At 60.3% G+C, this 69815-nt stretch overlaps 3 long non-coding RNA genes across 4 annotated transcripts in view; 1 reads left to right on the forward strand and 2 right to left on the reverse strand.

Moving 5' to 3' along the window:
* Positions 1-1611, reverse strand: part of LOC146397952 (uncharacterized) — a 15591-nt gene extending 13980 nt beyond the window's left edge. Inside the window, exon 1 of the long non-coding RNA XR_014820382.1 lies at positions 1169-1611. This is a non-coding gene — a long non-coding RNA (uncharacterized LOC146397952). The remainder of the gene's footprint in view (positions 1-1168) is intronic.
* Positions 1612-24874: 23263 nt separating this feature from the next.
* Positions 24875-34024, reverse strand: LOC110255918 (uncharacterized). Its single transcript, XR_014820473.1, has 4 exons — positions 33791-34024; positions 33468-33593; positions 32194-32360; positions 24875-26468 (listed from the first exon to the last, which is right to left on the reverse strand). It is a non-coding gene; the product is annotated as an uncharacterized LOC110255918 (long non-coding RNA).
* Positions 34025-42141: 8117 nt separating this feature from the next.
* Positions 42142-51415, forward strand: LOC106505369 (uncharacterized). Of its 2 annotated transcripts, XR_014820474.1 has the most exons (7): positions 42142-42825; positions 43000-43144; positions 44623-45632; positions 47076-47445; positions 47866-48108; positions 49104-49240; positions 50180-51415. It is a non-coding gene; the product is annotated as an uncharacterized LOC106505369 (long non-coding RNA). The 2 variants fall into 2 exon arrangements; XR_002336888.2 differs by lacking the exons at positions 42142-42825; positions 44623-45632; positions 47076-47445; positions 47866-48108 and having other exon boundaries at positions 42976-43144.
* Positions 51416-69815: the final 18400 nt, after the last annotated feature.

Genomic DNA, 69815 nt, shown 5'->3' on the forward strand with positions numbered 1-69815 from the left:
TCCACTCCCTGTCCCCACACCTCCATCCTGGACCTTGGGCTGTCACTCTCCACTCCCTGTCCCCACACCTCCATCCTGGACCTTGGGCTGTCACTCTCCACTCCCTCTCCCACACCTCCATCCTGGACCTTGGGCTGTCACTCTCCACTCCCTCTCCCACACCTCCATCCTGGACCTTGGGCTGTCACTCTCCACTCCCTGTCCCCACACCTCCATCCTGGACCTTGGGCTGTCACTCTCCACTCCCTGTCCCCACACCTCCATCCTGGACCTTGGGCTGTCACTCTCCACTCCCTGTCCCCACACCTCCATCCTGGACCTTGGGCTGTCACTCTCCACTCCCTCTCCCACACCTCCATCCTGGACCTTGGGCTGTCACTCTCCACTCCCTGTCCCCACACCTCCATCCTGGACCTTGGGCTGTCACTCTCCACTCCCTCTCCCACACCTCCATCCTGGACCTTGGGCTGTCACTCTCCACTCCCTCTCCCACACCTCCATCCTGGACCTTGGGCTGTCACTCTCCACTCCCTCTCCCACACCTCCATCCTGGACCTTGGGCTGTCACTCTCCACTCCCTGTCCCACACCTCCATCCTGGACCTTGGGCTGTCACTCTCCACTCCCTCTCCCACACCTCCATCCAGGACCTTGGGCTGTCACTCTCCACTCCCTCTCCCACACCTCCATCCTGGACCTTGGGCTGTCACTCTCCACTCCCTGTCCCCACACCTCCATCCTGGACCTTGGGCTGTCACTCTCCACTCCCTGTCCCCACACCTCCATCCTGGACCTTGGGCTGTCACTCTCCACTCCCTCTCCCACACCTCCATCCTGGACCTTGGGCTGTCACTCTCCACTCCCTCCCCCACACCTCCATCCTGGACCTTGGGATGCTTCCCGAGGCACCCCACCCACGGCCCTGCCCCGTCACCTCCTCTTGGCTGCCCCTCGGGCTCCTCTCCACAGGGCAGCCACAGGGACACCATGGGAGAGCTGTCCAGACCTCCCTGCCAGCTGCTTCCCCGGGCTCCCGAGTCAGCGTCTGAGCCACACCCCCAGGCTGCACAGCCCCCACCCCACTGCAGGGCCAGGCCAACAGGGACGGGCTGAGGCCACGCACTCTGGTTATCTCGGCGCCACCCCGGGCCACCGTGTGACACACTCACCAGCTGGAGGGCACAACACTGACTGCCCGCTGAGGCCTCGTTCCCACACTCCTTCTGCCCAGCTCACCCTGCCAGGCAGACGCGCACCCTCTGCACACAGCCCTGTGGCAGCAGAGCATTCCTAGTCCCTCAGTGAGGCCACCTGAGGGCTCCCAGATCTGGGGGGACTGGACGTGCCCCTGAGGGCTCCGCGTGCAGGGGCCTCGGTGGGCGGGGTCCCTGGCCTCCTGCTCACCCTTCAGGACACCGCAGGCTCCACCCGGCTGTTCTCAGATGAGCCCAGAGCCCAGAGCCACCACAGGCTGGGAGGACTTGGCCTGGCTTCAAATATAACTCTGGAATTTTAAGAGCAATGTGCTATTTAGGTTAACGTGGGCCACAGCCCATTTCCCTCCCCAAACCAAGGTCCAGGAGGCCCACTCATCCCAGCTAAGGGTGTGTCTGTAAGAGCGACCACAAGCCAGAGTTGTGACACAGGCTAGTGTCACAAAGGCTAGTGCCCTGGGGGCCTGGGGGAGGGGCTGGGAGGACCTGGGGCGACCCTAGGGGTGAGGTCTGGACCCATCCCCAGGAGCAGAGCCCTGGGCACAGCGAGGAGTCAAGACAAGCAGGCAGGGCCCTGGGACCAGGCGAGAGGCTCCATCCTGAGCCTTGGCCGGCCCCTCACCTGGGGGAACCCCGCCCCCGAGCCTGCTCCTGGTGCATCAGTGGTGGCCTTGCCTGGTGGAGCCGGCCCACCGTGAGGTACCCAAGCTCCTCAGGGAGCAGCTGTGAGTGCGTCCCAGGGAAGAAAGTGTGCACTCACCATGAAGGGTGGGGCAGACGTTGGGACCGTGCTGGGGCCACAGCCCCCGGTCCTGCCCGTGAGCCCTGCAAGGCCCACCCAGGGCCCAGGAATGGTGCCCTGAGATCCCATAAGGGGTCCCGGCCCCCAGCCCCGCCCCCGCAACGGAAGCCCAGCTCCAAGACCCCTCCAGGTCCCAGCAACCTCCCACCACAGCCTTGGCTCCGTCCTGAACCCCAAAGCTCCCCGCTCCCAGAGAAGCCATCTCCAGGCAGAAACTGGCTCAGCTGAGGGTGTGCAGGTGGTGTGGGGACACAAGGCCCTCCAGGACTTCCCATCCGTGGCAGGAGCCAGGGTCTGAACCTGTCCCCAGGGCAGAGACCGTGAAGGCACCACAGCAGAGGGTCGGTCCTCGGGACCAGCCCCCGCCCTGTGCTATGGGTCCAGAAATCCAGTTATGAAGCAGGAGGGCTCTCTTGACACCCTTCAGCCCCTGACCTGGGCAGCATCCAGAGGTCCCAAGAGGGGCTTTGGGGAACTCAGGGGCACGAGGAGCCCGGGTGGGCCTGATGCCCATGAAGGAAAGACCACCCTCCTCAGAGGCTCTGCCCATGAAGCAGAGGCGACAAGGACGGTGTCGGTGCTGCCTCTGACCCACAATGCAGGGGTCAGTGGGCAGAACCAGACACGGGGCCTCCAGGATGGGCAGCTTGGGAGGGTTCAACCCCAGGAAACCCGCTAGCCCTCACGGGGACCTCACAGCTTTTTGTTTCAAGGCATTCAAATGTGTTAAAACAGGAAATGAAGTAGGTGAGAAACAGAGTCCCTGTTTCCCCCCCCCACCCCACCCCCGGGCCCCACTCCTGGGCAGCAGGCTCTTCCTGTGGCCTCTGCCCCACCTGTCCCAACACTGACCTCGGAGGAACCGCCCCCCCCGACACAGCCCGTGCCCCATCCAACCCCTGCACTCCTGCTGCCTCTCCTCTGAAGTGCGTGGACCCCTGGGTGCATGTGAGCACACACTCGTATGTAAGCACACACGCAGGCACACACGAGTGCACAGGGCTGGGTTCGGCGCCTCTGGCAGGCAGTCCTGCTGCAGGCGAGTGTTGGGAGCCTGGTCCAGGCAGGCTGGAGTCAGGAGGAGGGAGCCTCAAACCAGAATCCACCCTAAAGCTCTTAGCATCTTGCTCTGCTCTCCATCAGGCAGAAAAGAGGAGGGGCTTCCTCCCCGGAGCCAGGGAATGAGGTTGACATCAGAGGCTGATCACAGCCTGAAGGTGGGACAAAGTCGCAGGCCCATGTTTTAATCCATCCAGAGGAGGCTCCCAGCTGCAGCCCCTGATCTGACGCCCTGTCCCCAGTGTCACCATCCAGGTCTCTCCCAGCCCAAGGTGGAGGCATCACTCAGCCTCCACTCTTCTCCTCCCCCCACACCTTCCCCCTCCGCCTTCCCCCCACCTTCATCCCCCACTTCCCCCACCTTCCTTCCACCTTCTCCCACATTTACCCCACCTTCACCCCCACTTCCCCCCTCCTTCCCCCACCTTGTTCCCACCTTCTCCCCTCCTTCCCCCACCCCCCCTCCTTCCCCCACCTTCTCACCACCTTGTTCCCACCTTCTCCCCTCCTTCCCCCACCTTCACCCCCACTCCCCCCTCCTTCCCCCACCTTCTCACCACCTTCACCCCCACTCCCCCCTCCTTCCCCCACCTTCTCACCACCTTGTTCCCTTCTCCCCTCCTTCCCCCACCTTCACCCCCACTCCCCCCTCCTTCCCCCACCTTCTCACCACCTTCACCCCCACTTCCCCCCTCCTTCCCCCACCTTCTCACCACGTTCTCACCACCTTCACCCCCACTTCCCCCTCCTTCCCCCACCTTCTCACCACCTTCTCACCACCTTCACCCCCACTCCCCCCTCCTTCCCCCACCTTCTCACCACCTTCACCCCCACTCCCCCCTCCTTCTCCCACCTTCTCACCACCTTCACCCCCACTTCCCCCCTCCTTCCCCCACCTTCTCACCACCTTCTCACCACCTTCACCCCCACTTCCCCCCTCCTTCCCTCACCTTCTCACCACCTTCTCACCACCTTCACCCCCACTCCCCCCTCCTTCCCCCACCTTCTCACCACCTTCACCCCCACTCCCCCCTCCTTCCCCCACCTTCTCACCACCTTCACCCCCACCTTCCCCCCTCCTTCCCCCCTCCCCCATCTTCCTCTACCTCCCCCTACCTTCCCCTTCCCCTCCTTCCTCCCACCTTTACCCCCACTTCTCCCCACTTTCCCTCCCTCCCCCCACCTTCACCCACCCCCCTTCTCCCCTCCTTCCCCCCTGCCTTCACCCCCACTTTTACCCCCCACCCTCACCCCCGCTGCAGGTGGGAAATTGGAGGTAAAGCCCTCATCTTGTGTGTGTCTGTAACACCCACCTCCATGGATGAGGACAGAGGGACTTTGGGTTGGAGAGGTTACGGGGCTCAGGGTGGATGGTCCCTGTGAGGGTGACAGGCAGGAGACGGGCACCAGCAAGTCCTGTGGGAGGGAGGCCTGGTCCGGCCGGGAGGCAGTGGGGCAGCAGAGAGGGGGCACATCAGGAGAGCCGGGTGGGGCTCCGCCCACGAGGCAGGGCTGCCAAGAGCCAGGGCGTGGGCCCTGGCAGCAGGCCGGAGCAGCAGAGCCGGAGTAGGCGCAGGGTGGGCTGGCCACAGGCAAGGCGGGAAAGGGCGCTCAGGGACCGAGGGGTGTGTCCGGGTTGGGCGGGACAGATGGGTAGAGAGTGGGCGCGTGGACAGAGGTACAGAGGTGTAAGAGTGGATATAGACATTGGGAGGCTACACAGACAGCCTGACGGCGCGTCAGGAGTCTGCAGGCTCAGAGAGGGCAGTGTCCGTGTTGGCACTGGCCGACCTGAGGTCCAGCATCAGGCCAGCGGGTACCGGCTCTGGATGTGAGCCCTCCCCACAGTGACCCATCTGGGTGCTGCTCTTGGGTGTTTGCAGAGCCCCACCACCCACGTGCAGAAGGCATGACGCGGCCTCATGCGGCCTAGGGCAGACGTTTGCTGCATGGCTTCCGGTTCTGATCCGGCTGTGGGCCGGGCGTGGCTCTAGGCCTTGGGACGAGTCTGCAGGAGGGACACAGACTCCAGCCCGCCTTCACCCCCACTTCCCCCACCTTCCCCCCAACCTCTCCCCACCTTCCCACGAGGCGTTTACAGGGGGAGGTGGTGTTTACAGGGACAGGTGACGACCTTGGGCTGGGCGAGCTGGGTCGGCAGGTGCCAGGGGGCCTCAGTGAGAAGGGCCCTGACAGAGACCAGGTTCCCGGCCCCACGGAGCAAGGCGCCACCTTGGAGGAGAGGCAAGGAGGCCGGGCAGAGCAAGTACGGGGTCCAGAAACTTCTCAAGACCAGGCAGCTGGCCCTCAAGTGCCCAAGACTCGCGCTTCTACCAGCCCAGGGAACGGGGACTCCAAGGTGGCCTCAGCTTGGTTTAAAAGACAAAGCAAAATAAAATCAAAGCAATGACAGGAGGAGTGAGGAAAGTGGCTCGGAGGAGGCCCTTAGGGTAGGCGAGGCAGAGGGGCTCCCCAAGGCGGCAGTCTCGGAGGACAGAGACCCCCCCAGCCTCCCTCAGGACCTGACAGGAGGGTGGCAGTTGCTGGGAGCCCCCGCGCCGTGGCTCCTGTGTCCTCATGGCCGTCTCTGCAGAGGCCGGGGGCCTGACTGCGGGCCAGGGACCCTGTTTACGGCAGCGGCCGCTCAGCCCCACTTGAGTGGGAGTGTGAAATATCCATCACCAACCCTTTAAAACTGCGCAGTGGCAGCTTTCGCGGCTGTGACCAAAACAATCCCAACCTTATTTTCCACAAGCACCAACAGATGTTTAAAATTGGGGCGGAATCTCTGGGACCGAAGGGTTCTCGAGCAGGGCCTGGAGCCGCTCCAGGGGCTCCCGCCCAGGGCCCTCTGCTGTGCTAAGCCGCCCTTCACACGTCAGGAATGTCAAACAGAGCTGACCCTGACCGCGCCACGCTGTCCTCGCAGCAGCAGGCAGGCTTCGGGGTGTTTGTGTAATTAAAACAAACTAGCTGGGCGGTATCCGACTTCTCCAACCAAACAGGGTTGAAGCTGCATGTGCAACGCGTTGCTCTTGCTTCCTGCCGGCCGGGCTCCGGCAAGGGCAGGCATTTTCAAGCCTGCTCAGCACATTTAGCCAGTGAAAAAGAGGCGATTGTTTCCTATTTCGCTGAGAAAACTGAAGCAATCAAAAAAGAACTTCCATGTGCTCCCACCGCGGCACCCCCCCGCCCCCCCCCAACGCTCCCACCCACGGCCAAGCCTGCCAGGTGTGCGGGGCCGGCCCGGCCCCTCCAAGACACAGCCCCCCCGCCCAGAAAGTCTCCCCACGGCCGGTCACTCTCTGCAACCCTTGCTCGGCCCCACCCCTGCAGGCCGAGGGCTTCCCCCGCTGACCCTTCCCCTCGCACCGCCTGCGCCTCTGTTTCCTTTCCAAGCAGTCTCTTCTCTCCTCTTGTCCATCGAAAACACTTCCGCCGACTGCATGCTGCTGAATCCAGGGGCTCATCCTCAGCGCTCCTCTTGGGATCAGGGCAGCTCATCCAGCACCGAGCACCACGGCCCTTCGGGAAACCCCTTCCTCCTGGGTCCTCTTCCTCCGTCCCCGACGGCAGGACGCAGGACCGCTGCTCCCCTGCCTCCTCTACTGTCTCCGCCTGTCACTGCGGCCCCCATGCTGGTTTCCCCTCGAGGCTGCAGTAAATCGCCAACCTTATTATCATACAGGTCTGGAGGTCCCAAGTCCAGGCAGATTCCAAGGGCTCGATCAAAGTTGTCAACAAGACGGAGACTCGGGCGGAACTCGGCCCCCTGCCTTTTCCAGTTTCTAGAGGCCTGTCCCTTCCTCCGACTTCAGACCAGCAGACGCTCCCTTCTGAGGGCCTCAGCGTCACGGCCCTTCTCCCGTCTGACGCCCCTGCCTCTCCCTTGGGTGACTTGTGCCTGCAGGAGGCCGCTCAGACAGTCCAGGATAAGCTCTCCCCTGCAAAGCCCTTCATTTAATCAATCTACACAAGCCCCTTTGACATAAGAGGCAGCAGCATACCCACAGGTTTGGGGAATTAAGATGTGCATGTTTTAGGAGTTCCTGCTATGGCACAGCAGAAACGAATCCGACTAGGAACCATGAGGTTGCAGGTTCGATCCCTGGCCTCGCTCAGTGGGTTAAGGAGCTAACATTGCCGTGAGCTGTGGTGTAGGTTGCAGACACAGCTCAGATCCTGCTTTGCTGTGGCCCTGGTGTAGGCTGGCAGCTACAGCTCCAATTAGACCCCCTAGCCTGGGAACCTCCATATGCTGTGGGAGCAGCCCTAAAAAAAAAGCAAAAAAAAAAAAAGAGATGTGTATATTTTAGGGGCCATTATTCCGCTGACCAGTTTGCCCCTCCAAATGTTCACATGCAAAACCCCCCATACAGAATCACTCCACCCCAATATCTCCACAAGTCTCATGCTTTACAATATCAAGTGCAAATCCCAAACATATCTCATTCTTCAAAGAGCCAAAGCAATCTTGAGAAAGAAAAACGGAGCTGGAAGAATCAGGCTCCCCAACTTCAGACTTTATTACAAAGCGACAGTCATTGAAACAGTATGGTACTGGCACAAAAACAGAAATACAGATCAGTGGAACAGGATAGAAAGTCCAGAAATAAATCCATGCACATAGGTCAATTAATCTACCACAAAGGAGGCAAAATATACAATGGATTAAGGTGCTGGAAACGTTGGACAGCTCCATGTAAAAGAATGAAATTAGAACGCTCTCTAACACATAAACAAAAATAAACTTGCAATGATCCCACTCCTGAGCATCTATCCAGAGAAAACCTTGACTCGCAAAGACACACATACTCCGATGTTCATTGCAGCACTATTTTCAAGAGCCAAGACACAGAAACCACCTAAATGCCCATCAACAGAGGAGTGGATCAAGAAGATGTGGTCCATACACACAGTGGAATATTACTCAGGCATTAGGAGGAATGAAATGCCAGCATTTTTAGCCACATGGATGGACCTAGAAAATATCGTGCTAAGTGAAGTCAGTCAGACAATGAGACACCAACATCAAATGCTTTCCCTGACGTGGAATCTGAAAAAAGGACAGAATAAACTTCTTTTCAGAACAGATACTGACTCACAGACTTTCAAAAGCGTGTGGTCTCCGAAGGAGACAGTGTGGGGGGTGGGGGGATGCACTGGGGGTGTGGGATGGAAATCCTACAAAACTGGATTGTGATGCTCATTGTACAACTATAAATGTAATAAAATTCCTTGAGTAATAAAAAAGAAGAAAGACAAAAAAATTAAAATAATGAAAAAAAACCTCAAAATGGATTAAAGACCTAAAGTAAGGCCAGATACCTGTAAGTCTCTTAGAGGGAAACATAGGTAGAATGTTCTTTGACGTAAATCACAACAGTGTCTTTTTTGATCCACCTCCTACAGTAATGAAAATAAAACACAAATAAACAAATAGGACCTAATTAAACTTTTGCCCAGCAAATGAAACTATAAAAAAAAAAGGCAACCCATAGAATGGGTGAAATTCTTTGCAAATGAAGTAACTGACAAGGGATTAATCTCCAACATATACAAATATCTCATACAGCTTTGTATCAAAAAAATAAACAGCACAATTTTAAAATGGTCAGAAGTTCTTGGAGTTCCCGTGGCACAGTGGTTAATGAATCCGACGAGGAACCATGAGGTTGCCGGTTCAATCCCTGGCCTTTCTCAGTGGGTTAAGGATCCTGTGTTGCCATGAGCTGTGGTGTAGGTCACAGACGCGGCTCAGATCCAGCGTTGCTGTGGCTGTGGTGTAAGCCAGCAGCTGCAGCTCTGATTCGACCCCTAGCCTGGGAACCTCCATATGCCGCGGGAGTGGCCCTAGAAAAAGGCAAAAAGACAAAAAATAAAAATAAAAAATAAAATAAAACGGTCAGAAGATCTAAATAGACATTTCTCCAAAGAAGACACAGTAGCCAAAAAGCACATGAAAAAATGCTCAGCGTCCTAACTATTAGAGGAATGCAATCAAAACTGCAATGAGGTATCATCTCACACTGGTCAGAATGGCCATCCTCAAAAGTCCACAGACAATAAACGTGGGCTGTGGAGAAAAGGGAACCTCCTACACTTTTGGTGGGAATATAAAATGCTACAACCACTGCTGAAAACTGTATGGAGGTTTCTCAGAAAACTAAGTATAGAACTGCAGGTGATTCAGCAATACAGCTCCTGGAAAACCATAATCCAAAAAATACATGCAACCCACTGTTCACTGCTGTCCCATCTGCAACAGCCAAGACATGGGAGCAACCGCAGTGTCTATTGACAGGGGAGTGGATCAAGCTGTGGTGCATGAGAATTCCCACCGTGCCTCAGCAGGATGAACCCAACGAGTATCTCTGAGTATGTGGGTTTGATCTCCGGCCTTGCTGTGAGTTGCAGTGTAGGTCACAGATGTGGCTTGGCCCATGTTGCTATGGCTGTGGCTGTAGCTGGCAGCTGCAGCTCTGACTCAACCCCTAGCCTGAGAACTTCTATATGCCATGGGTGTGGCCCTAAAAGCAAAAAGCAAAAAAAAAAAAAAAAAAGGATATGGTTCCCATATACAGTGGAATACTGCTCAGCCGTAAAAAAGAATGAAAAAATGCCATTTGCAGCACCATGGATGGACCTGGAAATTATCCCGCAAAGTGAGGTAAATCAGATAAAGACAAACGTCATATGAGATCATTCATATGTGGACTCTAACCCGTGGCACATGGGGGTCCCAGGCGAGGGGTCCAATCGAAGCGACATCAGCCTGCCTCCACCACAGCCACAGCCACGCGGGATCCGAGCCGCATCTGCGACCTGCACCACAGCTCACGGCAACGCCGGCTCCTTAACCCCCTGAGCGAGGCCAGGGACGGAACCTGCGTCCTCATGGATACTAGTCGGATTCGTTTCCACCGCACCACGACGGGAACGCCCCAGACTCGGAGATTCTGAAAAGGAACTTATGGTTCCCAAAGTGGAAACGCCGAGGAGGAGGATGAGCTGGGAAGTTGGGACCAAGGCGTACACACTCCCGTATAGAAAATAGCTGAGCACCAAGGATCTGCTGTGCAGCGCAGGGAGCTCCGCTCAGTGCCACGTCGCAACCGACGGGAAAAGAACCTGAAAAAGAACGGGTGTGTGTGTGCATAGAACTGAGTCACTCTGCCGCACGCCTGAAACTGACACAACTTTGAGAGTCCACTACACTCCAATGAAATCTTTCAAATCTCTCTCACACACACCTGAACACATCACCTCAGAAGTCCCAGATCTCGTCCTCTAAATAATCTAAACCAGGGACGGTGAGGCTCTGGGCGTCCGTCCTGTGCGCATCCCTCTTTGTCTGTGAACAGCTGACGCTCAAGAAACAAGTCATCTTCCCCCAAAATACACTGTCGGGACAGGCCTATGCTAACAGTTTTGGATATTTCAAAATGGGGGGAAATGGAGGGAAAAAAGGAGTCTCGTGTCCCAAGCAATTTCAACCTCCAGACAAACAGCTTTCCGCTTCAGGGTCCGAGCAGAATCCTGTGTGGCTCCCAGGTCTGCCCTTGGCTCATGGCTCCGCTCTGAATTATCCTCCCCTTTTCCTGAAGGGTAGCAGGACTTTGCCGGTAAGTAGCTCTATCAGCTTGTTTCCCGCCAGGAGAATTGGGGGGAGGCCCAAAGGTCTTCTCTCAGCTTTCATTTCAGGCTGGAACTCAGTGTTTCTGCTGCTGGCATATGCTCAAGAACTTTGTGTGTCTCCACTGGACAAGGGGGTCCCCTGCACTATTTCCTAGACAATCCTGCATCTACTGCCAGCTTCTGCTGAGACTGCTGAGGGGTCCTTCCTCTAACCTCTTCAAAGATCCTCTGGGATTGAATACTGGCCTTTCTACCCTCCAAGGTATTAGCAAAAAGGTTGTCCAGCCGCACCCCCAGCTTTCTTTCCAGACCACACGTGCGTGTGTTTGCACCGAGCTTCACATTCTGCAACACCACTGACGGCAGGCACCCACTGTACCACCTGCACACACACGCTGCAGCACACACATGCTGCAGCACACACCCACCCCGTGCTCACGGGCACACGCGAACCTCACAGCACATACAGACACGTCACGTTGCAAGCACACAGGTTGTCTGCAAACACACCTAGGCAATACGCACCCCCCACACACCTTAGAGACATCCTGTATTCCCACCACAGGTGTGTTATGCAACCCACCCAGAAATAGCCACACCCACCCCAGGGCGTGTGCTCTGGGCTCACCTGACCAGGTTAGGGCGACTGCTCAGGTGGAGCCAAGAGGGGGCCTGGGACAGGAGGCCAGGCAGGCGGTGCCTGATAGAAGAGGAATTGAAAGGCCTGAAGTCGAAACACCAGAACCAGGTGCTCCGAAGCAGAGGCTGGAGGATGGGAGGCCCGGGGCACATCTCCCAGAGGTCGGGACAAGACAGGGTGGCCCTCCCAGTGGCAGCTGTGTGCCCCTCACCAAGGACACCTCAGAAAGCTGGGGGGATGGGATGAGGTGCCCGGAGGGAGCGGCTGTGGGTACACGTCCCCCCAGCCTTGACCATGCTCCTTTTTCTCTGTGGAAAAGGAGCAGGAACTACCTTTGCTGAGGTCCCAGCAGGCACTGAGCCCCTGGGAGGCCCGCAGCCCCGAGGCTGAGCCCCTGGGCGCCCCGGCAAGGCCCCGTCTACTTCTGTGCAGCCCTTCCAAGTCAGCAGGAAGGACACAGAGGCGGCGCTCCCCGGCCTGAGTAGGCTCATGGAGAGCCCAGCCTCGCAGAAGATGAGAGGTGGACGTGGATTTCCTACCAAAGCTAACACGAGAAGCCCCAGGAGGCCGGCCCAAGGCCCAGAGGAGAACCTGCACATGGGCCCAGGGACTTCGTCCTGCTTCCTTTGAGGTCTGTTGCTCAGGACCCGCCCAGCCTCAGGGCTAGCCTCCTCCGGGCCTCCCAATCCGTGTTTTGCAGCCACTGGTCCCGGCAGGCCCTTGTGCGGCCACTGTCCTGTCCCCGCTTCGTTAAGGGCCACACCCCCGGCTCTGCCAGCCGAGCTTCTCTTTGATGCCTCTTCTCAGGGTGGAGCCACAGGCTCTGGAAAAGGCCGACCAGAGACAAGTCATCTGAACTCTGGGCCCCGGTTTCTCCACCTGTAGAACAGGCACCAGGTACTGAGCACGGGGCTTCGGGCAATCAGCAAGACGGCGTGTGAGCGCGCACAGCTGCCTTAATGGGTCACCTCAGACTCGGGCATAACTGGCAGAGGTCCATTCCCTGAGGTCTGGAGGCCAGACACCCAGGTCCCGCCAGGGCTGCGCTCCCCGACGGCTCTGGGGGGCCTTCCTGCCTCCTCTAGCACCTGCATCTCTCCATCTTCAGGTGCTTCTCCTCCTCAACCTGTGTCTCCTCTCCTGTCTCCGAGCGCCTGCCTTTCTCCTTGTCACTGGATTCAGAGCCCCCCCAGTAACCCAGGGGGACCTCGTCTCAAGACCCCTCACCTCAATGACACCTGTAAAGGCCATTTTCCAAGTGGGGTCCCGCTCACGTTCTGCGAATCAGGAGGGGACGTCTTTGGGGCCCGGCCAGCTGCCACCGCAGAAAGTTCAATGTCCACGTGGAAGCGCCCAGCACAAAGCAGGGACTGGAGAAGGCAGCTGCCGGTGTTGTCGTGGAAGGGGTGGACTTGACCCAGCGCCAGCAGCCCCACACGGCGGGGGTCGCTTCCTCCTCCACCATCACCCCAGGCCCCATCGCCGGCGCCGGCCCTCCGAGAGCTGCTCTGCTCCCCACACCGGCATCTCCCTCGAGGTGGGGGATACGGGAGCGCGGGGCTGGCGCTCAGCGCAGGGGCTGAGCTGGACGCAGGGCCCCTCCAGCCGTCCAGACAGGACCAAGCCTCAAGGAGCGTGTCTGCCGGTATCTCCCATGCAGCAGACGCTCTGTGGACAGACAACTGTTTACCCTGGCTTCCCAGGGCGGGTGCCCCCGTCACAGTCGCAGCAGGAGACACCGGGGAGTGGCTGCCAGGTCGCCCTGTGAGGGCACGTGGGTGGTGGCGCCAGGCTGGCCGGCCGCATCCTCTGTCCTCAGCACGCCTCGTCAGCCCTGCCAGACCAACGGCTTCAGGAGCGGAGGGGGGCAGCTCCGAGGCCAGGCCTTGTGCCCAGTTTGCCTGTGCCCTGCAGTCAGTCCCATCACAGACGGTGCGGCCTTCTCACCTTCCTCCTCCCTCCCGGCCCGCGAACCACAGCCTGGCTGTGGGCGTGGCGTGAACCGTGGAACATGGCAGTTCCGAGCAGAGGTCTCAGGGGCAGGAGGTGCTTCTGCTTCCCCCCTGCACCCTGGTCGGCCCCCATCTTCCATGTGGGCCCTGGGCTGGGAGCTGAGAGGCAGACCTGAGCCCACCTCAGCCTGAAGCAGATTCTGCCGTCAGCGCACAGAGGTGTGGGTGAGAAATCCACGTTTTGTCCTAAACCACTGGGACCAGTGGGGTCCCCTGTCATATGGCACCGTTGCAGCAACTGCTGCCTCGTGGAGAATTTGGCTGACAGCAGGGTTTTGCCACAACAAAACCTGAAGCATAAGCACTGAGTAAAGAAACTTTTTAGAACGTTGGAAAATGGCAACCTGGGTTATGTAATGGTTAAAAAATAAGACTCAAAACACTAAAACGTGTTCCTGCAATAAGCCAGAAAACAGGAAACACACCTAATGCAATTCTGACTTGGGGGACGAGCTTTCCAAGCAAAACACCTCCAGAGGGAGCGAGTCGTTCCTGCTGCTTTTGATAAAGTAGCTCCAGAAACAGAAGCGAAGGGGCAACTTGAAAGAGGACTGGGAGGCGACACGGGGAGCCCAGAGATTCCAGCACCTGCAGGGTGAAGGATTGAGCCTGTTCTCTCGCCAGTAATGAGTCAACCCGAGGAACAGCTCGAGCTACAAAAGCCTCCACTGAGGACTCGGCAGCAGAGGCCCGGCCTCCAGGCGCAGACCCAGGCCCCATGCCAGTCTGCGTGGGCCGGAGTCCCTCAGCTGCCGACCACCGTCCAGGGCGACCGCGCACAGGGAGGCCTGCCCTCCGTGCTGCTCCAGAGACACAGCCCGAGGACCTCTGCCAGCTGGGGCTTATCTCAGTGTTTGCAGTCATTGGAACGGCCCGTGGCAGCTGCCGGGTCTGCCATCCTGTTATGAAGGAAACGGGCCGAGGGCAAGGGGCTGGGACCGCCAACAAGGACAATGAACGGAGGTGTCAGGAGGGAAGCCTGGCGTACGGGCGGCGGAGGCGCTGCCCGCAGACACCCCACCCGTGCCGAGCCTGCCCACTCTGTGCTGTGCCCGTGGAGGCTCGGATGCCACACCCACCTGCGTCAAGGATGGGGTGGAAGGGTACTCACCCCGGACCCTGCACCCTGTGCCCCCCACCTCCTGGGGCCTCAGCCAGGAAACGGGTGTCCCGTGTTTGCTTGGCCAGCCCGTGAACAGGGCTCGTCCGGGAAAGGAGGCACTTTGGAGACCGGTGCTCACTGCCCTGAGTCCGAGAAACGCTGCGAGACAGGCCAGACAGTCTGTGGTGTGGAGCCAGATCTGGTTCAAAGCCTGGCTCCGCCACGTCACAGCTGCGTGGCCCTGAGCAAGTGGCAGCCTGAATCTCGACGTCCACGTGGACGAGCCGGAACTGCTGCCCATCTCCGAAGGCGTTAGAGAGAGGACGGCCTGCACAACGGGGGCACCTCAGAGGCCTCCCTGGTGGTGTTGGTGGAGGCGGAGGAGGCGACAAAGACCAGGGCAGAGATGGTGCCCCAGCGTCTGTGCCTGTCAGTGTGGGTGGGGCCGGGCCGGAGCCGGTGGCTGCTCAGAGGCCTGCCAGGCTGGCACTCCCACGCAAGGGGCTTTGCAGCCCAGAGACCAGGCGGGGAGACCACGTGGGGCCACAGCGGAGAAAGAGGCCGCCTGGTGGGCTGTGCTTCACAGAACTTCCCTCCCTGCAGACCTGCTTTTGTCCAGCGACCCCATGCTCAACGCAGAGCCAGCACCTCTCTGCTGGGCCCCAGAGGGTTCCATCAGGTTTTTTTTAACAGTGGCACTTTGCATAGCAAATGTGTCTCTGCTTCTCACAGCAAAAGATAAACTCCAATCCGCTTGTGTGCAAATGATCACACACTCAGGTAGAAGCCAACAGGCTTAACAGACCTGTCCTTCGCCCAGATTCACTTCTCCAAGTGGTGGACAAACACCCCAACCTCCACTCACCCGACGACTCCCCTTTGCACCCACACCCTCACGAGGGGTCAGCCCAGGGCCTCGGAGGTGTGGAAGCTGGAAACACAGGAGCCAGGCAGGGCTGCCCTGAGCCAGCCTCATCAACTCCTGCCTGAGGAAGCCCACGTCGTGGGGGTCTCCTGCTGCAGGCTGTCCCAGCCCCAACTGGAAGCACAAAAGTCACTCCCACAGGGCCCCAGACACGTTCCCCGTGCTGCCTGGGTGGCTTGTCTCTGCCTGAACAGACTACACCTGACTGGACCCTTCCTGGGGCCACGGGGGCCTGGGGATTCCTTCCTGGTGCCACCCAGCCCCCAGCTCAACAGCGCTGGCCAGGACCTCTCGTCCCCCAGCAAGCCCGTGACACAAAGGCCGTCGGTAGCTCCAGGCCCCTGGTGCTCCAGGCGGCTGCCTGGAGGCCCGGGGTCCTCTGTCTGGCCTCAGACCACGGCTCTCTGGGCCATGGGAGACGATGCACACCAGGCCCTAACTTCCAGAAGGTTCCAGCACACCTATCGCCCTCCCTGCACCTGAGGCAGTAAGCCCCTGTGCAAGCACACCCCAGGGCCTGGGGTTCACGCCAGCTCTCCCAAAGCTCGCCGACCAGCCTCCGATCTCACAGCCCTTCAACTGCAGCTGCCTGGGGGAGTCTGCATCCCTGTGCAGGACAGGCTGGCATGCCTGCTGACCGGCCCCAGGGCCCAGGCTAGAAGGTGAGGGCAGATCGCCACACCTTTGGGTGACCTTCAGATGTCCTCCAAGGATGTTACGGAGGCGGATCTGGGGGTCAGAACTCTCCAGGGGGGAAGGCCCACTCCCTCCACCTAGGACAAACCTCTCAGGACTAGCCAACACCTGAGGCTCGTGTTGTCTTTGGGGACCCTGCATGGCGAGAGCCTGGCCTGTGACTCTAGAAGGGAACGGGCCCCTTGGTGCGGTGGGGGCCCTGTCTGGAAGGAGCAAGTGGCCCCACTGGGCCAGGATGTTTGGGACCCGGGTGGGCATCTCCCCCGTGCAGAGAGCTGCAGGGGACGGGGAAAGGCAGACACTTGGAGCCTTGGTGCGGGATCTCAGCAGAGGCCTGAGCCTCGTGGCGGTGGGCCAGGCTACCCGCCACCCGTCCCACAGCCTTGGGTAGGTGCTGGCCCCTGAGATCACTTCCCGCACACAAACGTCTCTCCATGCAGGCCCTACTCAACCGCAAGGTCAAGACGGCACAGGACTGAACCCGTACCTCCCGTGTAAGCTGGGTCTGTGAACCAGAACCTGAGACTGAGCGTTGTTCCCAGCCTCTCCTCTCCTCACCCCAAGCCAGCCCCATCTGCTCTCTCTCAGACGCGGCCCGTCTCTCTGCACCCCAGATGCAGCTCCCAGGCCACCACTGGCACCCATGGTGCCATGCCAGCAGTGACCGTGGTGGCAAGGCCAGATCCACCAAGGAGCTGCCAGAGACCCCCTTCAATCACCAGTTTCCCCTCTAACACCAACCCTGGCCCCTTCCCTCGGCACCGGCTGAGTCCAGGCTCACAGAGACATGTGGTCACCGCCCTCTGGGAGGCATGTGGGCCTCGCCCTTTCCCTCCTGCGGGGTCGGGAGCTCAAGCAAAGGGGTCTGAGCTCCCTGTCGGGGGTCTCAGTCAAGGTGGTCTGCCTCGCAATCCCCTGCGATTCTCTCCTGCACGAAGGCAACTGTCCTGACGTGTTTAATGCGTTACGCTTCCTGCAAAATGTGACCAGCTGCCGTGAACGGACAGGAGAGGGACGGAGTGACGGGCGGGAGTGCGCTCGTGTCATATTCTCCCCTGCTTTCTACCTTCCACAAGAAGCCTGGACGGACAGCTCGCTGCCACCAGTGCCACTGGGGACGGCGGACCCTTCACTCAGCACCCCGGGCTGAGGGTCCCCACACCTACCTGTGTGGCTGGGTGGCTTCTGTCTCAGGAGAGTAAATTCAGCCCCTGGAATTTACTGGAATCCAGAACGGAGGCTGCGGCCCCACGGCCTGCAGACGCTGCAGTGGCGCCGCCCACCCCCCCACAGCACACAGCCCTGCTTCCTCCCCACATCCCTAATCACCTGTTCACATCCCTTGCCCATTGTCCATTGGGTTCTTGTCTTTTTCTTGCAGATGGTAAGGGGTTTCCCTGCGTCTGGCTCCAGACCTTGTAAATGGCTTGTCCCGCTCTGTCCTGGTCAGCGGGTTTGACCGCACTCCTACGAGCGAGCATCTCGTGTGATCCCCGTGAAAGAATGAAACGGGCACCGTCCTGAGCCTGCCCACTGTGGGTGGGCACATCTGCGCATGTTGTCCCTCCAAGGCCCCGTCCGGCCGGAGGGCAGAGGGTCACAGGCCTGGGTTGACCCCGGGCCGCCTTGACTGAGCAACAGTAGGGTGAAGACATGGAGGCTCCCTGGTTCGAGCACCTGGTCCAGGTTCCCCAGCCAACCAGTCGCGGGGGGTGGGCAGCGAGGGAACAGGCTGCACATGCAGCCTGTCGGCCGGGGTGCTGCCGGCCCCGGGTCTGATCTTTCCCGACGGGACTCCATTGCTCGTCCATCTCCCGGACCAGCGGTGAGTCCAGGACCAGTCACGTCATGTGACGGGTCTTGGGGATGTCGGTGTTTGCCGAATTCAAGTTGTAGTTGTTATGAAAGGGGCTTTTGTTTTCATTGAAGTGCGCGGAAGTTTACATTCAGTGAAACCACTTTAAATTGGTTTGTCTGATGTCACGTGACCCTCTGGACCAAGCATTTCGGCCTCAGGGACCTGCCCAGCAGGCTAAGGAGGCCCCGTGGCTGCGCCAGCCTCCGTGCTGCCCACCCCAGAGAGTGCAGGCAGAGCCAGGAGCGCTCCCAGGCACAAGGCCGGGGCACACCCAGTCCGACCTCCCTCCCGCGTTTGGGCTGGGCTCTGGCACTAGCTGCTCCGAGTGACCGCGGGTGGGAAAGCCTGCTTGGTGCTGGAACGGCGCCTCCCTCTGTCCCCTCGCCCAGAGCCTGGCCACCAAAGCAGGTCCTGACCCCGCGCCCTGATCCCCTGCCCAGGCAGGCAGCCACACCCGGCGGCGGCCGGCAGCACGAGCGCAGGGTGGTCGGCTCAGACTTGCCCCTGGACCCACGGTGGAGGGTGGATGGAGAAACAGAACCTTCCGGACAGGCTCGAGCCCCTCGGGGTCCTGAACCGGACGGAGCCTCAGGCTGCGAACAGGCACCTGCGAGCCTGTGTGGCCTCCGAACCAGAGCCAGTTTTCCACGCCCCGTGCTCACCAAGGGACGGCCTTTGAAGGCACAGGCACCGCCCAGAAGCACGTTTTCCACCACGAGCACCTGGTGATCAGGTCTGCACCACTCCCAGCCCGGGTCCCAGCCCGGGTGCTAGGACCCCCAGGAGCCAGGCTGGAGTGTTTAAGAGAAGGCAGCCACCCGCGCAGCACCGGGCGCCCGGCAGAGCTTGTGTGGGGTGCTTGTCAGACTACTGTTGCTCAACAATCTTAATGAGAAGAAAGGAAAGCCTTCCAAGAGGAGAAGAGAGGGCGCAGGCCAGGCTCCGCCTCCTCCGTCCTTACCCGCTTAGAGAGACATCGCGGGTGGGGCAAACTGAGGCCGCGCGCATCTGTCAGGAGCCCGCAGGGCTGGCACACAGGCCCCCTCCTGGCGCCTCCGCCCTGGCCCCCCCCACCTTCCCGGGCAGAGGCCGCACAGCGCAGCCGCGGCCTGTGGGTGGTCACCCTTGGCCTTCTGCCCCACCGCCAGGCCAGAGGCAGAGGTCATGGTGCAGAGAAGGCCGAGCTGGCGTCTGGGCCAAGACCGCCCACCTTCGGTGGTCACCGGGTCGGAGGTGACACAACACGCGGCTCCGGGAAGCCCAGCCGGGGAGTGCTGACGACGAGTGGCTATTGTCCAGCCCAAGCCCGGCCCGCCAGGCCCCCCGCGGTCCCACGCCTCCCTCCTCCGGGTCCTCCCCCCCACCCCCGGGGGTTGTGGCCTGTCCCAGAGACAAGCCGACGGGGAACACCAAGGAAACAGAGTCGCAGCAAACGGACTCAAGGCCACTCACCGTGGGCGGGCACATCTGTGCATGTTGTCCCTCCAAGGCCCTGTCCGGTCGGAGGGCAGAGGGTCACAGGCCTGGGCTGACCCCAGGCTGCCTTGACTGAGTGACAGTAGGGTGGTGGGCCTGCCCCTCCCGCTTCAGCATCCGCTGCCTCCAGGCGGTGCCTCCAGGGTCATGTGAGTGTTGACTCCTTAGAGAAGCCGAGAGGCAGGTGAGCAGGGCCAGGGTCATTCAGAAGAAACACCTGAGAGAGAATCGGGCCGGCAGCCTCAGGAGCAAAAGGCAAAGGGCAGGGGCCTTGCGAGCACAGCCAAAGACACAGAGGGGCAGCCGCAGGGGCTTGGGGCCAGCTGTCACCGTCCTGTGGGCAGCTACATCCCAGCCCCGCAGCCATGCTCTTTGACACCTTTCCACGCGGACCCACAGGCACGGCAACCATGGGTGGCTCGCAGGCACACAGAGGCTGGCGTCCCGCTGCTGGGTGCATTGTGCTCAGGGTCCACCACGTGGAGACCAGGGCCCAGCGTGTGTCTTTGCCGCCTGATCCAGAGCCATGGGCGCGGCGGCCTCTCTGACACTCACGTCCCAAATCAACCGTCCTGAGGTGGCACCCCGTCCCCACTTGCCAGCTGGTTCCCAGTGTCTCTGAGAGCCCCACCTAGAGCAGTCAGGATGCGGCCTGCTCCTGCAGCTGGTGGCGCTGGACAAGGAGGCCGGCTCTCCCAGGGCCTATGGGGCTGAGCGGCCCACATGGCTGCTGGGTGTGTATGCGGGCACCCGCCAGGGCCCAGCCCCCACGGGCACTGCCAGGGTCCCTGTGGGAAACACGGGTCCAGACCACTGTCACCCCAGATGTCTTCTCGAGCTCAGAGGAAGGCTGGGGAAGGGGGCAGCACGTGGGCTGCCCCCCAGGCTCCTTGGGGCAGGGCCCTGCCCCCAGAGTCTCGGTGTCTGAGCTAAACTCAGAGGCTGGACACCACTTCGTACAACTGCCCCAACGGCTGCTGACGCACAAGGGGCGCCCTCCTTGCCCCCGAGGAGACCTGTGACCTGCGCACAGACCTGCTGGGGCCTGGAAAGCACGTGCAGGCTGCTCTCACATGGTTGACTCAGGCCAAACCCACATTTCTTTGACTGGGACCCCTCACCTCCTCCAGTGTCAGTCAATCCATGCGCTTCCAAGAAATGAAACCCACGGGTTTCTGAATCACTTCCACTTAAGTCATCCAGATGGATTTCGTCCCCAGAGATACCTTCCGACGGTCCCCGCCAGCCTTGCCCGCTTCCCCTGTGTGGCAGGGAGTTCCTGTTGCCGGGGAGACCCTCCACCAGCTTCCAGAAAGGCACCAGCAGAGCTGGGTCCTGGGTCCCATGGCCACAGGGCCTGGGTGTCAGAACCCACGGAGCTTGCCCAAGGGGATGGCTGGCGGCCTGGGCAGAGGCCACACGCTGGCGCCAGAGGAAACTGCCCTTGCCCGTCTCTGCAATCAGGTCCACACTTCATCTGTCAGCTCCCCACTCAGGCCTGGCAGCTGCAGGGCTCAGCAGGCCACAGCCCTGACCCTGGTCCCTCCACCATGGACCCCGGCCAGCCGGCAACACCACACGGAAACCCAGAGAAGCAGAGTGGGGGCAGGACCCCAGCTCTCACAGGCCAGGGGAGGCCTGGACACAGCTCAGCTTGGCCAGAGCCCTGAGCGGGGGCAGGGGGCACGGGGGCAGGAAGGTAGAGGGGTCCCCTCCCCTCGGAGGCACTCTGCCTGTGGTGACGGCGAGGTCTTCCTCGCAGGAAGGGTCCAGGGCCAGCATGGGCTCAGCCTCTCAGGCCTGCCAGTGCCCAGGGGACAGCCGGGGGCTTGGAGCTCAGCGAGAGCTCGCTCTCAGCTGCCTTATCCGTGGACGGCTTCCTCTTCAGCAAAGCCCAGAAATCTTCATTTCACTCGGGCTACATCCACCATGCACCACGCTCGGAAACATGCAAACTACTATCACCAATAATAGCATTAAAACGCACAGGTGGCTGGTTAGTAAAGTCTCCATTGGCTGGACAGTGAAGGCCAAGGACGTCTGATAAAAACGTGACCAGGTAGAAAACAAGCCAGGTCCAGCGTCTGCCATGCCACCCAACCCCAACCCCACAGGGACCCCGAGAAGCCCAGGTTTCCTATCTGGGCCCCAAAGCCCAGCGCTCAGGAACCGATGCAGAACCCGCCCTCCATGGAAGGCCTGCCTCCTGAGGCTCAGGCTCAGCGCCCTGAGGGGACAGTCCCCACTCCCTCCACAAAGCACCCCTGTGTGTCCTAGAGATCTGAGCTGCCGTGCGTGTACCCCACAAGCCTTTTTTTGCAGACGTGGGGCCACCGAATATGGGCTAGATTGTGTAAAGGGCTAGGGGCCACAGGAGTGGGAGGAAGCAGTACCTCTGGGCATTCCCAGAGGCCTGCAGAGACCAGGCCAGGCCCCCCGGCCCCACCACCTTAGGGGTGGCGGCATCTGGAGTGGTTTAGTAAACTCAAGACCTGTGGCCTTGCCGGACAACTGAACTCATGGGGCTGTTGCCTCATTACTTAGAAGCAATAGGCAGCATCCACCGCAGACGCAGGTGAGGCTGGACAGGACTCTCTGCATTCACACTGGTCTGTCCACGGGCCTCAGACACGTTTCTCCTGAGCCTGGGGGAGGGGCCGCTGTCACAGACCCTCAGTTACAACACCTCCGCATACAATTTCCTCACCAGGCAGACCTTCCAGCCCTGACAGTGGGGTACAGTCTGTGTCAGAAGCAGCATGAGTTAGATCTCAGAGCCATAAGCAGATTCCTCCTGGACGTGACTAGAGGTGGGGGCTCTTCTAAACACAGACAACAGAAGCCGCTTGGCAGGAGCATCCTCGGCCTTCACTGTCCAGCCAATGGAGACTTTACTAAGCAGCCACCTGCACTGCAAGACCAGCTGTTCCGTAAATAAGTTCTCCCTGGGTGTGGACCCCAGCCCAGCTTCACGTGAGATTTTCAAAGGGTCTCCATTCAAAAAGTCTCCTCTCACCAGCTGGTGTTTCACCATTAGAGATTCACTTCTTTAGCTATGATGTGTCAGTAACATTTCCTATGAAATGCAAGTATCTGGATGTAGAGGATACGAGAATGTTATTGAGCACCAGTTCATTTGTGGGCTTTGGCTGACACCCTGCCATGGAGAAGGAAGCCAAATGCACAGATGGAAGGAGTGGCCCAATGGTCAGCACAACTGGGGGAAAATAGAGCAGTAGATGCCTTTGAGGTCAACAGAGAAACCCCACTGGGCGGGAGAGACATGCAAGTCAACCGTGGGCTCACCAGGCAGGAAAGACAGGCAGAGCCGAGAGCACTCCACGCACCTCAGGGCTCCAGCCTCCGCCGCAGCATCTGCACACCCAGGGCTGCCAAGACGCCCCAGGGGCCCTCGCTCGGCTGACAGGAGGTCACACCAAGGCGGAGGTGTCCGGCCACAGCTGAGCACACTTGCTGAGCCAGCGCAGGGTAGGGGGTGGGCGAGCAATAGCTGGAGGAGGCCAGGCACTGACAGAGTGTGTAGGGTTTAAGTAGTCCTGTGTGTGCAGTTACAGAACCTGCTCGGCCTGCCTGAGATGCCCCTCCCCCGCCCACAACAGCAGAGCAACGCCCATGAGCACCTGCACCTTCCCCCATGGGCAGGTGTGGGGTCAGGTCCTTCTGCGGGTTCGGCGCCAAAGCTGCAAGGATCCAAGGGCCTCTGCAGAGGGTAAATGCTGCACGCAGGCAAAAGTGGGTGCCGTTCTCGGAGGGAGGGCCTCCCCACTCCCCCAGCCCCCAGCCATCCCACTCATCCTCAGCACTCGCCCCCCGCCCGTTTCAGTCCCGTTGGAGCTCTCTAACAGCAACAGGGGTGGGAGGTCCAGCCCTTATTCCAGGGAGCAGGACCCTGCCCACCGCCCCGGGAGGCTGTGGCATCAAGGGGCTGGTCTTTCCTGTCTGGCAGCCACTGAATTCTTCTCTCTTCACTTGATCTTCCTACGAGCGCCTCTGAGGATCCCGCTGGTGCACACTGGGCAGCGTCTAGACCCCGGCAGCGGGGAAGAGGCAGACACACTGCCCTGGCTCCTCCCCGCAGTCCTGACTAGGCACTGCCAGGCCGGGTGTCTGGGGGGCACAGATGCCCACTTCAGCCCATCTGGGCACTCTCTAGGCCTTGGTGCCCCCAGCTTGGCCCACAGTCCATTCCAGACCACTCTGTCCCAGGCAGGCAGCAGTGTGTCACTTGTCCCTCGACTAGGCTAGAAATAGATGCAAAGTGCACTGGCAAAACTTCTTTTTTTCTTTTTTTGCTATTTTAGGGCCACACCCAGAATGTATGGAGGTTCCAAGCTAGGGGTCCAATCAGAGCTGTAGCCACTGGCCTACGCCACAGCCACAGCAATTCGGGATCCGAGCCGCATCTGTGACCTACACCACAGCTCATGGCAACGCCGGATCCTTAACCCACTGAGTGAGGCCAGGGATCAAACTCACATCCTCATGGCTCCTGGTTGGGTTCGTTAACTGCTGAGCCACAAAGGGAACTCCGCACTGGCAAAACCTTGAGGCCCACAGGCTGACCGCTGGTCGGTGCCTCTCCTCGGAGGCCGTGAACTGGCTCCCAGGCAGACAAAGAAACAGAATGGCACCTTCTCTGCTGACTCAGAGCAGCAAGCCCACACCTGCCCCGGGCCTCAGCAGCAGGCAGCTCCACGTCACAGTGCTGAGCCCCTGGCGCCTGGCGACCCCACCACCCAGTTTCACCGCTGGAGGGGCTGAGGCAGACACTGTCTCACCCAAGCCCATCCCGAGCTGGCCCAGCAGAGAGCAAGGTCCTGGTGGGAAGGCCAGGAGCTGAGCAGAGTGGGCCTTGGCCACGGGTCCCTCCACGGTGCGGCCCCTCCTGGCCTCTGTCTGATAGTGGCAGCCTTCCCAAGGAAACCGCTGTCACTCCTCTCCGAGCCAAAGAGCAAACATTTGCTCGGCAAACACCGAGCACTTAGCACGTGAGAAAACAAAACAGCGACGCCCCATGTGTGGTGAGCGCTGGGTGTACTATCGGGAGCGGGTAGGAGGGGCCCGGGCAGGGGGGACGCAGCACCGGTGGGGCACCGAGAGCAGGCTGGAGGGCCACGCCGGTGGGGAAGTGGGGGGCAGACTGGTCTAGGAACGTCGTGCCGGTGAGACGCCGGGAGTTTGGGGTGCCCTGTGATTACTGGGGGGTGGAGCTGGACGTTGCGCCCCAGCGAGCGGCCCCAGAGGTCTGGGGGGGGGGCGGCGCGCAGGAGGAAAAGGTCTCTCGAGCCAGCCAGCCTTTGGTGGAGGGTGGAGGCCGGGCTGGAGGAGGCCGGAGGAGCGGGGGCGGCGGGTGGAGGCTGAGGAGAGGCAGGCCCGCGCTGGGACAGGTGGGAGTGTGGGTGCAGAGAAGGGAAAGCCAGAACCACTCTGAGTCAGCACCAAGAAACAAGCTTGATTCCGCAAGACAAGTTCCCCCAGGGCGGCCCTCGTGCTCCTTGTCAGTATCAGACACCGGGAGGTGGCAGAGCCAGGAGGAGCCTAGAGGACCAGCAGGGACAGCACAGCCAGTGCCACACTGCGGGGGCGGGGGGCAAGGGGTGAGGCCCAGGGAGGGTCCCCCACGTGGCCTGTCCCCTGGAGATTTTTCCACCTTTCACTGTTTTTGTTTTTGTTTTGGTCTTTTTGCTATTTCTTGGGCCGCTCCTGCGGCATATGGACGTTCCCAGGCTAGGGGTCCAATCGGAGTTGTAGCCACCGGCCTACACCACAGCCACAGCAAAGCAGGATCCAAGCTGTGTCTGCCACCTATACCACAGCTCACGGCAACGCCGGAAACTTAACCCACTGAGCAAGGGCAGGGACCGAACCCGCAACCTCATGGTTCCTAGTTGGATTCGTTAACCACTGCGCCACAATGGGAACTGCGCCCCCCCCCTTTTTTTTTTTCACCTTTCACCGTTTTAATTAAACATTTTTCTGCCTTATTTGTTGCCTAGGGCTGCAGTGACCAAGTACCACAACCTGAGTAGCTTCAAATAACTGAAATTTTCCCCTCACAGATCTGGACTCTAGAAGCCAAAAAGCAAGGCCCCTCCAGACCCTCCGGGGCAGGACCTTCCGGCCTCTTGCAGGCGCTGGGGCTCCAGGGGTCTCCGCCTGGGCCTTCACGCAGCCTCCCTGCTGTATCTCCAGGCAACAGAGCAACTGGCCGTCCTTGGCTCCGATGTTGGCCAGAAACAGCATCTTCTCTTTCTGATGACACGCAGCGCCACGAGAGGCGCAGCGCTGTTGTCCATTTCCGTTGTCCTGGGGACAGCTTGACAAGAGCAGCGTGGACAGGCCCAAAGGAGTGTGTGGAAGGACACCGGCCGGTTCCGTCCCAGGAGGCAGAGCTGAACAAGGCTCTCGGCCGTCACACCATCAGCCCAGAGGATGACACACGAGGGCCGTATTGCTTGGCTTTGCATTTCTGATTCCTGGTGAGAAAATCATTTTTCATATACGTAGTAGCCATTTGGATGTCACAGCTCTGAACTACCCGCTTTTGGCCTCTGCCCATTTATCAGTTGGCATGAGACCCTGCTCTGGAGGAAGGTCCCTGCTGTCTCCGGGGAAGACCCCAGCTCTCCTGGGCTGTGCCACCGTGGGTAGGCATTGTCACTGAGGCCTGGCAAGCTGCTCCCCAGAGAGACCCCCCACACACATCCGCCCAGGCTTCTCTCACCCCTCCAAGCGCCTCTGATGCCCCCCCAGTTTAAGGCCCCCACTTGGCCGCTTCCCAGGGGCCACCCACTGAGAACAGGAGAGACCTGACCTCAACCGCAAAGCAAACTAGGAAAATTATGCAAATTTGCTGTCAATATGATGATTTGAATGGCGAGAGCTTCCTGATTTATGAAGCTGCAAGTCCAGTATTTGGACACCGAGATTCTCTTTCCCGTCACAAGCAGCATGACAACCACATGGAAACTGCTGGATGATGGATTGTAAACAGCTGGTGGGGTCGGGCCTTCGCCGCCCAAGGAACTGCAAATCGAAAAATCCACATGTTTAATAAACAGATGATGAATCAGAATGTGAACGGGGAAAAAAAAGGAAGAGATGTGAGCACTGCCCCTTGGGCCCAGAGCTGAATTGTGGGGGCGGCCCGCCGAGGCTGGCCCCCATTCCCGCCCTCGGGCGCAGGACACCAGACACCCTGCTTGCACAGCGGTTCCCAGGCTCGGAGCCACGATCCATCCCGAAACAACGTGGATCTGGGCGGGCCCCTCGGACAGAGGCTGATGTCTCGGAGAGCGAGCTGGGTTTAGAGACCCTGGAGTAAATGCGCCTTCCCCCGAGAGGGCTCTGGGCCAGCCCCGCACACAGCGGTGCTTATAACGTCAACACACGGAGGGACGGGGAGTGCGGAGCCCGTGGGAAACCCGCAGGACCACCCGCCACACCTGCCCGCGTCCTGGAGTGGCCCCCACACAGGAGGCCTCCCGGGGGAGGGGCTGGACACAGGAGGCGAGGGAGGTGTCTGAACAGGGGACACGGGGAGAGGGTGGCAGCAGGCACCCAGGGATCTGCGGGGGAAGAAGCCTTTGCTCCTTCCGTCCTGCCCATTCCGGTCAACGTGCAGCTCTCACCCCACCTCGTCCTTTTCTCCCCAAAACCTCTTACAGCCAAGTTTACAGTATATCTCTCACTTGAACGTAGGCTCAAAGAGGGCAGTGACATTTTTCTGGCACCTACAAACTTCCTGGCACCCAGCAGGTACTCAGTAAACACTTGAAGAGCCAGGCGGAAACACTTGCCCTGCAGGGTCCCTAGACCTATGATGAGGCTAGAGGGTCGGGACTGTGTTGGCCCCAGGGGCAGAGCCCAGAAGCAGATGGAAGCTCCAGTGCAGACCAGCGAGCAGGGCCAGGAGCTGGTTATGCATCTAAAAAAGTGAAACTGGATCCCTATCCTCGCCCAAACACAGAAAGATTGCTTCCAGATGAGCGAGCACTTGTGTGTGAAAATCAGAACCGAGAAAATAAAAGCTAAGGGGATCTCTGTGCAGGCACACAAGGCCCGGAAAGGTTTGTCAAGATAGGAAGGGGCCATCACAAAGGAAAAGGCAGGCAGCTCCCACGCGTCCATCGGGCACTGCAGCCAAAAAAAGGCAGATGCAGAGGCGGGTCCTGAGTGCCTGCGGGTCCACGCATTACTAATCGGGGAAAGGCAAATAAACCCCGTGAGAGACCACTTCACACCCACCAGATTCCCAAAGAGGCGTCTCTCTCACCGAGCTCTCCGCCCCAGACCAGGCAAGCAGGGATAGCGAGGGAGGTATTCTGGTTTTCTTTCTCTCTTTGCTTTGTTTTGTTCGATTGAACCGTAGTGCTTTAGCTGGAATTAGTTTCAGGTGTAGAGCTTAAGGACGCGGTCTTTTTTTTTTGGCTGCACCCACAGCATGTGGAAGTTCCTGGGGCCAGGGACCGAATTCCTGATGCCCAGCTGAGACCTCCGCCACAGCTGGGGCAAGGCTGGACCCCTAACCCGCTGCGACACAAGGGAACTGCAACATGCTTTATTTTGCTTTTCCTTAAAGATGATGATTCAGTCTTATTTATACACTTATTCTCAGCACTTGCTGCTAGTAGGCACTGAATAAACAGAGGCCTTGAAAAGAAAGGCAAATAAGGACCCCCAGGAACCCTCTGACCCCAGGGGACACCAGGGTTCAAGGGAGGTGAGCCCGGGGGTGGACCAGCTTGTGGTGAAGGATGAGGCCCTGCTCCTTGCAAACATTCCCCAAAGGGGTTCCTGGTTGGCTGGGGGAGCACGGGGAGGGGAGGGCAGGGAACCGACGGAAGGGGTGGGATTTGAAACCTGCCTGCCTGTGTTCCCTTGGCTCCCGGAGGAGGGAGCAAAGTCAGGGGGGCTAATGTAACCAGGGGGCTCGAGGACTGGGTCCTCTCCACTGCCCTGGGGAGGGCCCAGGGTGAAACGGGCCGGGGCAGGGGGCCGGGCAGCACGCCCCCCACCCCCCGAGGCCCCACTGAGCTCCCAGCACCAGCACTTGCAGGAAGGGGACCAGCGGCCACCGTGGGGCCCTCGCGCCGCCTCCCACCCGAGGGGTGAGGACAGGAGTGCAGACGTGACCCAGCACCCTCTCGTCCGCGCTTTTGAAATGAGGTATTTAATAATAAAAAAGTGCCAGGCGGACACAGTGGATCCAGGACGTGAGAGGAAAGTGAGAGAAGCAAACCCAGACTTAACAAGAAGTGGTGAGAAAACGGGGAACAGAGAAAGCGGGGGTGGGCCCTGCCTTTGTGCTTCCAGTTACCGTTGTGGTCACTTCGGGGAACGTGCTGGTGACATGAGCAGAAAGCGGCTGGAAAAGCGGCCTGGGGCACCAGCAAAGTGCGCGCCCATTAGCGGGTTTTCACTGGGGAAGCATCTCTCATTTGAGGTCGCAAAGCAGAGTCTTGGATAGTGGGCTCTGATGGCCACCGGAGCCTGGAGGTGGCCGCCCCGGACCCCAGCCTCTGCTCGGGCAGGCTGTCAGGCCTTCCCCGTGGTGTGCGTCCTCCCCGGACCATGTGGCCTCTGAGTGACAGGGCCCTGGGCTGCAGCCCTGGGCGCCCCCCCACCCCGGCTCTGGCCGCCCCTGAGGAGACCAGGCCTGTGTGCTGGCCTCCCGACCCCACCCCTGGGCCCGTAGCCTCGCCGTCAGAGAAGCGGCTTTCCTTTCCCAGACGTTGGGTCTCCTCACTTGGTGGCATTGCCAGCCTGCCCCACTGGGGCCCCCCATCCACAGCCCCATAAACACATGCCCATGTCTGAGCCAAACCTGATGAGGCAGGACGGGCTCCTTGCTCTGACCCTGCCGTCCGGGGCCCCGAGCCACGGCCCTGCCTGTCCCTCCCTGCCAGGCACGGGGCTGGGGGGGGGGTCTCCTCTGAGGAAACGTCCAGCCGAGTTTCCTTTCCAGGCTGTGCCTGGACATCCGTGTGAATGAATCCAGCCAGGCTGGTCTGGGAGTGAGAGAACCCCAGTACCCCTGCATGGCTGCTTCCAGACAGGGGCAGAGCCTAGGGACCCAGGACCCACTCCTCCTAAGGCACAGACCTCCCCCCCCCCAACCCTGCTACATCCACGTCGGCTGAGGGTCCGTCCCTGCCACCCTCCCCACCGAAAGGTCCAGGTCAGGCTCCAGCTCTGCCCGCCCCCCACCAGCGTCCATGTCGGCTCTGGGTCTGCCCTCCCTCGCTTCCCCATCGGCCGCCCTGACCCTGTGCGCTGTCTCAGCCGTGTCCTTGCCGAGGTTTCCCAACGGGGTCCAACAGCAAAAGCACAGTCGCCGTCACAGGTGCTTCCCAGCAGAGCTGCCCACATCCCTTCTTCCGAGGCCCCTTCACCCGGAGTGGACAGGGACACCCAGGACCAGGACAGAGTGTTTCCTGGTTCCCCCACAGGCCAGGAGCCACGATGAGCCCCTGCCCCCGAGGCTTTGCCCCTGAGCAGAGGGGGTGTGCTGACAGCCCTGGGATGTCTGGAGCGAAGAGCTGGCCAGGCCCATCGGCCCTGCCGGTCAGCCCTGCGGACACTGTCTCCTCCACTCTCCCTGACGCCCTGCTGTTCCGGGGCGGGCGGGACCCTGCCACCCACAGGGCAGGCGGCGTCTGTCTGCACCGGGGTCTGTCTGTCCGAGGCCCCGCGGGACGTCCCAGCATCGGCGGGGGGGCGGAGGGGGGAGGTTTGGAACTTCATGCTGGTCTCTGCCCCTGAGTTCCCAACAATGTCAGGAATTTGGAGGTCTGGGGTCGGAATGTAAACAAGGACCAGCACAGTATCCGCGAGGGCAGTGACCTCGCCGTGAACCGCAGCGTGTTCCCGACGCCTCCGAGGGCCATTTGCGCCTTCGGTCTCATGAAAACACAGCAGCTCAGCTCTTACCCATGCCGAGCTCGCCTGGTGAGCTAACAGCTCTCAGATTCCAGAAAAATGGCCCACTTGTCATTTTCGTGGCTGTGCTTGTTCCCTGCTTCGGGCGCGGAGCTTGGGTCGGCAGCTCCGACAGGGAGGGTGGGCAGGGCCTGGGATCAGCCCCACCCACAGCCCCAGCGCCGGGAGGGGACCAGGGTCAGGCCAGCCTCGGCCCGGCCCCAGAGGCAGAGGGACAACGACTGAGAGGACAGGGCCGTGGTGAAGCAGAGCCCGCGCGAGATGGGGGAGGGAAAGAGGTGTCTGCGGGAAGAAGGCAGGGATTATTGAGATCTGAGGTCCTGACACGCAAGTCGGATAGGCAAAGATGCCCACGGGCGCGCAGACGGCCGCACCACGGCTGGGGGCTGGCAGCAGGACGCGTGTCGTCACCTTTCCTGATCTTTCCATTTTCTTCGCTTGCCTGTGTGTCATCTGTAGAAAATGCAGACACGGCGGAAGAGGTTCGGGCAGGGCTGAGGCCGTGTGGCCGCCGTCGAGCAGCCCAGCTCCTCGCCTGCACAGCCCGGGACGCAGCCCAGACGCCCCTCGCCTGCTGTGGGCGCAGCAGGAGCATCCGTCTCCTCCTCAGCCCGGACCGACCCTCCGCGGCCGCAGCGGCGCCCGCCTGCCCTCGCTGCTGCTCCTCCTCCGGCGGCAGCGCAGGGCGCCGCGACCCCCCGGCAGGCCGCCCCAGTCACACAGCGGGAGCTCGGGAGCGCAGCACCAGAGAAGCAGGGTGGCAAAGAGGGTGGAGAAGGACAGCGAAGCCTGGGGACACAGAGCTGAGCCCCGCCCTCTGGAGGTTAGGGCCTCCCACCCTCTCCAGAGGACAGAGAGGCATGGGGGGCCCCCTGTTTGGGGGTCCCAGCGTTCTGCCTGCTCACATCTGGACTTTCCCCAGGGTTAGGGGGCCACTGACCAAACCGTCCACCTTGGCAGCACTGAAGGAGCCACTGGCATGAGTCGTCTCACAGCAGGAGCCCCAGTAGGGAACCCCAGTGCCCCCCGGAAGACAGACGGGACCCGGGACTCGGGAGGGGCTAGGAGGAAGGGCCAGGTGGCCAGCCTCCCAGGACGCTCGGCGCTGGAGTCCGCCTTGGCTGAGAGGTGCTCGTGCCACCAGGGAGGACCCTGGGCCAGACCAAGTGCAAGACGACCGGCCAGAGACCCCCCCCGACACTAACCCCACTCATGAAGCCTGGGGCTGCGAGCCACGTGGCCGAGCCCTTCTCCTGGGTCCCCTCGCCCGGCAGCTGTCCCTTCCCGGTGGTCTTTCCCTTGTCAGCACGTGTGTCTCCTCAGACAATTCATCTCTGAGCATCAGACGACCCCACGCTCGGGCCCTGGAAGGGGACCCCCTTCCTGCAACACCTGCAGAGCAGAGGCCGTATACACCCCAGCATCCGTGTCTGATTTACTCACCCTGAGACTCTGGAGAGGGGAGGCGGGCACACGTGGGGAGAGGCAGGTCCCCAGATCGAGCCACACGTCCGGCTGGTCTGCTGGGGAGGGGGCCGGGCAGGTGGCCAGGCCAAGGTGTCTGGGAAGCCAGAGGGCCCGTCACAGCCACCACCGCAGGAGGGCCACACGGGCTCTGCCTCCCCTAGCAACCATGCCAGCAGCTGCAATGCAGTGTGGGGTCTCCCTGCACAGTCTGTGTGGCTCCAGTAGAGCCACAGGCCTCCTGCCTTCCTGGGGTCGCTGGGCAGGGGCACAGGGTGGGGGTTGAGATGGCACGAGCGTGAGGAGACCAGAGCAGCCTCCGTGCTGCTGAAACACCTGAACTCACCTGGAAAGGTGCCCGGGGCCACATCAGAGCACTTATAGCCTGGGCTCCGAGGAGACAGGACCTGGATGGGCCTGGCGTCGTCAGCCTCATGGATGTGTCCCTGGTAAGACTCCCCAGGATCTGCACGAGTAGGTCTCCAAAGCTGGAGGTCCCTGAAAACTCAAGGCCTGGGCAGGGCCCACATTCCTTGTTTTTATTTTATTTTATTTTATTTTTTTTGTCTTTTTGCCATTTCTTGGGCCGCTCCCTCGGCATATGGAGGTTCCCAGGCTAGAGGTCCAATCGGAGCTGTAGCCACCGGCCTACGCCAGAGCCACAGCAACGTGGGATCCGAGCCGCGTCTGCAACCTACACCACAGCTCATGGCAACGCCGGATCCTTAACCCACTGAGCAAGGGCAGGGACCGAACCCGCAACCTCATGGTTCCTAGTGGGATTCGCTAACCACTGCGCCACGACGGGAACTCCTTCGTGTTTTTAAATCCAAGCACTTCCCTACTCTTGCTAGAGATCCCTTCCTCCAGACAGGGCCGCCTCCCAGGCCATCAGCATCCCAGGCGTGGAGTTCCTGGCCCACTGTTTACACCTAATCTAATCAGTTTAGGTGGGGAAAAAATGTTAACTAGGTAGGGCACAGAGCTCCCATGCTCCAGCCAGTCAACAAGTTTGTAGGCCTGTTTCTGTCTATAACTAGCATCAGGAACTAGACTGTATTTGACTCAAACAAAGTTTTCATGTTGGCTCCTTAAGGGGGACAGGAGAATAGAAAAGCCAGGATGTGAGGGTCAGTCTGCGTGGCCCTAATTTGCAAAGGTCTGACTGGGATTCTCACTGTGGTCACCCCCCAGCCTAGAAGCTGCAGTCAGCAGGACTGAGCTGGGGCACGAGTCCAGTGTGGCCTGGGACCAGCAGGGCACTCAGACACCGCCAAGCCCAACGTCCCCTGCCCTGCACTCTGGCCTGGCACCAAGACCCAGCTGTGTTCCCGGAGGCGAGACCCACCAAGCCGCCTGTGCCAACGGCATGCCAGCCCCAGCCCCATCTCAGCGTCACGCCCTGCAGGAGGCAGGATGGAGAGTCGCCCTCTGCCGAGGCGCCAACTCCAGCTCGCTGCGTGGAGAGGATGCCTCTGTGAGTCCCACTGGCGGCGCTCCATCAGCGGCAGCGAAACCAGGCTGGGTCTTTTGTATCCAGGCCCCATGGGGAGCTCATCAAGGCCCGGGGTCATGGAAAACACAAAGGTGGGGGGAGGCTGGCATGGACGGAGCTCTTACATGCCAGCCCCCGAGCTGGGCGCAGAGCCGTGTCATCAGGTGACCGGAAGCCCCAGTTCGATGAGCCCCCAAAGGGAGAGACGGGGCGTCAGTTTAAGAGGCAGCGTCCACGGCGAGGAGCAGGTGCTGTGAAGCAAAAGCAACGTGAGGGGAAAAAAGAGGACAAAAGTGACCAGAACCAGGAGTAAAAGAGGGGTCATCGCTGCTGACCCTGCGGACAGTAAACGTCCACCACAACACTGGGGACAACTTCATGCCATGAGGCGAAGCCAGGGGACCGCGGGGGTGACTTCTAGCAAACGCCAAAGGGAGAAGATACTCACCTTTCACAAACCACTCCGAAAACTGAAGCGGAGGGACTGCAGCTCGATTCATTCGGTGAAGAATTATCTGGATAATCCAGCCAAAGGCATCACAAGAAAAGAAGCCATGGCCCGATAAGCCTCAGGAACACAGACCCCAAATCCTTCACGGAGCGTTAATGGACCAAATCTAGCCATAGTTAAAATCACTCCCCTTGCAGGAAGGCATGGCATCCAATGTTGGCTTAACCTCCCACAGTGAAGTAGCGGATACCCTTTTTATAGAATGAAGAACTAACCCGCATGACCACCTCAGAACAAGCACTTGGACTTCCCCTTGTAGCTCAGGGGTAACGAACCCAGCTAGCATCTGTGAGGACGTGGGTTCCACCCCTGGCCTCATCCAGTGGGTTAAGGATCTGGCGTTGCCGTGAGCTGTGGTGTCGCTTCAGATGCAGCTCAGGTCTGGTGCTGCTCCGGCTGTGGCAGAGGCTGGCAGCCACATCTGCGATTCAGCCCCTGGCCTGGGAACTTCCATATAGTGTGGGTGCGGCCCTCAAAGACAAAAGTAAAGGGCATTTGACAAAACCGATATTTGTTTGTGACAAAACATCTTCACAATCAAGAACTGGAAAGGGAATTTCCTGCCCTTGGCAAAGGGCACGTGTGTAAAACCTAGAGCTAGGCCATCTTCAGTGGTGAAGGGCGGATCCGAAGCAAGGCGAGAATGTCCACTCTCCCCGCTTCTATTCAACATGGGGTAAGAGGTGTGACCGATGCCGTAAAGCAAAACAAACGAGCAAAGCATCCGCCTGTATTTGAAAGGAAGAGAAACCCTACGGAATCCATCAAAAATGCGAAACTGTGTACCATATGCTGTAAAGTTCGGCAAGACACCGGGATATAAGATCAACATTCAAAACTCGGTATTATTTCCATATAATAATGGTAATTCTACACAGTGGCAGCAAACACTTAAATGATGAAGAAAAATCCCATTCACAATCACATCAACCATTTTTTTTTGTTGTTGTCTTTTTGCCATTTCTTGGGCCGCTCCCATGGCATATGGAGGTTCCCAGGCTAGGGGTCCAGTCGGAGCTGTAGCCGCAGGCCTACGCCAGAGCCACAGCAACGCAGGATCCGAGCCGCATCTGCGACCTACGCCACAGCTCACGGCCACGCCGGATCCTTAACCCACGGAGCAAGGCCAGGGATCAAACCCGCAACCTCAAGGTTCCTAGTCGGATTCGTCAACTGCCAAGCCATGATGGGAACTCCAACAATTTTTTAACTTAAGAATAAATTCAGCAAAAGACATACCAAGCTGGTGTGCTGAAAACGACAAAGCATTGCTGAGAGACGCTGCAGACGATCGAACTCAATGGAGAGGCGCTTCATGCCCGCGGAGAGGACAGCTGTAAATGCCAAGGTAGCGGTTCTCCCCAGACAGACCGTCAGCTCAACACGGCCCCCAGTGAAATTTTTTCGGGCTCTGTTTTGGCAGAAAATAACAAGCTGATCCTAAAACCTATATGGAACTACAAAGGACACAGACTTCCGAAAGAGCTTTTAAACAGAACCACGTTGTAGGACTCACACTTCCTCATTTCAACACCAACTGCAAAGTGACAGTTGTCAAGACAGCGTGGAACTGGCCTGAAGGACAGACATCGGGGCACACAACCTAGAGTCCAGAAACAAACTCTCCTATTTTTGTAAAATGGATTTTCAGCAAAGGCAGTACAGTGGGGAAAATATATCTTCTCAACAAATGACGCTGGGCGTTCCCATCGTGGCACAGCAGAAATGAATCCGACGAGGAACCATGAGGTTTCGGGTTCAATCCCTGGCCTCGCTCCGTGGGTTAAGGATCCAGTGTTTCTGTGAGCTGTGTTGTAGGCGGCAGACACGGCTCGGATCCTGCGTTGCTGTGGCTCTGGCGTAGGCCCTTGGCTGCAGCTCTGATTGGACCCCTAGCCTGGGAACCTCCATATGCCGAGGGTATGACCTTAAAAGGACAAAAGACAAAGAAAAAAAAAAACGAAGCTGGAACAACTGGATATCCTCGAGCAAGAACGACAGAGGCAGGCCCTTTCCTCAGTCCTGCCCCCCGCACTGACTCGGAAGGGATCACAGGCCTAAACATAATCACTAAGCCTATAAAGCTTCCGGGGGAAAATGCAGGAGAAACATCTTGGAGACCTAGGGTTAGGCAAAGGGTACTCAGCTGCAACATCAAAAGAACAGTCCTTCAAAGAACAAACTGATAAACTAGGGCTTCATCAAAATTAAAAACTTTTGCACTTCAAAAGACAGCACTGACAAAGTGAAAAGACAAGCCTAGACTAGAAAGGCAAACTGTCTATTTTACCGAGGATTTGTATCCTGAATATATAAAGAGCTCTCAAAATGCTATAAGACAAAAACCCCCGTTTAAAAATGGATGAGATTTGAGTAGATACAATAAATGAACAGTTTGTGTCCACCAGCAGATGAACAGATAAAGAAGATGTGGTATATATACAATGGACTACTACACAGCCATAAAAAAGGGTGAAATATTGCCATTAGCAGCAATGTAGATGGACTTGGGGTGTATTATGCAAAGTGAAATAAATCAGACTGAGAGAGACAAAATATTATACAACATCACTTATAGGTAGAGTCTAAAAAATACTACATGCTAGTGAATATTTAAAAAAAAAAAAAAAAAAGGCAGAGTCCCAGATGTAGAGAACAGCCAAGTGGTTACCAGCAGGGAGAGGGAAGGGGGGCACTAGCAGGGCAGGTGACCTAGGATGTACAAACTATTATGTATAAAACAAGCTACGGAGACATCCTGTGCAGCGTGGGAATATCGTCAATATTTTGTCGTAACCGTAAATGGAATATGACCTTTAAAAGTTTGAGCGGCTACAACGCACGCCCGTAAATTACACATTGTACACCGACTATGCTTCAATATGAAAGAAGTGTATTCAAATACACACGCAAACTGTACCGAGCACCTCACATATTCTGCCATTTAATAAAATGTTAAAAATAATAAATGAATGCTTTTAAGCTCAACATCCACAGTCCACCAGGGAACTGCAAATGAAAGACCCCAGCGAGACACTCCGCACCCACTGAAACGACTGCAAACCAAAGACACACCAAGGGTTAACCAGGATGCAGAAGGGCTGGAACCTGCGTGCGCTGCTGGCAGGGGAGGAGGACGGAAGAGCCAGGCTGGAAAACCGTCAGCAGCCTCTTTAAAAGTTAGATGTGAACTTGCCGAGTAACCCAGCGATGTCCCTGGAGAGAAGTGAAAACGTATGTCCACGTAGAGGCCGAATGTGCCTGTTTGTAGCAGGACCGTTCCTGACGGCCCACACCTGGAAACCGTTCAAACGCTCGTGAACCAGTGAGCGAATAGACAAGAGGTGGTCTCTTCGTACATGGAGTTGGGTTCCGCCGTGTGGAGCACGGTGCTGACGCGGCAGTAAGGGTGAATCCCAAAGCATCATACAAGAGACACCTACTGGGAGCTCCCGGCGTGGCGCAGTGGCTAACGAATCTGACTAGGAACCACGAGGTTGCGGGTTCGATCCCTGGCCTCGCTCCGTGGGTTAAGGATCCGGCGTTGCTGTGAGCTGTGGTGTGGGTCGCAGACAAGGCTCGGATCCCGCATTGCTGTGGCTGTGGTGTAGGCTGGTGGCTACAGCTCCGATTGGATCCCTAGCCTGGGAACCTCCATATGCCGCAGGAGCGGCCTAAGAAATGGCAAAAAGACAAAAAAAAAAAAAAAAAAAAATCTAAAGACACCTACTGCAGGATTCCTTTATAGGAAATGCCCCCAGGTGCACATACATAGGGACAGAGAGAGGACGAGTAGTTGCCTAGAGTTGGGAGGGCTTGAGGGGTTGACTGCTAATGGGCATGAGGGATTTTGGGGGGTGATGAAAATTTTATAAAACTTTCAGGATTATAGTGATTGCCGCACAGCTGATGAATTAGCAAAAAATCATTGCATTTTATGCTTAAAATAGACGTTTTATGCACATTATACCTCGAAGACGCTCCTTATTAAAAGCAACCTCAGGAACACTAGACTGGGGTTGCTAGAGCTTGAATGAGCCAGAGGAAGCCTCTCAGCGGACTGACTCACAATAAACAAACTCATAGAGACTGATGTACAAACAAAATGCCAGCACTTCAACTGCCCACCCATCTGCCCGCCAGTATTTCCTCATTCAACAGCCACCATTCAAAGGAAGCCAGGTTACAGTCACAGGGAACCGGTGCTGGGGAGGAGACCGACGAGCCTACCGTGCCCTGGGGACACCCACCTCCATCACAGGGCTGTGCCCCCGACACAGGTCAGCATTCCCATTCTCCGCCCAAGCGACTTCTGGGGAACAAAGCCAGCCCGGCCTCCCGGGCTCCCTCTCCCCCGGGCCATGCAGGTCACGTCCAGGCATTTACCCGTCTTCTCTCCAGGTAGAGCCCTCAGTCACAGCGGCCCACGAGCTCGTTCTTCACACGGCTCCCCACTTCCGCTTGGGAAGTGGGGAGCCCTCACCCTCACTTTTTTTTTCATAGAGCTAGAATAGATTATTGTATTTTTTTATTATTTTTTATTACTCAATGAATTAATTGCATTTATAGTTGTACCATGGTCATCACAATCCAGTTTTATAGGATTTCCATCCCGCACCCCAGTGCGTCCCCCCACCCCCCCGACCTATCTCCTTTGGAGACTGTAAGTTTCCTTTGAGGGCATCTCGTCTGACTGGGGCAAGTCCCTGCTCGAGCACCCTCTCCCGCCGGGGCTGTGCCACTCAGAGACCCAGTTTTTCTGCACGGAGCTTCTCCAGAGGTGAGCCAACGGGGCCGAGGGGATTGCCATGTGACTGCCCAGCCATGATGCCCAGCCCCAAATCCCCTGGGACCCTGGGGGTCAAACGAACTAAAACACCTCTGGCCCCAAGCCAGGTCCATCCCTGACCCGTACACACAGAAGGCTCAGGTGGGGAGTGGGGAAGACACCCAGCCTTTCCACCCATCCCTCTGGTCACTCCTGCAGCGGGAGAGGGAAGCAGGCTTCCGTGAGGGACTGGCGCAGTGGCCCGAGCAGGTGGCTCCAACAGCAAAACCCAGAGGCAGGCAGCTGGGGCTGGCGAGAGGAGGAGTGGGTGACGGTCCCTGCCCACTTGCTCTGCCGCTGCTGGGGCCACTGACACACTGCAGCCGGGGCTGCGCGTTGGGTGGGGCCCCGTCTGAGACTTGTGAGCACTGTGGTGGCACCTCTGGGAGCAGGCGTGGCGTGGATGGCTGCTGGCCAGTGGACCCCGCCTGGCCTCTGGCCCTCCCGGGCAACCACAGCCCCACCTCCTGTGGCCTCTGCCGCTTCGCTTGTGTTGCCGAGGGCAGCCACCAGGAGAAGTGCAGGCATGACAGCGGCAAACTGCAGATGAGGCCGCCACAGCTCAGAAAACCTCCAGGCAGCGTTTGCTGGGAGCCGAAGTCAGAACCAGTCACTGGTGAGGCTCCCTGAGCTGGGAGGGCGGCTCCTGCCTCCAGCGACCTTCCCACCCGCTCTCCCCAAAGAGCTGTGAGGTGACAAAGAGCCGCCCGCTCCCAAGCCCCTGGCTCCGAGTGACAGCAACCTCCCGTGGGCGGCCCGAGCCTGGCAGCAGGTGCGAGCACACGGCCGCACGGAGCAAGCTCAGCGAGTGCCGCGCCACCTCTGCGTGCTCCTCGGGACCCCTGGAGAGGGGCTCTCACTCTTCTAATTAAAAACAGGAGAGAGGAGTTCCCGTCGTGGCGCAGAGGTTAACGAATCTGACTAGGAACCACGAGGTTGTGGGTTCGATCCCTGCCCTTGCTCCGTGGGTTAAGGATCTGGCGTTGCCATGAGCTGTGGTGTAGGTCGCAGACGCAGCTCGGATCCTGCGCTGCTGTGGCTGAGGGTGTTGGCTCTGGCGTAGGCTGGCAGCTACATCTCCGATTCCACCTCTAGCCTGTGAACCTCCACATGCCATGGGAGCGGCCCTAGAAATGGCAAAAAGACAAAAAACAAAACAAAACAAAAAAAACAGGCGAGAAAACTCGCAATAGAACAAACTCTTCCAGTTGAGGCTGGGAGAGTCAGGAAAGGGAAAAAGGAAGAGTAGAGGGAGCAGAGCGAGAGAGGGGGCAGGACGGAGAAAGGAGGAAACCGGCGGTGAGCATGAGGAAGGACCTCGGGGACGCGGGCAGGTCGGGTGTCCCCCCCCCCCGCCGCCCCCGCCGGCTGTGCGCTGGGCCCCCTGTGGTCTTTGAAGTGTTGACACCCAGAGTGGTTTCTGGGCCCCTCACAGCCACCGCAGCTCCCCAACCCCTTGAGCTGCGGCCAAATTCGTATCCACCCAGACTTTATCGAGCACTGAACTTGCCTGGGGCACGGAATTCTGCCTGCGCGGATGTGGACGGAGGCGGCCCCGAGCGGCCAGCGGGGCCAGACATTCCGCTCCCGAGGCCCGTAGCTGAAGGAGACCCAGGTGGCCCTTCCTACCGGTGAGGAAACAGCTCCTCGGTTTAAGTCCGGACCAAGGCCTCAGACAGCAGGTGCAAGGACAAGAGCCGGGTCCGGGCCTTCTGACCAGGGTCAGGGACTTCAGCTGCTCCGTGTGAGGGGCAGACGGATCGGACGGCGGCCCAGCCTGGCCCAGGGTCTGCAGACTCGCACCTCGAGACCCACAGGTGGCTTTTGGGTGTCTGCGTTCAGAGTGACAGTGTGCAATCTTGGGTGTCTGCGTTCAGAGTGACAGTGCGCAATCTTCTGGGAAGAGGACCTGGGGCTTCAAGACCTTCTCTTTGCTGCTTTGTCAGGTTCCCTCAAACCTTACGCACATACAGGCAATCTTCAGAAGAGCCTAGATGTCATCACATCCTGACTCCTCCGTGAAGCCTGCTTGGTTTCCTCCCCGCCTGCTTCCCTCAGCCTCCCCTTCCACCACGCCAGCCCCAAGCCCTTCCCAAGCAACCCAGTGAACAGCCAGCTGTGCCCCCATGTTTGCCCTCATGTTTGCATAAATCATATGCAAACTCATGGTGGCTGCAGAGACAGGAAGCGGCGGCCTGGCCAGCCCTGCGGGGAGCAGCGTCTTATCACTGACAGGGTGAGAACTGCAGATGCACGGTGATAATAAAAAGCAGACAAACTTCAGCCACTGACAAGGGGCTGCTTTAACGCTCTGCAGACAACGTACACAATTACAGTCGCGTGCGGGACAAGCTGCACCATCGCCCACCTTGATGTAGCCCTGGAAACACACAGGAGCAGACAGTCTGTTGTCCCACGTGTGTAAAACCACCGCTCACCCCTGCCTCATCTTGACATGGTTCTACTTCCCACCTCTGCTGCGCCTGGAACCAGACGTGCTACAGACAGGCCACGACTCTCAACCATCTCCCTGCAGACGGGCTCCCGATGCCTGTGGCTTCGATCGCGTCTGCGTTCTGGAAGACCTCTTCCCTCACCCCGTTTCCCAGAGCAGCCCCCACTCCCCACCGAGCGGGTCTTTGCTCAGAGGAACACAGACCCCTGGCGGCTGGCTGCTCCCCGCACCTCCAGCCAGGATCGCAGGCCCCTTGGGAGCCCGCTTACCTCCGAGTGGGAGGCCTGAGCTGGAACACAGAGCCTGCAGGTCTCTTTCAGCCAATGCCCCCAACACCTTTCTCCACCTTTTGTTCATAAAACAGTGAGCTTCAGAAGGAAGCGGCTCAGGAGGAGTGGGGGCTCCAGGCAGAGAAAGGGGACCCGTTCCTCCCGACACCTAAGTGAACCAACTGGAAATATCCCCCCCCACACCCCCTCTTCCGTGGGTCCCCACCCCACCCCAAGAAGGCGCCACCTCGCTGAGGTTGCCCTGACAGCAAAGGCCAAACATCCCTTTGAAAACACCTGGTCTGGAAACTTGAGAAGAGGCTCCTGCCACCGTCTGCCACCCACCCTCGCCTCCTCCCGACCCTGCCAAGCCTGTGGGACAGAGTGGCCCCGACGCGTCTCTCCAGACACTGAGACACGGCGGCCTGGACGGGAGAGCCAGAGCCAGGGCCTGTCTCAGGCGGCTGTGCACCTGCAGGGCCCATGGGCCCTTCCTCCGCCACGGGGGCCTCCCTTGCGGGTTCCTCCCTCCCCCTCCCGTCTTCCCCTCGCAGCCCATGTGGCTCGACCCCAGGCTGTTCCATGAAGGCCGCGGGGCAGAGGCTGCTCCCGGCACAGGCTCAACACAGGCAGGCTCTTTAGGAGGCGGAAGGTGGGCGCTCCGGTCCCGCCCGTCCCGTCTGGCATGAGGGCCACCTGTGCGTCCACCTGCTCCTCGAGGCGCGTGGGTGAGCCTGGTCCTCACCCGCGGGCACCTCTGATCTGAGCTGCTGCGCGAAGTGGCAACAGGGCTTATACCCGCCCGGGGCCAGGGAACCAGACAGGTTTTTCCTTTCCTGTAACTCACGGTAATCACTGACCGTCGTAATTTCCTCCAACGCGCTGCAATCAAGGCAGACACGCACAACACCAGAGGAGAGCTTAAGCTGGCACGTGAGGCCAGGGACCTTGCGGGGCTGAGGGACGGGGTTGCTGCCTCTCCATGACCTGGGTCCGCCTCTGGCGCCGGCCTCCGGCCAGAGGAGCAGCGCCCCCACTGGGCAGAGCAAGGGCGGGAGGCACGTGCTCCTCCATCCATCCTGGGCTCCAGCCACTTCCTGGGGCCGCGCTGGCGTGTGGCTTATCTTGAGCCCAGGCTTCTCTCGGGCCAATGGCTTGAGTGGACCAGGTCCCCAAGGGAAGCGGTGGCCTGGGGAGCCTCAGGAGGGCTGTGAGGCCCAGGGGGGAGGAAAGCCTCAGGTCACAGCAGAGGAGGAGGAGAGAGTGATTCCAGGGCAAGCTCCATGGGACGGTGCCCAGGAGGCGCCAAGGCCATGAACAACCAGGCTCGTGGCTTCCGGCAGCCTGGACCTGACTCAGACGTTCTTCAGGGCAAGTCGCCCACAGGAAACGTGCTTCCTCGTCCACTCGGTCCATCTGTGTAAGATCGCCTGCCCTCCTGCTTCCCTTTCACTCCCGGGCGTCTCTCCACGCAAGCGACAGAATGGGAAGTGAAAGCGAGGGACCAGGCGCGGGTGGGGCTTCCTGCCTGTGATCTGAGCAACCCTGGGTGGACCCTGCCTGCCCAGGACAGATCCCCTCTCTTTCATCACAGTCAAACCCACCACCACGGGTGGAAACGTCACCACGCGGCCTGGAACCTCAAACACGGCTGACATCCAGCTCCCACCACGAGACAGCGAACGCAGCCACTCGACTTAGAAATAAGGCGGCCTGGGAGCTCCCGTCGTGGCTCAGTGGTAACAAACCTGACTGGCGTCCATGAGGATGCAGATTCGATCCCTGGCCTCCCTCAGTGGGTTAAGGATCTGGCGTTGCCGTGAGCTGTGGTGTTGTTGGCAGATGCGGCTTGGATCCCACGTGGCTGTGGCTGTGGCGTAGGCTGGCAGCTGCAGCTGATTCGACCCCTAGCCTGGGAACCTCCATGGGCCGCACCTGTGGCCCCGCAAAGCAAAGCAAACTAACAAACAAGCATCAGGCCGCCCTGCAGCTCCGGCCAGCCTTCCTTCCCATCACCTCGCCTCCCTCCCAGCGCAGCCTGTCGGGACAGCGAGGTTGCGGGGCACAGGGGCGGCGGGACCCTCTGCCTGTGCGTGTCAGGCTGGGGTTTACGCAAGGGACCACGGCCCAGGAGGCTCTGACCCGGAGGCCGCAGACCTCGCCCCTGCTTCTCCTGTCTGCGCACAACGCTGGGGACCCACGGGTATATGCATTCTTATTAATTGACCTTTTGGGCTTCAGGAAGGCTCCCTGAGGACTTACAGTCTTACTCGCACTGGCCCCACATGGCCCAGGCCCCCCCGGCCCCCCAGGGGATGTTCCACAGGCTGATGGCTCCACGGTGGGCAAGGAGATTTGGCCACCACGGCAACACCCGCCAGCGGGGCTGTGGCTGGCTCTGCCCTGTCTGGACTGTGGCTTTGACACAGGGGGTCGGGTGGGGGGGGGGTGCCAAGGACTGCGTGCCGCTCAGCCCCTGGAGGGCCTCGACCAGCGTCAGGAGCTGGCTGGGCAGACGGGGGGGTGGGCCCTTGCCGACCTTCTGGGGTCTCCTAGCAGAAGATTAATATCCTCGGGAAGGAGAAGCCTCCGAGCCGCGAGTCCTAACAGAGCCGAGGGGGTCGCCGGCCGCGAGCTGGGGGAAGGGAAGGGAAGCAAGGCTGAGAGGCACCGGCCCGAGGAAGGGGGTGGGCCCAGGTGAGCAGGTGCGCGCCGGGTGGGGGATCAGGAGGCCCTCATGGACCCCCGGGACCGGCAGCTGCAGGGCAGGGACCGTGCAGCTTCGTCCCTGTCCACCGGGCGCAAGGGACTGGGGGCAGGTTCCTCCGAGCGCAGCTTTGGGCCTCACGCAGCTCGTCCTAGGCCAAGGTGAAGTTTAGCAGTTCACGCGCTAACCCCCTGCCCCTCCATTCACTTCCTGGGCCCTGGGGACCAAGAAGCAACTCCCAGCCCTGCCTTCCAGGCAGTGGGGGCTCAGCGGCAGATAAAGACAGGCCAAGCATCACTGCAGTTCAGGGACAGACGCCTGGGAGCTGAGGGGTCCAAGCACGACAGGTCACTCTGCCCGGGAGGTGGGGGGGGTGTCAGGAAGTTCTCCGACAGCAACACTTGAGCAGGTAGCCTGGCTCGCAGGGGAGTGGCAGGAGGCCCCGGCGGGGAGCAGAGCCCCTGTGGCTGGGGCGGGGGAGGAGCCACACCCCCTGAACTTCACCCTCAGGTCAAAGAGCAACCTCGCAACCCTGACGGAAATTTGCACCCCCCTCAAGATGGGCATCTCAGCCGGCGTGGGCCCCAGATAACAGGGTGGCTTCCCCGAGCTGAGCGCCAAGAAGGAACTGGACACACAGGAAGGAAATGGGGGGGGAGCAGCAGGCAGCGCGCCCGCCCCCAGGGACTTCGGAAGACGCCTCCCAGGTGCCTTGATGCTCCCACCTGCAGAGCAGGACACAGAACAGAATAGAGGCCAGGACACGGGGTGTGTGGGACGGTGGTGCCCACGCATCATTAAGAGACGCCAAACAGCGAGGTGAACGCCGTCCATGAACCAACCCCCACCAGACACCAGCGTCGCTCCAAAGATCAGCAACATGAGGGCTGAGGGTCAAGGCCCAAGAGCCTCAGGAAAACACGGGGAAAGTCCTTCATGACCTGGCAAAGTCCAGGAGCCAGAAAAGATGAAAATGTCTTAATTTAAAACAAAAATTATGGCCCAAACACCGCCAACAAAGTGGAAAGACAAACAACCGCAGGCCATCGTGCCACTTACGAGGGGCTGGACTTCACATGCCAAGCGCTCTTACAGATCCGTGAACGAAGGGTTCAGAAAAAAAGACACACGAATGGTCCTTGAACACGCGAGCTGACCAAACTCCTTCGCAATAAGAGAAATAAATTTCAAAATGCGGCTGAGAAATCATTTCTCATGTATCTGATCAGCACAAGCCAAAGATTGCCCACATGCAGCCGGGGAGCCTTGGGGCCGGCGGTGTGTGAGTGGCACAAACCCCCGCAGAGGGAGGGTTCTCGTTCAGCAGGTTCACTTCTGAGAATCCACCAAAGTGAGGTCAAAAGCAGCGCTCGAAAACTTGAGTGAGTTCCATGCTGTTTGCCTCCAAGTGCCTCCCAAGGAGAAAGCTGGTCAATTCATCGTGGCAGGTACAGACAACGGGACAGGTACAGACAATGGGACATCTAAGGACAAGGGGACAGGTACAGACAATGGCCCAGGTAAGGACAATGGGACAGGTAAGGACAACGGGACAGGTGTGGAGAACGGGACATCTAAGGACAACGGGACAAGTGCGGACAGTGGGACAGGCAAGGACAATGACACAGGCACAGACAATGAGACAGGTACGGACAATGGGACAGGTACTGTGACAATGGGACAGGTACTGTGACAGTGGGACAGGTAAGGACAATGGGACAGGTACGGACAATGGGACAGGTAAGGACAATGACACAGGCACAGACAATGAGACAGGTACAGACAATGGCCCAGGTAAGGACAACGGGACAGGTACGGACAACGGGACAGGTACGGACAATGGGACAGGTATGGACAATGGGACAGGTACAGACAATGAGACAGGTACGGACAATGGGACAGGTACAGACAACGGGACAGGTACGGACAACGGGACAGGTACAGACAATGGGACAGGTAAGGACAATGGGACAGGTACGGACAATGAGACAGGTAAGGACAATGGGACAGGTACAGACAATGAGACAGGTAAGGACAGTGGGACAGGTATGGACAATGGGACAGGTAAGGACAATGGGACAGGTATGGACAATGGGACAGGTACTGTGACAATGGGACAGGTACGGACAATGGGACATCTAAGGACAATGGGACAGGTACTGTGACAATGGGACAGGTACAGACAATGGGACATCTAAGGACAATGGGACAGGTACGGACAATGGGACAGGTACAGACAATGGGACATCTAAGGACAATGGGACAGGTACGGACAATGGGACAGGTGTGGAGAACGGGACATCTAAGGACAACGGGACAGGTACGGACAATGGGACAGGTACTGTGACAATGGGACAGGTACGGACAATGAGACAGGTACTGTGACAATGGAACAGGTACGGACAATGAGACAGGTACGGACAATGGAACAGGTACGGACAATGGGACAGGTACAGACAATGGGACATCTAAGGACAACGGGACAGGTACGGACAATGGGACAGGTACTGTGACAATGGGACAGGTACAGACAACGGGACAGGTGTGGAGAACGGGACAGGTGTGGACAGCAGGACACGATGCCAGTGAGGAAAAGGGCACAGAGTTCTTCTGAACGACACGAGACGGTCTCCAAGAAACAGAATTAAGCTGGAAAGAACCGTGCACCACCCAAGTGTGGGCTGCGGTGTCTATTTCCCTCCAAAGAGAACAGGATGCAAAGGGGAGAAAGAGGAACCTGAGCTCTGCATGCTCAGGAATCCGGGGGGATGGGCAGAGCCCTGGGACTCGGCTGGGCGGCCAACACTGCGCCGGCAACCTGGCCATCGCTCAAGTTCCTTTGTGGTGACCCAGTCAGGAGCACAGTGTCTGGGGAGCTGGACCAGAGCAGTCCGGAGGGCGAACAGCCAACCCCACATCACCAACGTGCACCTTCCTGGGGTCCTTTCACTGTAAACCCACAGCGAAGCATCCTGGGAAAATCTCAGAACCTCGGCAAATCCGTGCACACGTGGCCCTCATGCCAGACCTCCGAGAGGCCGAGACTCCTGCTCAGATCCCATCCACCCTCTCACCGAGCCGCCTCCCCCGCAACTGGCTGGGGCTACCGGCAGGCCGGGAGCAGGAGAAGCCCTGGCGGCCTCGCTCTGCAGGACGTTAGTCTCATGAGAGGAGCAAATGAAGCCGGATGCCCACTGCCCAGGGCACGTCCAGTCACCACCTCGAGCCCACAGACCCGGCTCGAACGCTGCATGGACCCGGCCCCCAGAAGGTGTCCAGGACCCCGTGGTGGACACCACCAGCCCCTGCCCTCCCTACAGCACTGGGGTGGAGGTAAAGGAGGGGCTGGGTTGGGACCCCCCTCCCCTGGACAGCCGCAGGGGCGGGGGTCTTCCCGGGGGCTTTGGCACGGCCACAGCGACCCTTCCAGCAGAGGGAAGTCACAGCGTGGAGCAGCTCTGGAGAGCAGGCCCCTGAGCGGTGGCAAGGGTGTAAGCATTGAGGGGTGGCCGCCGTCCTGCCCAGGAGAGCCCAGGCCCCGGGGGTCCCTGCAGGCAGACTCTCGGGGCACTCAGAGCCCTGCTGAGCGTCCCTTCCTCACACCTCTCTGCTCTGAGGTCTCAAGGGCCTCGATGCGCCAGGGACGGTATTGGCAGTTGCTTTAGCTTTCGTGTGGGGGGAACAGGCCGAACTAAAAGGAAGTTTGAACCAGTCCTCAGACTCGGGGCATACTTAACTCTCCCTGAAATTCAGAGCTGCCATGCGGATTCTCCGGATGTTGGGTGGAAGCTTGTTCGGCTCAAGAATCCTGTCTTGCGCGGCTGTGAAGCAGACCCAGTTACAAACCATACGACGCAAACGTCTGAAGACCAGAAACAGGCTCTTTCCATAGGCAGATGCCTGGGTACCATCAGGACACCCAGGGCAGTGCCACTCAGGACACCAGGCCCAGGAAGCTGGCCGGGACCCTCCACTTTCTTCACAAACACCCAGACTGTAAGTCCCACCGTGATGTGCCCCCGGAGACGAACCGGGGTGAGCTGCAACCTCCGGTGTGAACAGCGAAACCCAGGCCAGTGGGCACCTGGTCCTGACCTCTGACCCACACCGCCACCTTCCCTGAGCGCCAGGAGGCGACCTGAGTTCTCAGTGACTGTCCATGGCAGGGGTGTGGGTCAAAGGGACATGCATGGGTCAAGGGACATGAGGGCCGTCAGCTTATCCCAGAGCCCTGGGGCAGACGCGGCGGCGAGGCCAGCTGAACCGTGGAGCCCTGAGCAGCCCCAGCTTCTCCAGCCATTTCCCCATCTTCTCCATTCCCTGTCTCCTTGGGGACAAGAAGCTGTTTTGAAGAGCAGACCCTACCTGGCCACACCACCCAGGCCTGGCCACCCCCTAGCCGTGGGGCTGTCACACAGGACAGAGCTACCTCAGTGGCCACCAGGGTCCAGCAGCACATGGGGCCCAGCGTGGGAGCCTTGGGGTGCTCCATGTGAGCTTTGGGGTGCTCCATGTGAGACTCAGGGTGTTCAAGGGGAGCCTTGGGGTGCTCCTGCAGGAGCAGACAAAGGAGACAACCAGGGAAGCTGCCCCAAACTGCTGCTTTGAAAGGAAGCCTCTCTCCCTCACTCCCCTCCATCGGGGGCTGACCCCCCCAGACTCATAGGGGCCAGAGCTTCCTGCCAGTGCCTGCACCCCGCTTCCCACCCAAGAGGATCTCCCCGCTCAGGCTCCACCGCTCAGACCCCTCCCCAGGTTGGGTCAGGCCAGGCTCCGCCGCCGTGGCAGGAACCACATCTGAGGGCGGGCATCGGGCGAGGGTGGGGGCCGCGCTGCCCCAGAGGCGTGGCCCGCGTCCCCTCCCGCGCAGATGTTTCCTGCTGACGCTGCACATTCCTGCTTTAACGCGATGCCCGCCCAGCATGAGGCACGTGGTGGAGATGTGCCGACCCAGCCCTTCATCTCGCTGTCGCAATTCATTCTCTTGGCAGAGGCTTGGGGGCTGAGCTGGAGTCTCGGTTCTCCACGGACGCGGGCTGCCCCCAACCCAGGGTGTGGCCGGAAAGGCAGCTGGGAGTGACGCATCACGGCCAGGGGAGCATCTGACCACAGCTTTCAGATGTGAGACGTGAGTGCCCCGAAGAAGCCCTGTGCCCTCCCCAGACGGCTGTCCCCACACACGGAAGCGTCTGAGAGCTCCGGCTGCCTCATCCTGAGGGCCTGTAAGGTGGCCGCCACCCCCCCCGCCCCCACGCGACCCTGAGGGCAGCTTCTAGGGGATGCCCTTCTTCCCTGGGCTCTTCCAGATCAGCTCTGCCCTGCTCACTGGCTGGACGCTGGTCTGCACCCTTGGCCTTGATCCAACCCCCAGAGGGTGTCACACCTGCCAAGCCTCCAGGGCCTCTGCATCCCAGCCACCTGACAGCTGGGGTCTCTCTGGGACCAGCCTGCCCCTGGGTGCTGCAGGTCTGTCCCGTCTCAGAACGGCCCCTGCAGGTGCAGCTCCCTGCCCCACCCCCATCCCCGCCCTGTGCGGCTCCTGCGGCTTTCTCACCGAAATCACAGCTTTCTCACCTGAAATCACGGTGCCCCCTCACCGTGTCCACACTGGCTCCTTGCATTCATGCTCCACGCTGCGTTCTCACCTATATCTGCCCCACAAACACGCCTCCAGGGCGACATCAACTGCTAATGGTTTTAACTGTGGGACCGTCAGAGTAAAGGCGAGAGTAAAGAAAACTCTCGGGACAGCCGAGGTCAGTGGCTCTCAACCCTCGCCCTGGCCCAGGCTGCCTGCGCCCGCCTCGTCCACGCACCGCAAGGCACAGCCTACACGTCACGTTTGCCAAAACACGAGAACTGCTACCGAATTTAACCACACCCCACTATCACCTAGAAACTTACTGGCCTCAAAGCCAACTAAGTGGTCAGTGTCCAGAGTTCCCCAGTCATCTCACTTCATACAGCTGGCTTTTTAATCAGAATCCAAACAAGATCTGCCAACGCCGACTGGTCAGACGCCCAGGCCGAGTAACACCCTCCACCCTGTTTCTTTCTCGCCTTGTAGGAGGAGCTGAGCTCTCGGCCCCGTGGAGTTTCCCTCGTGGCTTCAGCGGGCAGCGTTCCAGGTCCCCGACCATCCTCTGTGCCCGTGTGTGCTGCAAGCCCCTGGTGGCTGTTTCCATCGTCCCATGAGCCCATGGGGCTCCTGCCCTGGACACAGTGATGGGCCCGCAGCCCCTCCAAGCTCCTCTGTCCCTTCCCACCTGCACTGACGGCCAGGCCTGTTTTTCTGTGATGGGGGGCTCGCCCCTTTCAGCCCTAAGGGCCCCTTGGCTTCCAAACCTGGATTCAGAGACCAGCCCAGGTCACAGGTCACAGGCTGCAAGGCTTCGAGTCCTGAACAGTTTCTATGAACAAAACAAACCAGGCGACAGCCCTGGCAGGTGTCGGTCCCTCAGTGCCCCTGCCCTGTAGGTGCCCAGGTTCCGCAGCGGGGCTCCTGCCTCCTCCAAGGGACCCTTCTCCCACAGGGTGTCGGGGGGCATCTGGGGAGACCCGTGCACGACGGTGCCAGGCAGGCCTCGTGGGGGCCCTGCGCGTCCTCCTGCTCCACCAACTTCCCACCGCATTCCCTGGTTCAGAAGTTGCCTCGTCAACACCATGGCAGGATCTGAGCTCCCCACAGCAGCTCTCAGACTCTGGCCCCTCCGTCCTACCCCCATCCCCTTCCCCAGATGCCTTGGACAAGAGGACACGCTGCCTGTTCAGCAGTCCCCCCATTTCATTGGCAGGAAGGAGGTTCCCATTCAGAAAGCAGGACTTTTCACCTCCTCCTTAAATCCAAGATAATCTAGGACCTGGGCTGTAGGTATAGCTTTCTGGCACCCTGGTCATTTTGGTCAAACAAAATGCCCCAGCCTGTGTCCTGACCTGCACACCCTACCTGCTGATGGGTGCAGAAAGCCCCCAGCTGTCCTGGGTGCAAAAGCAGGCTCTCCCTTCCCCACCGTGAGGCTGTGTCCGGTGAGACCCTCCCCTGCAGACACGGGCACACTGGGCACGTGCTGAGATGCTAGGAGAACCAACTGGATCCGGAACATTCTCCCGCCCCGCCCTCTCACCCACGATTTCTCCAGCCTCACACCCTGGCTGCCCCCACGGCCTCCCCTGCCTGTTACTGGTGCATGTCCACCCTCTGCACCTCCCCTGCTCCCCGTTTCTACCAGAACAGAACCCAAATCTCTGTGCCAGGCCTGTGACCCTCTATTGCCGCAGAATAAGAATTAGTGACTTAAAATGATAACAGGCATCGACTGGCCTCACAGATTCAATGCGTCAGAATTTGGGGTCTCGGCATGTCTCACCTGAAGACTTGCCTGGAGCCAGCAGCCCCCCATGCCGCCCTTCACGTGGCTGGGGGCTGGTGCTGGCTATTGGTGGTTCCCACGGCACAAGCCTCTCCCAGGCAACTAGCCCGTCCTTGGACAATGGCAGCTGGCTTCCCCCAGAGCAAGGGTCCCCAAGGACAACACCCCTGCCTCTGACCCTAGCCCCGGAGAGCGCACAGCATGCAGCACCCACATCCCGCTGACCCTGCCAGACCTCGGCGTCCAGGGAAGAGGTACTGGGTGCTACCTCAGGAGAGAGTGCAGCTGTTTGCTCACCTCCACACTGGCATCCGAGGCCCCCCAGCCCATCCCACCGCCTGAGGAGATGCACAAGCGACGCCTACATGTTAAAGTCTCACTCCCTGCAGGGGAGAAACCTGTGTGATTTTGTTCACACGAGCACAGGGACTTATAGCGGCACCGAGGGCCAGCATGGCGTGAGCAGGAATTGAGGGAGCAGGTGGCCAGCTGGCCAGGGCCACGTCCCAGGCTGCACGTGAAAGGCCTCTCCCCCAGGGCTGGTCAAGTGGATGGTACCTTGACAGATGCGCCTGTCTCTGCAAACACTGAGCCCCAGCCCCCTGACAGTTTCCCAGGTTTCCCTTTACACAAAGCCCCCTTCTGCGGAGAAAACTCTGACCCCCATTTTATATACAGACATTGCATGCAGCTGCCGTGAACGAGCAGGGAGCACCCACCACAGGCCTCCCACCCCTCCTCTCTGCCGTTTGAATCCTTCGTGGTCCAGGTTCCCTGGAGGACACGGCCGCATTTGGGGGAGGCTGTGAAACAGCTCAGAGAATCACGCAGCAGCTCAGTCTGGCACCGTCGTGCAGAGGGGCGGCCAAGCCTGCTGGCCCCTCTGCTCACTGAGCTCGTTTCCAGTCTGTGCATCCCCAGTTTCTCTTTGCCACTCCTCCAGCATCACCTGGTGACCTTCTGATGCTTTGGGTCATTGCTCATCAGACCCAGCCTTTTTTTCAGATGGCACTCCATTCTGTGCAGGCCTTGTCAGTGCCTTTATTATTGATCTGCATTGACATTCTTCCAGCCCACCTCCACCCGTGCCAGGGATGGCTGTGCCACCTGGAATCTGACCCACCTGAGGCATAGTGGGTGGTGGGATTAGAGGCTGGTGAAAGAGAAAAGGTCTCTGAGGAAGGACAGCTGGGGCTGTGGGGGGCTCTCCAGCCAGTACCTGCCCCTGTTAGCACGGAAGCCCCCAGCCAGGGCCCAGTGTGAGCTGGGGGCAGCATTCCACTGTGTTTGCCCTTCTTGGGCTTTTCTCAGGCTTGGCGCCTCCTTTTCTCATGTTTAGTCAACAATCTTCCACTCCCATCACAACTTGCCCCGTGTTTGCCCACCAGGGCTGCCTGTCAGCTGCAGGAGCCCACAGAGCTGGTGCCCCGGGGCGCCCAGCGGCCCCCACACTCCTCACCCGCCTGTCATTTGCTTCTGACACCGGGGTCTGAAGTCTGGTCCAGGTGCCGTGGGTCCAGCTCCACGGCAACTCCACGGGATCCCCAGGCTAATGAGAGCGCTGAGTGGCAACCGGGGGACAGGGAGGGAGCGCTGCCGTGGAGACAGCCCAAGGCCAGCAGTTACCACGGCGCTGGCAGATCCCAGCTCAGCCTCGAGGTCCTGTCAGCTGGAAACATCCTGCTCCCTGAACTGTCCGCACGGAAACTCTGCAGCCAAATGCTCTGCCCTGAATGCAGCCCCCACAGCCTCACATGGAAGCTCTGAACTCAGCCCTGGCTGGTGTCGTGGCCAAAAGGCCCCCAGGGCGGTCCCTCTGTCCGTCCGTCCAACCCCAGGGACGGGACCCTGAACTCAGAAGGCCCCATGGAGCTTCAGGGAGGGGGCGACAAGGGCAGCCTGGGCCCTGGACAGCAGGGTGGTGCATCCACCCCCTACACACCACGTCCATGCCCCCAACCCGCCTCCCCGCAGACCCCAGCACCGAGAGACCCGCGGCCGCCCCTCAGACCAGGCTGCCCCCTCGCCCGGGCCCCAGTGCCCCTGAAGACGGCACCCCTGTGTCAGCGTCCAGGCCCCTCCCCGCCAAAGATACCTTCACACAGGAGTGCGGGGACACAAGGAGGCGAAAGGGGCCACGTGAGGAAAGCCCACGGAGCGCCCACCCTCTTGGCTCCCTGAGGAGCCCAGAGAGGCCAAGCAACTGGTCCAAAGTTGAACAGCCCTGAGTGGCAGCCTTGATGTGAGCTGAGAACCAGGCTTTCCGACTCGCTCTCCCCGGGGAAGGCATTAGGAGGCCAGATTCTGCCTCAAAAGGGTGAATCGGAGGGTGGCCACCCCACTAGCGCATGGGCCCCTGCCAGCCGTCCCGGCCACCCCACCTCCACGTGGGCAGGTTCTCCCAGACGTACCAGGACAGGCGCCAGCAGCATCCGACCTCCCAGCGCCGCCCAGATCCCGCTGAGAATCAGGGAGCTGGGCTCAGCAGGCACCACCTGGTACACAGCCTCCAGGCTCCTCTGCAGCCGGCGGGGCCGTGTCCAGCGATCGCTGTCACGGGTGGGGCGTGGGGGCCATGCCAGGCCTGCTCACCCTTGAACTGCCTGCAAGCTCACAGCACAGCTCATGAGCCGGGGGAGAACGGACTTTCCAGAGCTGAAAAGACTTTCTCCATCACTGTCCCACGTTGCGGTGTTTCACGTCACCACACAAATGCTGGATAGGGACTCGGTCCAGGATCACCCAGCCCTGAACAAGACTCAGAAAAGCTCACAGAAAACGCAGTCCCTTGAGTCTGCCTGAACCACCCAGGCTCCTATAAAACACACCAGGCTCCTTGCTGGATTCAAATCCCAGCAGCTCAGATTCAAACCGCACCTGACCCAGGCCCAGGCCCAGAAGGCCAGCTTTGCCTCCAACTCCCAACCCGCAAGGGCCTGGGGGAGGCTGACAGGAGGGCAGACGGAGGCACGCCCCACACACGCTCTTGGTGAGGAAGGCCGTCTCTGCCCTCCTCGCCCATCCCTCGTTTCTCTGGGAGAAGAGCGTAGAAACGTCTAGAGATGAATCCTCCAGGCTTTCGGTTTTGCAGGAGGCGTTGCTTTGAGAGGAAACACTTCTCTTTCATGCCCTCTTCCTCCCCACCCCCACCCCTGTCCTCCCAGGAATCACAATGCAGAAGAAATGCACAATGGAATACTACTCAGCCATAAAAAAGAACGACATAATGCCATTTGCAGCAACATGGATGGAACCAGAGACTCTCATCCTGAGTGAAGTGAGTCAGAAAGAGAAAGACAAACACCATATGACATCACTGATATCTGGAATCTAATATACGGCGCAGATGAATCTTTCCACAGAAAAGAAAATCGTGGACTTGGAGAACAGACTTGTGTCTGCCCAGGGGTGAGGGGGAGGGAGCTTGGGGTTAACAGATGCAAACCATTGCTCTTGGAACGGATGGACAATGAGATTCTGCTGGGTAGCATTGAGAATTCTGTCTAGATACTTACATCGCAACACGACAACAGGAGGAGAAAGAATGTCTACGTGTGTGTAACTTGGTCCCCATGCTGTGCAGAGGAAAAAATAAATAAAATAAATAAATAAATAACAAAAGAAGTGCGATTTTTCAGAACAGAACCCACGAGAGCTCACAGCATTGCCCACAAGCCCTTTCGCAGCCCCTGCTGGCAGTGGCCTCAGTTGGCCGTGCATTCCTGGGGCGACAGGAGGCTGCACGGCCGCCTCGCCCTCAGGTCAGAGGTGCTGGATGCTGCTTATGGCCCCATCAGGACTGTCACTCAACAAACACGGCAGGAGCATGTGCCCCTCTCCCCAGCCTGCACCCCCTCGTCATTTCTGAGGGGGAAGAGGCTTCCTCCCACGCGGGTCACAGAGACCCCAGGAGGAAGAGGAGGGAAAGGCCAGTCCTTGCAGAGGCTTGGGAGGGTTGGCCCGCAAAACACAGGTCGGAGCGTGGGTGTCGCCGAGCCACACGCATAGAGAGGTGTGTTCTTTCCCGGAACCACAGTTCAGGAGCCTTGCCCTGCAAATAACCAGTCAATGAGCCTGTGTGTTAAACAACTAAAAGCAGCCGGCCGAGGTTTAAGGACCCAAGTCTCAGACCTCCCGCTTAGCCAGGACCCGCGCCCAGCCTGTCAGGCTCAGACCAGCCGCCCGCAGGGACCAGCATGATCGGGTGTCGACTGAGCAGCTTGCAGTTTGGTCGCACTCACTGTGCTGCCTGTTCCAGACGGGAAACCCCACTCACAGGGGTTGGAGAAGAGGGAGTGGAGGAATGTCTGGTCCTCAAACTGTAGTAGTTTCGCCCACGGGAGGTGGACCAGGCTCCCGGCCCCGCTAGAACTCCGCAGAAGGCTCCGTTACAGACCAGTCAGGCGTCGGAGGGCATCCGGCGGATTCGCCTTGGCGCTTGGCAGCTGATTACGAGGCGGTGAAGTGGTTCTGGCTATGACGGAATTTGCAAGCTCAGAGCGAATGTCCTCATGCCTCCCATGTACCAGCCAGCAACCAGGCCACTACCTGGCCGTCAGGTGGATGGGGCTGCAGCCTAGCTTCTTAGCTCAAACAGCCAGGGCTCCCAAAAACAGGGGCATGTGGTGACCCATCCCCTAAAAGGGAACCCCCGCCTGGCCCAACCTCCCGAAGGAGAACTCCTCCCTCTGGGATGTGGGGCAGTGGGGCTGTCCTGCCCAAGCTGACCCTGGGCTTGGGAAGTGACTCAGGCCACCCCCCCCCAGCTCTTACCCAAGGACCCCTCCCCTTTCCAAGACTGGCTACATCCCAACTCCTTCGAAAACCTTGGCTACAGTCCTGGTCCGCCTGCCCCCGCCACGAACGCCACCCACCCCACTGAGACCTGCTCGTGCCCGTCAGGGGCGCATGCTGGGTGATTTCCCTGCAGGGCCATTTACTCCTAGGACTTCCAACTCTGCGTGTGCCTCTCACGCCCAGTCAGCTCTCGGTGTGTGGGCCATGCAGGAGACACAGCAGCGGAGCTCAGAAAACGAGTGCCAGTGAAAGGGCATGCCCTCAGTGACTCTTACAATTCGTTACTTATGAAAACAGCATAGCATAAACCACGAGAAAGGAGGCAGGTCATTTCAAACCCAGTATGATTTTGCGATGAGACACCTCCTCCCGGTTCCAACCCTTTCCCACGGATTGGCTCCTCCTCCCATCCTGGCCCCACCGCCTCCCAAGCTGAGCAGGTCACTCTGACACCCTAAATCTGAGGTTCTCTCAAGTGTCCAATAAACAGAGCAGAGGTGTGCAGCAGCCTGGGACCCTTAGCCTCAGGGATTCCGCAAATAGCTTTTTTTTTTTTAAGACAAAATCCACATATAAAATTAACTATTTTAGAAGTTCCTCTTATGGCTCAGTGGTAACGAACCCAACAAGCATCCATGAGGATGCGGGTTTGACCCCTGGCCCTGCTCAGTGGGTGAGAGATCCGGCGTTGCCGTGACCTGTGGTGTGGGTCCCAGAGGCCGCTCGGATCCCGCGTGGCTGTGGCTGTGGTGGAGGCCGGCAGCTGAAGCTCCAATCCGACCCCCGGCCTGTGCACGTCCACGTGCTGCAGGAGCGGCCCTGAAAAAGAAAAACCTGACATGAACCAGTTGAATCGTTTCGGGGGGTGCAGTCTAGTGGCATTCAGTCCACCCACAAGGTCATGCAGCCATCAGCCCCATGTAGCCCCAGGATACCGTCGCCGGCCCAGGATGTCACTCTCCGGCCCTCCCCAGCCCCATGCAGCCGCCAATCCGTTTCTGTTGGCAGGCCTGCTGCGCTCAACACTTGGTGTCAAGGGGTTGCACGTGTGCAGCCGCGTGGGGACGCAGTTTCGAGGTTCCCCTGCTGCCGCGTGTACCCTGCCCCCTCCCTCCCTGGGCCAAGCAGTGCGGAGGCCCCCCGTTTCCCTGCCTGGGCCGCCGGCCTGCAGGCCTGAGGACGCCCCCATTAGGGAGCGCCCAGGGGGGCCTGTGGCAGAGTCTGCCCGTCCGCGTCAGGACGTTGCAGGCTCAGTCGTCTTCCTGTGCGGCCGCTGGCCACTCCCAAGGAACGTGGTCAATCTGGAGCGGGGAGAGCCAGGGTGCGGTTCCCAGGGCCGAACCGTGGGGTGGCCACACACGAATGGACCTGTCCTTGCTCAGACCTGTCCACGGCCTGCTGATGAATGAAGGGCGGAAACTGTAGCTAGTTTGTCTGTGCAGGAACACATCGCATCTCCCTAAAACACGCACCCAAACACGAACACCTTCAAGAGAAACCACTTCGGAGGTCCTCTGGCCGCCGGTGGTTTCTGTGTCCGTCTCTGGCACCGAGGAGGAGGGGGCTGGGAAAGCGTTTGCCTCCTGGGCAGTGACGCCGCACACAGCACCCTGCAGCCCTGGGAGCCCCTTGCCAGGGCCACGCGCCACGGCGCCGGGCCCTCATGGGCTCCCTGAAAGCGCCGCGGTGCTCCCAGTCTCAGCGCAGGAACACGGCCCAGACTGGCCCCTCTGGAGAAAGAATCTCGTTCTGTTTTACCTCCGCCGCCTCCCCCTCCAGCCTCCCAGTCAGGCCTGGACACCCAGCAGGCGGCCCTCGCGGGGACACGCCGCCCACGGAGGGGGAGCTGCATTTGAAGTTGCTCCGAGCCAGATGAATAAGCTTTTCATGCTCCCCCACGCTGGACTCCGCCAGAATGTCAGATGGTAATTAGCAGCAGACCCGGGTCCGGCCCTGGCGATTTTATCATCAGACTTCTTGGGTTTCAAAGTGAACGGCCGACATGAAATGGTGGCGAGTGGCCTCTCAGTCGGGCCCATGGGGCCTGAGGCATCTTGGGCCCAGGAAGACCCCCAGCTGGAGCAGGCCTCGGGGTCTGCATGGATGCCAGTGGCCCTGTGATGCCCCTGGGCCCTCTGCCTAGCTATGGCCACTGCCATCACCCCGCGTTCCGGGGCCCATCACCCTGTGTCCCCAGTTCAGCAGAGATTGGCCACCATGGCCTCCCAGGCTGGCCGGCGAGCAGAGCTCCACCTGTGCACCCTGGTGGGGGAGGGGGGGGCAGGTGGAGTTTGGGGGCGCGGGCTGCCGTCCGCACTCGGACAAAGGCTGTGCTCGGGAAGCGGAGGAGACTTGGAGGGAAAGCGTGGCCGGACCCTGGGACGCCCTCCGCCCCCCTCGAGCTCCTTTGCCCCGGGAAGGGCTCTGCACCCTGGACATGCAGCTACGGGTCCACAGCAGGGAACTCCTGCCCCGATGCCAGCCTGTTCCCCCGGGCGGCCAGAGCAGGAGGGCCTCAGGGCAGGGCCCAGGCGGGGGGGTCACGTCCCTCTTACTCCGGCACCAAGCCCGCCGTCCTACACCCCGGGCTACCGTTCCTGGGAGTTTGTGCAAAGGACAGAACGAGAGAAGAGCCAGGCGGTCTCTGCAGGCTTGTTCATCGTTCAAGGGGAAGCGGAGATTCGAGCAGGGTGTCCACCAGCAGCATTCACACAACCAAGTCTGACGCAGCCTCCGGGCTTCATGGACGGTCATGCAAATCTTGCCGCGAGGTTTTAAATTTTAGACATCAAGCCAGAAAACAGTAACACAGAACACGCAGCCCTAATTTTGAAAAGCCTGAAAACACAGCCACGTGTGTTTAAAGCAGAGACGAAGAGCTAAGGGTTCGGAGATGGTCCTGGTGGCCACCGAGGGCACCTTCGCTTCTGTTCTTTAAGCAGGAGAACACCAGCCATCGTGGGATTTTCAAAAACAAGCCCCTCAAAATCGGTTCTCGGAGGTGTTGAAGGAGGGGCCCAGCCCCGGCCCAGGGAAGCCAAGCCACACCTGCTGGAGGGTCGCCCGCCACCAGGCCCGGGTTTCGGTGTCTCCCAGGAGGCCAAAGCCTGTGGCCGGGGAGAGGACGCCCTCCCAGGATCCCCCCAGGTCCCTCCAGGGCACCTGTGGCTCTCCTGGCTCTCAGGGACTCACAGGACCCCCACCCGTCCTCGTCCAGGTCCACCCCGGTGAGGACACGGAGGGCCTCTCCCCAAGCCGGTCGGCAAACCCTCTCCCGTCCAGGCGCGTGAATTCTCCTGTTGGGTTACACCTTGGGAAACTTCTGCTGCTGTCTGGCTGCCTCTGTTCCAGCATTCAGCCTGGCCACACCTTCTCAATAAGGGAAATGCATCCCTCAACAGACCCTGTGTGCCAGGAAGAGCTCGCACCCCACGTGGGCGGACCCCAGAGGAACAGACAAGGCGCACGGGCCGGCCCGGCTCTGACAGGTCCTGGGGCCCTTCCCTGCAGGTAGGTCCTGCACCCCCTTGTCCCCGAGGGTCCTGGCAGAGTGTGCAGCCCCTGCCCACCCTTGTCTTGCTCACACACAGCGGAGAGAACACCGGGTGGCGGGGGAGCTCCGCCAGGCTCTGTCTGCTGGACTGGGACCTGGAGCGCCTGGCGCCAGAGGGGCCTCTCCCACCAGGAGCGGGGTCTGCGGTCCCTGCCACCCACCGAGAGCACACGCATGTTGTCAGCAAAGAAGGGGCTCCAGTCGGCAAGGCCGGAGGGACCCTGACCCTCCCAGGGTGAAGAAGGACCAGGGAGAGCTTGGGTCCACGCGTGCCGGCTCTGCCAAGCCGGAGTCCATGGGACGCGACGGGAAGAGGGCGCGTGGGTGTCTTGCGTTGAACAAGACACTACACAGCATTTGCACACCCATGTTCATAGAATAACGCACGGTAGCCAGAATGCAGAAGCAGCCCGAGTGTCTGCTGGCAGATGGACGGCCAAACAAAATGGTCAATGGAACATTATTCAGCCTTAAAAAGGAAGGAAACTCAGACACGGCTCCAGCACAGACGAACCCCGCGGGCGTCGGGCTCGAAACACCGAGGGATCCCACTCACAGCCGTCCCTGCCGTCGACAGATCCGCAGAGAGAAGACTGCGGGGTGGGGCGGGGCGGTGCGCAGCGGAGACCGAGCTGCGGTTTGGGACGGTGAGTCCTGGAGATGACGGCGGGACGGCTGCCCAGCGAGCGAGTGTGCTCGTCGTCCCCGACACATGCTTAAAATGGTTGAAACGGTCAGTTTTAGGTTGTGGCAAGAGCCCACGTTTTACTGCAGTTAAATGAAGTTTTAACTATGGACGGGACCCCAGTCACGGGAGCGCGTGCACACACGTGCAATCACACACAGACACACGGCAGAGGAAGAAAAGCACCGTGAGCCTGGCGGCCGCAGCCCCAACAGGGAGGTAACGCGGCCCCCAGCCTGATCTCTGCTGTGACTTCCAGGTTTCCCGAGGGGGAACACTGCCCTACGGAGCAGACGTTATAAAACACACGTCTTTCCCCACTGAGCCCGCTCGCCGGGCTTTCAGCCGCCACACAATGGGTCATTCAGCGGCTCAGCCCACTGCCCCCGCTCGGCCGCCGTAAATCAGCCCCTCGGCCCGGCTCCTGCCCCCGCTGTCACGCGCCCCTCCCGCCTACACACCCGCCCGGCGCCCACACCCAGCCCCTGGAGAACGGTGACCCGCACGGAGGCGGTGCTGGGCGCCAGCCAGCACCTTTCATCTCCTGGAGGGAGAGACGGGCTCCCAGCTGGGCCACTCTCCTGTCGCCTCAGCTCTCGGGAAAACAAACAGCATCGGTGGCATCTCCCAGGGCTATTACGCACATTCCCCAAACGGATGATTGTCTTTCTACAAGGCACATTCTTGGTGCGGTGCCATGCCTCCATGCCAGAGCCCCAGACCGTCTTCCTGCATTCCTGGGCCGTGACACCACCACGCCACGGCCTGCTGTGCTCAGCCAGATGTGTGCGGAGCTGCCTGCCACGCTGGCTGGCTTGGGGCAGATGGATGCTGCAGGCAGGGGTGGCGGCCGCCAGGGTGAGGGGCTGCCTGTCCACCTCCTGGCAGAGGGTCCAGAGCCCAGCCTTGACACCTCCTGCCTGCTCCAGGACCTGGTCCAGTGGTGGTCACCGTCGCCTGAGCCCTGGGGTGACCATCCCATTTCCTGATCTGCAGACAAGGGGCCCCAGTGGGTTGGAAGGCCAAGGGCGCCCAGCAGGACTGAGGAGGGCCTTGCTCCCGGCCCCGAGCTCCGTTGGGAGTGGCCAGCCAGCGACTGAAAGGTCAAGCCACAAGGGTCAAAACAGCCTTCAGTCTGCTCCAGCTGGATGGACCAGGACCACTTGACCCAATAAGCACGTGGCGGGCCCAGGCCAGGAAGACCCCACCGGGAGCAGATCACCCCAGGAGCCACCCGGGAGAGCCCATGCCCAGGGCTGGCAGGCCGAGGTCATCTTCCTCTGAGCTGCTGGGGTGGGGGGTCCAGGGGAGGGGAGACCCACCTCCCCTCTCACCTCCAACCCACGGGGGATGACGTGGCCCTGAGTATGAGAGCCGCTCTCACCCATTCTTTTTTTTTTTTTTTTTTTTTGTCTTTTTGTCTTTTTGCCTTTTCTAGGGCCGCTCCCGCGGCATATGGAGACTCCCAGGCTAGGGGTCTAATCGGAGCTGTAGCCCCCAGCCTATGCCAGAGCCACATCCATGCGGGATCCAAGCCGCGTCTGCCACCTACACCAGAGCTCATGGCAACACCAGATCCTTAACCCACTGAGCAAGGCCAGGGATCAAACCCGCAACCTCGTGGTTCCTAGTCGGATTTGTTAACCACTGCGCCACGACGGGAACTCCCCGTCACACCCATTCTGAGTGCTTATTCCCAGTGCCGGCTGAGAATTCGGACCTCCTGCCTGAGCTGCGTGACCCCGGACCAGTGGCTCACCCTCTCTGTGCCATGGTGTCTTCGCTCGTAAACGAGGATGATGGTGCAGCACATCCCGGCTGTCTGTGCACTGAGCCTGGGTCCCGGAGTGCACCCGGACCTCAGCGTACCCACCACATGGATGGGGCTCTGGCGGCGGAGGGCGGGTCCGGCTGGGGGAAGAGGGTGCTGCCTGCCTCGACCGGGAACCTCACAGCTTCTTGGGCCTCAGCATCCTTCCAAAACCCCAGCCTTGTCACCAAGTCTCCTGCCAGAAGCCTTAAGCGGGAAGCACACAGGGCTCGCGGACCAGAACCACCGTTTAACGGGTGCCGTTTAATGCCGTGGGACAGGTGGCCGGACGGCGGCTTGTTTCTCTCTCACTTTTACTTTCCCGGCTTTTCCATTTTTCTCCCACGGCATGTCTTTCTCGTGTTTTGCGAGACTAGAAAGCCGTTTTTAAATCCTCATCGCTGCTCTGGTCAACCTGGCCCAGGCCCGGCCCCTACCCTGCCCAGCAGCCCGCCGTTCACCTTCCAGCTTGGTCCCTGCACACCCTGTGTGCCTCTCGCCTCTGTCTGGGGGCTTCTCCCCACAGCTGACCCCACCTGGACGTTCCTCATTCTCCACAGGACCCCCTGGAAGCAACTCGTGACGGCCTAAGAGGGAAACCGGCCTGCGAGCGGCTTCATCCATGCCCGCGCCCCTCCTCTCATCACCGGTTGTGGGCCCCGAGTCCTCTGGACACTGTGTCCAAGAGGAGCCCCAGGGGGAGGGCTGGGGAGGAACCCAGGTGGAGGAGCCCTGGGGGGCACTGAGGAGGACGGGGGACGACTGGGGGGGCTGGGGGGAGGGCTGTGGAGGGTGGAGCAGGACTGGGGGGAGGACTGAGGAGCCCCAGGAACGGCCCCCTGCCACGCCCATGCCCAGCGCCAGAAGCCAAGGATGCCTGAACTGCGCCGTCGCTCACCAGGTGTTTTTTTGTTTTTTTGTTTTTTGTTTTTTTGTCTTTTTGCCTTTTCTAGGGCCACTCCCATGGCATGTGGAGACTCCCAGGCTAGGGGTCTGATCGGAGTTGTAGCCGCCGGCCTACCCCACAGCCACAGCCACGCCGGATCCGAGCCACGTCTGCAACCTACGCCACAGATCATGGCAACGCCAGATCCTTAACCCAGGGAGCGAGGCCAGGGATCGAACCCACAACCTCATGGTTTCTAGTCGGATTCATTAACCACTGAGCCACGATGGGAGCTCCTCTCACCAGGTTTTAAGCCCAGCTTTGCCAAGGCCTCAGTGCCCTGTGGGGAGCTGGGGAGCCCTGCGCAAAACGCACAGGACCTGGAGTAGAGGCCTGGACCATTCAGCTGAACCGAACCCCTCACTGCAGTTTCGTGGAGCGTGGACAGAGGCCCAGGCTCCCCCACTCATCGGGATGGAGGGGTCAGGGCGGGGAGGTCACGGTGGGCTGTGGACAGGTGTGCCATCTGCCGAGGCAGGGGATTCACCCACTGAAAGGCGAGGCGACCGCAGCGCACGTGTTAGATGCTCCATGCTGCGGGGCCCTGGGCTGGTCAGCCAGGGCCAGGGCCCACGTGGGCAGACGGTGGCCCCTTCCCCCCATCCCTCTGCGTGGGCCTGTCGTCCACAGTGCCTGGGAGCTCTGGCAGCTCAGAGCAGCACCCCCAGACTTGACTGAGGTCACCCCAGAATTGGTGCACAGAGCTCCATGGTTCTGCCAGACTTGAGTCCTTCACTGGGGACCCTGGAACCTGATGGGGTCTGTGGTCAGTGGGGGCTCTGAGGACACTGCAGGAGACCCCATGCTGAAGTGGCATTCCCTCTGTCTCCACTCCCCTCACGGGGGGGACACGGGCTAGTGAGGGGGGTGTCTGGGACACAGACCTCGCCTGATGGCCCCCAGGCCTTGTACCCGCCTAGGGCTCCTCCAGGGCTCCTTGTACCCACCCCCCACCCCTTCACCGTCGTCACCTTCCTCCCAGCCCCTGGCCCCTGGAGCTGCTGGTTCACTCAGCCCAGTGACCATGCTTCCTGCTGCTTGCACCCATATCCAGGACCGGCAGCATGGGCCCAGCTCCGCCAAGGTCACCGTGGCCAAGACCACCCTTGGTCAAGCCACTGTCTCCCCAGAGGACCCACAAAGTTTCTCCCAAGTGTCCTGAGTTTCGTCTTCTTCACGAGGCCCCTTAAATCCAGGTTGCCAACGTGCTCCAACGTCTGTCACCCAGGACGGGTCTGCGCCACGCCAGCAGCTGGGCAGTCCCTGCAGGGCACTGAGGCTTTGTGGTACCTGTTCCCGGCACCAGGCAGCAAGGGTCCGGGGCAGGAGCGTGGGCAGGGGCTGGGGACAGCCTCACATGTCTGTCATGTTGGCCTTGTGTCAGGGCCAAACCTGCAAGCTCTCAGCCAGAACTGGCCAGGCAAAGGCGCACCCTGCCGTGAGCGGAACGCACAGGCCACCTGCCTCTTCTGCGGGTGAGGCTGGAAGTGAACTGGGCAGGGGCCCGGCGAGCGGGCAGGGAGGCCGTTCTCGTGCACCGCAGTCCTGTGCCCACCCAGCCCCACTCGCCAGCAAGGGCGTCCCGGAGGAGAGGCCCAGTGTCCCAGAGCTGGGTGGGAAAGTTAGGGATAACCACGAACCTGTCCCATCTGCTCCATCGACGGCCGCCACTCAGGCCAGGTGGCCTCATTGCCCTGACGGTCAGGGAGCCGGACTCCCATCAGGTGGGGCGGGCAGTGAGGGGGGCTCCAGGCCCAGGCCCCCTGATGGCCACTCTGTGTCTGCGGGAGAAGCGGAGGGCCCGGGGACACATTGCGAGGCTGGGCCACCGAGCCCCTGCCTGGCTCCCAGAGCTGCATGCTTTCTGGGGAAGGGTCGCCCTGCTGTCCTTGCATTTTGGCTGACAGTCAGTCCCTGGGCATGGACCCCGCCTCGTCCCCCTGCCGGACAGTCAGCCAGGCCCCTACGGGGGCCATGTGCCTGATCCCCAAAGTACCTCCTGCTGGGCTCAGGTGCCCCTGCTCAGGCCACACCTCCCTCTGACCCGTGCGCCCAGGGCCTCCAACCTCCCCGATTGGACCTCCAGGGTCTGTGGGACCTGGGCCAACACCCCCCCGCCCCGAGTCTATGGCCAGCGCATGCGGAGGCCCCTCTGGAGGGTGGAGGGTGGCTGCCAGCGCCCGGCTGCCAAGAAAAACAAGGACGGCAGAGTTCACAGCCTCAGCTCTCCACCCGACCGCCCCCAAAGGCCAGGCAAGTTCACTTGGGACGGGAAGCGGTGAGTCCGACGGCCGGACCGGCTCACCCACATCACATCCCCCCAGAGCGCGCCCACTGTCTCGTCTGGAAACGCGGGCCAACCCCGGGTTCGGCCTCGCCTCTGTGGTGGAGGCAGAAACGCCTCTTGCAGGAGCCAGGGCCCTACGAGGCGAACGCGTCCACCTGGGGACTCGGGCGGAGGGCCAGCTGTGGCTTGGCCGGCTTTCCTGTGGCCTCAGGCATGCACCCCTCCCCAGGGGGCTCTCTCGGCTCGTGACCCTGGGGTGGTAACGACTTCCACACGTGTGGTCAGCTGCGTCCTGCCTACTCTCTGACTCAGTGTCAAATGCCAGTGTGGGCGGGTGTTTGGTGGCAGGGCAGGAGTCACGTGGCCTCTGTTATGGATGCCTGGTGGGCCTGAGTTAGGCTGAAGTGGAGCAGGCAGGGGCCCAGGTGGAACGGAAGAGACATGGCCGGACAGGCGGGTGGGCGCTGCCGGCCAGTGCCGGCCACCCCCTTAGAGGCACCTCCTCCTGCTCCCAGAGTCTCATCCAGCTGGATCCTGCACCCTGGCCCCCGGTGCCCCAACCTGGTCGGTCCTCAGCAGACACACCTCAGACTCTGCCTGTGACCGGGTGGAGCCAGAGGGCCAGGGGAGGTTCTCAGCCCATGGGGGGGGGGGGAGCCTGCCACAAGGGTTACCTATGATCAAGAATGTGCCCTGTGCAGTGGGTTAAAGATCCAGCATGTCGCTGCAGTGGCTTGGGTCACAGCTGTGGCGCTGGATCCACCCCTGGCCCGGGAACGTCCACATGCCAGGGGCACAGCCAAAACAAAAACAAAAGAAAGTGCCCTGGGTTTGGCTTTTTTTTGGGGGGGGGGTTGTGGGGAGGGTTCTTTTTAGGGCCGCACTCTCAGCATAGGGGCCCCAGGCTAGGGGTCAAATCAGAGCCACAGCTGCCGGCCTACACCACAGCCACAGCAACGCCGGATCCAGGGATCGGACCCGTGTTCTCATGGATGCTAGCCGGGTTCGTTACAGCCGAGCTGCACGGAACTCCCACCCTGGACCATTTTTATGTGCCTGTATTTCCTCGAGTCCCTCTGTGGCCCGCAGAGCCCCCTGTGGACGCACGTGAAGAGGCCCGGGGTCCCTGTGCTTCTCGTCAGCTGGGGCGCCGGTCTGGGGGCCACATATCGCTCCTCCCTACCAACCCGGCCCTGGTCCACAAGACCGCGTGGGGCCCACAACACGGATGCTCTGGGGGCGGCTGGGAGCCTGGAGGCACCTGCGGGTTGAGGTGGGGACCCCCGACACGCCCACCCCCGGCATAGACGCCCGCCTGCCTTTCGGACCCAGATCCCATTTCTTTGCCTTGCCTCCCACCTCCACAGAAACCACAGGGGCTTGTGTTTTTGTTTTTTTTAGCATTTTTTTTCTTCCTAACCTGATCAAATTGATGACTAGGAAAGTATGCAGCTTGGTAAGCAAATTTCTTGCAAAGACGCAATTCCAGAGCCCTGGGCAGCCGTGACCTCATCACGCGGATGTGCACCGCATCTGGGCTGTTTTTATTCATGGCCGGCCGCCCGGGGGCAGCACACAATGGCCAGTGTTGACACTGCATTCCTCACGCTCCCAAGGCTGCTGCCCCACGTGCTGCTGCTTGCCGTGCGTCCCCTCTGTGGCTCTGGGCCTGCCCCCACCCCCAGAGCCCCGTCCGTGCCCTGCCCTCCAGGGCCCCCGGGGCGGGCGGACATCCACCTACAACTGCAGGTGGAGGGAGTGGCCAGGCCCCAGGCGGGCGCAGACCCAGTAGCACTGGCCATGGCCCCGGAGGCCCCTAGGCCGGCACGGGGCCCACTGCATGCCAGGCCGACAGTGGCACTGGGAACCCAGGCCCTGGCCTCCTCCCACATCTCGGGCTGACTGTCCAGATGAGAGGGTCTAGGGGAGGGGAGAGGAGCTCAGGGTGCCCAGGGCCTCAGCCGTGGGTTCCTCCCAGAGGACTGCTTCCCCTGGCCTCTGCCCCAGCCCCCGACACCGGCCCCCTCCCCACTTGCTGGTTTTCATGGCACTCAACCACTGCCACCTGGCGTGGAATCTCCAAGCAGGCAGGGTCCCTGGATGCTGCCTGCTCAGCACTGGCTGTACGGACTCCTGTGGGGCCCCACCGCCTGTAACCGCACAGAGCAGCCTCCCAGCAGGGCCGCCCTGGGGGAGGGGAGGCGCCCGGGCCTGCAGGACGGTCTCACTGATTCCCTGTCACATGACGCCCAGAACCACCGCTTATGCAGAAAGCTGCCCCAAATCTTCCTCTGCAGAAGCCAAGGCTGACAGCCTGGCCAGGCCGGTTCCCACCCTGCAGGCCCGAATTAGACACTTTAATCAATTAGAGAGATGACGCCTCTGTGTCAGCTGCAGCTCTAATGAGGGTCCCCGCCCCCACCCGTGGGACACACGGCCGCTCCCTGGGCCCCTCAGGGGGCTGGACTCAGCCCTTGTCCTCCCCGGGCGGGCGCAGCCCCAGAGGCAGGCCTGGGAACCTGGCCCCGCAGTCCCTGCTGGAAGCTCGGCCACACAGGCAGGCCCTCCCTGCAGCCAGCCTTCCCTCGGGCAGAGCCCGGGGCTTCACAACCGTCTCCACTGTGGACAATGACACGAAACTCCCGAGGACCCTGGACATGGCCCAGTGGACGGAGGTCACAGGGATGATGGGGGGGCGGCACCCCTCCCTCCCAGCCCCCCTCGGCTTCGAGCACACGCACAGACCCCGCTGCCTCCGCCTCCCACCCCGTCCGCATTCACCCCTCCAGAGGGCAGCGTGGCCTGAGTCCTGACAATCGCACCTGCCTCTTCCCGGCCTGCGGGAGGGGCCCCCTCCTGACAACTGGAAAGTCACTCACGTATTTTCAACAGGGGGGCTGGACACTTCCACGCCTGGCTTCGATGCGCAGGACAGGCCAGCGGGGAACGGAGCAAACCTCGGCCCAGCCCCACGTCCTCTGACATCCTTGCTGGAAAGAGAGGGCGGCTGTAGGTGGGCCTGGTAGGGAGGACACCCGAAGGCCCCGCCCCACAGTCTAGGGCAAGAGGGCAATTCAGGCCAGGTGAGCCCAGGTTTGGGCGGCTCGTCTGGGCAGGGCTGGACCCACCCTGGCTCTCCTGGCAGTGAGCTCAAAGGCAGCAGGTACAAGGTAGCGTCAGACTCAAGAAAGACGAGAAAACACCTGAGCCGGGGGGCAGGGAGGTGCAGAGTGAGACCGAGAGACTGCGAGGGGTGGGGACAGCACAGCCCTGACACAGGAGTGAGGGCCGCACCTACCCTGCGGCTGCCACCTGTCCCCAGTCACCTTTGAGATTCAGGTAAGCCAGTTTGAGCCAGTTTCTGAAAGCGCGGGGAGACACCTAACATGCATTCTACCCACAGCCTTCAGGGGCTCACGAACACCGGGCTGCCTGCCACCCCCCACCCCCCGCCCCCGAGCCCCCTCGACCCCAGGTGAGAAGGTACCTGGGTGTGTCTGTCTCCTGCAGATGTTGCAACAAGTTCCCACAAACTTTCTGGGCTTAAAACAACACGAGTTTATTATCACCAGGTTCTGGAGTGTGGCGGGGGCCGCGTCCCTCCCCGCCCCTCCCCCTCCACGGCCAGCGCTGGCTCTGGTCCCACCCTGCGCCCCGCTGGTCCTCTCTCCTGCCTCTTTGTCCACTCTTAAGAAGCCCGTGATGGTGCGAGGCCCGCCAGGACTCTCCCGCGGAGCTGCGCCTGTGCCCGACTCCCCGTTGCCATGGGAGGTGACACGGTCACAGACCCCGGGGCTTTGGACAAGGGCATCTCTGGGAGACACCCGTCTGACAGCCCGCGGTGAGGGTGACAGAGAAGACATGGACCACGCGCAGGCAGGCACGGCCCTGCAAACCATCACAGGACCCCCTGTTCCTCCATCAGTGGCATTGTTTTCTCGGTGCGCACAGGCGGGAAGCCAGAGGACGTCACCCCATCCCTGTCTCTGTCCTGCCGTCCCTCCAGCCCACGGCCTCTGCGTGGCCTGCTCGCTGCTCCGGCTCGGGCCTGGCTCAAACTCCAGCTCAAACACCATGGTTAAAACGAAGTTCTGCCACCCCCACTGCCCTTCACCTTCCTCACTAGCGGCCACCTTAGGATGACTCTTCATCAGTGGGCCCCCCGCGGGCCGGGTCCGGGTGCCGGAGCTCGATGGACAGCCTGCGGGTACGTCTGACTCATGGCCCACCTCTCGCCCAGCAAAGGGGAGGCTTG

Source organism: Sus scrofa, chromosome 12 (assembly GCF_054392235.1).
Source record: "Sus scrofa isolate SSC_HxYL_T2T_F1_AM1 chromosome 12, Sscrofa_HxYL_maternal_Yorkshire_Landrace_v2.0, whole genome shotgun sequence".
Lineage (NCBI taxonomy): Eukaryota > Metazoa > Chordata > Mammalia > Artiodactyla > Suidae > Sus > Sus scrofa.